Genomic DNA, 72,089 nt, shown 5'->3' on the forward strand with positions numbered 1-72,089 from the left:
GACAGGAAAGTAGTTCACCTCTGTCGGCTCTTACACTAATAGAGCCGACTGCGCATGCGCGGCCATAGTTCCGAGGCCGCAATTGCGAGCATGCGCAGTCGGCTCTACTAGTGTAAGAGCCGACAGAGGTGACGCTGCTGAAGAAAGAAGGGGAGGATCCAGCAGAAGACAGAGGCGGCGCAGGATCCTGTTCTCGGGCAGCCGTGGGGACACCCTCATCGCATTTTCAGCGCTGGGGCCCGCCCCCATCGCTGCCAGAGAACTAATTTACATACCGGTAAAAAACAGTATTACTAAGGAACGGCGCGGCGGAGATCCCATCTAAAGGTAATAGACGAATAGCCTTTCTAAAGGCTATTCCAACGTGTTATCCACAGAAAAAAGTTTTTTAATGGTAGAATCCCTTTAAAGCATCAGGCATGACTTTTTAGATAGCCTAATACCATGATACGGAATTATTGCCAAACTAGTCTTTCTATTCCAAAATGAACAGATTCCTAGCTGTGGACAGAGCTGTTTCGATCTGTTGGATCTCATCAGCACAGCGTAGGGATACTAGTTTGGCAGGGTGAGAGACTCTGTCAACCAAAAAAAATATATATTACATCTCTCAGAAGATGCGATGCATAATTTATGTCTCCAAATGGGGTTTTTTTCTGCAAAATTAGTAATGCATACAAAACCAATATAAAGATGGGGCTCGACGTGGCGTGAACACAGCTGTTTGGCTGTGGAGGAAACAGCACAAAAACCCCCCCACAGCATTTTACTGTCCCTGCAAAGTGCATGGGATTCTAGGATTACACACATTGCGGAAAAATACGCGCAGCGGACACACTGCAATTTCCAAAATTGTTGTAGATTTGGAAATCGCAGCATGTCAATTATACCTACAGTCAGTGGTTTACCTATGGGTATAATGGAAGCAGAAAGTCTACAGAGGAAACCACTGCGGATTTTCTGTGAAAAGCACTGCAGGAAAAACTGTGAGGCACAATTTTTCCCACAGCGCTTTTTTGCTTTCGCCAGGGGGCCTAGGCCTTAGGTTAAATTAGGTATCGCCATAATTGTACATACCCATAGAATAAAGGTAACATGTTACTTATGCTGTTTGCTGCATGGGAAATTTTTTTAAAAGATAAAAAGCAATGCCAGAATTAATCTTTTATTTGATTTTTTTAATCCACCAAGAAAGAATTAAAGGGATCCTATCATTCAGAAGCAATATTTTGTCCCTAACACGTCGGAATAGCCTTAAGAAAGGCTATTTGTCTCCTACCTTTAGATGTCTTCTCTGCGGCGCCATTCCGTAGAAATCCCGATTTTTGCCGATATGCAAATGAGTTCTCTCGCTGCACTGGGGGCAGGCCCCAGCACTCAAACAGCACTGGGGTGTCCCCCCCACCAATGCTGCCAGAGAACTCTCCAGCGCAGCCTCCATCTTCTTCAGGAACGTTTTCTTCCTGTGTCTTCTTCCGGCGCAGGCTTTGAAACTTGTAGGTCGATGGCGCATGCACACAAGCCACAAGAAAATGGCCGCTTATTTACTGTGTAAGCAGCCATTTTTCTTGTGGCATGTGCAGTAGGCTCTGCCCGAGGCCTACAAGTTTCAAAGCCTGCGCCAGAAGAAGACACAGGAAGACGACGTTCCTGAAGAAGATGGAGGCGGCGCTGGAGAGTTCTCTGGCAGCATTGGTGATGCCCCTAGTTCTGTTTGAGTGCAGGGGCCTGCTCCCAGTGCTGCGAGAGAACTCATTTGCATATTGAGAAAACCGGGATTTCTATGGGACGGCGCCGCAGAGAAGACATCTAAAGGTAGTGTCAGGGTCTGGGGTTGCTAGGTGGGGTGGCATAGACACAAAAGTCCAGATTCTTTAGTCCAGAACAAAGGTAGAGTTTATTTTCACTCAAAAAGGTAGTGCAGCAACAAAAGGAAACAATACAAAAATAAATACCTGCCCGGCTAGGCTCTAACTAAACATAGAATAGGTTACCTCACCTAGAATAACAGAAATTCAAAAGCCAGTAGAATCATTCAGGACACAGCTCCAAAAATATGACCTCTCTGTTGGCTGTCCAGCCACGCTCTGCCTACAGTCTGCTGCTGGAGCTGACTTCTTAAGCCTCCCTTGATGAGCAGACTCTCTGCATCTGAGTTGCTGCCGGAACATCCCCAAAGTGTGGACTGGAGTAGGGTGGAATGACAGGTCCCACTACCAACCAACCTGCCATTCCTAAAAATCCAGCCCAGTAACCGGAAAACTCTGAAATAACCCTAAGCAGACAAAATAATCTGCTGAGAAACATTCTTTTTGGAGTTTTCTCATCCACCTTAGTAGTCTGGGTGAGATGTACACCCCCTCCATTACCTGGCCGGCCATCGACTTACAGTAGGAGACGAATAGCCTTTCTTAAGGCTATTCCGATGTGTTAGGGACAAAATATTGCTTCTGTATGATAGGATCCCTTTAATTAAATGTAGTCAATAAGTTATAGGCACCAAAACATGGTGTAATTACAAAATGCATCTCACAATGCAAAAAACAAGCCTCATATACAGGGGGTGAACAAAAAAATGGAAACACCTTGAAGAATCATCAAAATATCTTTTAATATGGTGTTGGTCCACCTTATGCAGCAAATACAGCCTCAATTCTCCGAGGTATTGATTCACACAATTTTTGAATTGTTTCCAAAGGAATTTTAGCCCATTCTTAATTTAAAGCACCCTCCAGTTCTTTTAGAGACGATGGTGGTGGAAATTACTTGAATCTCTAAAATCGACCATAAATGCTCAATAATGTTGAGGTCTGGTTATTGTGGTGGCCAGATGAGATGCTTAACTTCATTAGAATGTTCCTCATTCCATTCTTTAACAATTCTTGCTCTATGAATTGGTGCATTATCATCTTGAAAGATGGTACCCCCCTCTGGAAACAGTTCTTGAACTATAGGATGAATTTGGTCAGCCAAAATAGTGATGGCTGTTAATTCTTCCATGAAGTGAAATCATTGGCCCAGCGGATTTCCAAGAAATAGCACCCCAGATTATCACTGAACCCCCGACAGTTGGGAGAAGGCAGTCTGGATGAAATGATTCTTTTGGCTGTCTCCAAACGTAAACATAGCCAGAGGTCGGAAAAAGGGTAAACGATGATTCATCAGAAAAAAAATCACATTTTGCCACTGCTCGAGGGACCATTTCTGGTAGTTTCTACACCACTCTAAACGCTTTGAAACATTTGTCTTTGAGAGCAGAGGTTTTCTAATTGTAGCTCTTCCATGGAATCCAGATTTGTGAAGCTCTCTTCGGACAGTTTTTGTGGAAACTGCATTCTGTACGTGTCTATTGAGCTCTGCAGTGATTTTAGGAGCTGGGGCCTTGTGATCCGCTGTAACAATTCGCTTTAGAGTCTGTCGGTCTCTCTCAGACAACTTCGACTTTCGACCAGACCTGTGCTTGGCTGAGGACGTTTTCCCTTCTCTTTCAAAAGCAGTCATTAGTTTTGAGACATTACCTCTTGAAACGCCAAACATTCGGGCACTTTCTGTTACACTAGCGCCTGCCATTCGAGCACCAACAATTTGGCCTCTTTGAAAGTCTGAGAAGTCTGCCATTTCTAGAAGGTCATAACCAATTTCCTTAAATTTCTGTTAAAAAAAGGTTGTTTAAAAAAAAACATATCAAATAACAGAATTAAAAAAAAACAAAAAAACATTAAAATATGTCAAGTTTTGATTGATTTGAACATGTTCAAACATTATGATGCCAAAAAGTCAAGTTTTTCCATTTTTTTGTCCACCCCCGGTAGCTACATCACCAGAAAAATTAAAAAAATTAAAGAAAACTCAAAAATTGCTAAATAATAAGAACAAAACTGGCTATGGGAGGAAGGGAATGTATAAGGTCTATGAGAACATATCAGGGTACACCCCAGATTTATAGTTTACGAGGGAAAAGACACTAGAAGTGACCCCAGGAGTGACGCTCCCTATTGAAGGAGCTACTGGAAAATAATAGGGAATTTGGTGTACTGACCTTTTCACCATCCACTGTGCATTCACATCTCGGCAACTAATACCCACTACATACCTTGATAAACTCTTTGAGTGGTTCAGTTTTCAAAATGGGGTCACTCCCTAAGGGATTCCACTTTACTGATACCTTAGAGCAGACCTGGGCAATGTACGACCCGCGGGCCATATCCGGCCCCCTGACTGATTTAGTCCGGCCCGCATAGCTTGACTAGGGAGGCATGTCTTAGTGCCGGCAGGGCAGTGTAAGAAGTTGGAGACGTGTGGTGTGTGTCCTAAGGTACTGAGAGGGGAGGGAGGGGGATGTGAGATGCAGGGTGGAGAGTGTGTGTGTTTGTGCGTGTGTGTGTGTCTGTCTGTCTGTGTGTGTCTGTGTCTCAGTAACCTAGATGCAGAGATGGAAGGGGAATGTTATACTGGGGGCAGATATAGAGGGAGAATGTTATACTGGGGGCAGATATGGAGGGGAAATGATATACTGGGGGCAGAGATGGAGGGGAAATGATATACTGGGGGCAGAGATGGAGGGGGAATGTTATACTGGGGGCAGATATGGAGGGAGAATGTTATACTGGGGGCATGTATGGAGGGGGAATGTTATACTGGGGGCAGAGATGGAGTGGGAATGTTATACTGGGGGCAGAGATGGAGGGGGAATGTTATACTGGGGCAGATATAGAGGGGGAATGTTATATTGGGAGCAGAGATGGAGGGGGAATGTTATACTGGGGCAGAGATGGAGGGGGGAAATGAAATGGGGCAGATGAAGGGGGATATGAAACTGGTAGAGAAATGGAGGGGGGGACATGAAACTGGGGGTAGATGAAGGTGGCACTTAAACTGGGGGGACATTAAAATGGGGACAACTGGAGGGGGCATTAAACCGTGCAGGTAGCTGGAGGGGGACCTGTCTGCCTCTAGTTGCCCCCAGTTTATTGTCACCCTCCAGCTACCCCTACGGTTTAATTGTTGCTTCCAGCTGCCCGAATTTAATGTGCCCCTCTAGTTTCCACCAGTTTAAACTGGAGCACTAGGAGAGGGACTTAATACTGTGGGGCAGTTGGAAGGGAACATTATAATGTGGGTGCATATAATGTACGGGTGACTGTGGGAGGATTATACTTCATGGGGGCACATGAAAAGATGATTGAGAATGGGTGGAGTCAACAGAAGTGGGTGGAGCTAAATTTGCGGAGGGACACATGGCCCTCTAGAATAGTTTCAATTTCTTATGCGGCCCCATGGGAAAATTAATTGCCCACCCCTGCCTTAGAGTCTCTGTAAACATGACAAGGTGTCCAGATACCAAACATCTAAACCTGCACTCCAAAAGCCACATAGCACTCCAACACTGCATCCCATTGTGTGCCCAAACTGCAGTTTATATCCACATGTATAGCACTTGTGTACCCAGGATAATGTACTTAAAGGGATTCTACCTCTAAATTGTTTTTTTTTGTGTGCTTTAGACGTTGGAATAGCCTTTAGAAAGGCTATTCATCTCTTACTTTTAGACATGGTCTCCGTGGCGCCGTTCCTTAGAAATACCGGTTTTAACCGGTATGCAAATGAGTTCTCTTGTAGCAATGGGGGCGGGCCCCAGCGCTCAAACGGCGATGGGGGCATCCCCACTGCTGCCAGAGAACTCTCTCCAGTGACGCCTTCATATTCAACAGCAACCGTGTCTTCTTCCGGCTGGGGTCACACTCCGCTCAGTACGCAGTATGCTCCTGTAGTTCTAAGGAGAACTACAGGAGTGTACTGTGCATGTGCACAAGAGCGGAGTGTGACCCCAACTGGTTGCTGTTGAAGATGGAGGCGTTGCTGGAGAGAGTTGGAGATATCAGTGCAGTTAATTTCAGCACCGACACGTCCCACTTTCAGAAGGGCGGGCCTTACAGCTTGACATCATTGCCAGGAACGCCCCCTGACTGTACTCTAAAATAGAGTCTGAGGGTACATTCCTCACAGCCCATTGATGATGATAGGTTGTAAGACCTGCCCTTCTGACGGTGAGGAGATATCTGTGCTGAAATTAATGGCACCGATATCTCCAGCACTGGGGCACTTACTAGGAAAGCCGAAAGTGCGCTGAATTCAGCGGACTGTCAGCTTACTAGCAGTAGATAAAATCGTACATTGATGAGGACACGAAAGGTCCTCTTTAATGATGTTAACAAACCCAACGGCAGCAGTACCTATACCTGGCACTAACCATTGTACAGCGAGTGAACGTCACGGCTACCGTCAAACAGTACTAGAACAGTTGTGTGACTACAGGACTCCTATAGATGCAGATCTAAAATTGACGGCCTATTCTAAGGAAAGGCCATAATTATTAGAAAGGTGGATAACCCTATTAAGAATAAACTATCAATTTTGTAACAGTAGATAAGCCCTTTAAGGGCTAGTTCACATGGGGCTCTGCGTGAACACATTCCGTCGTGGGTGCTGCGACGGGATGCTGGTGTAGTGCACTGGCATCCCGTTGCAGCTTTCTGCTAAGGTTTAGGCCCAAATGAATGGGCCTAGTCCGAACGGTGGTGTCGCAAGGTGGACACCATGGCTGAATCAGCCACGGAATCTGCCTGAAGAAAGGGCCGCGAGCGGGAACAAACCGCTCACGGAAAAAAAAAACGCTAGTGGTCTGCATAGACCTCTATTGTGAGGGGCGGATTTTGAGGTGGATTCGTCGTCAAAATCTGCCCCCTCTTGCCTCGTGTAAACTAGCCATAACAATATCATTTTCATGATGAAGGGAGGGTTATGACCTGAATAATATCATACCATTTCCTGTCTAAAAGTGTATCACTATACCTAACTAACACTTCTATACAGTTCTCCAAATAATGGGCAAAATTTCAGTCTCTAGAGGTATATAAGAATATACCCATTCCATGACAGCATGCATAGACCTTTAAAACTGGTGAGGTATGGTTAGAATGCTCCATAGCTTTTCATTATACAAAGATTAAACATTACACATAAACTCTGTTAATGGGAGTCTGAGAGAAGGAAAATCGATATGAAACTAATGACAGTACTTTGGAGGCTACTTCTATAAATTCCAAAGATACCTCTCTTATTCTGCATTGCAGGTCTCTATTTTCATTAAAATCTGGATTTTATTCTTAAAAATGCTAAAATGGCTATAGGGGTGTTTCTTCTCCTCTTTTTGGAGGTTTACTTTTTATGTTGTTCTTTTGATTTTTGTTTTTTTCCACCTTATTTCTGAGTGGAAATGCCCCCACTACTATGCCTGCTGTCCTGGTAGTTATGCCAGTGACTTCTGATAGCCTGAGTTATACATTAAAAAAATTGTCAATTGGCTGCTTTTACATGATTTTGTTTCTTTTATGGCCTGTCTTTAGGATAGGCCATACATTTCTAATAGCCAGGGGGCTTATAGGTGGCTGTCCTGCACAGATTAACTGTTCAAGGGTAGTTACAGTACCCATAACAATACGGTGCACAAAGCCAGAAGCAAATAACTCCGTACCATGTATAGTGGCTGGGCTCCATTATTATCCAATTAACATCAGGGATAAGCCATTAAAAAAATCATGGGAACAATTGTTCGCAAGGCAAGAACCTCATTCAGCCAACAAATGAGCGAGGGAGGGGTCGTGGACTTCAATAGCCTGGGAATGACAGAGCGAGCTGCCACTAATAAAAATCCAAGGATTTACGAAACGTCCGGGAGAACAGGGAAAGAAGTAGCAGCGCCGGATCATCCTCTAAATCAATCCCCGTCATCTGTAGAATAACCTGTCCGACCCCAGTCCAGAAGGGGCGCAGGAGAGGGCAACCCCACCAGATGTGGGCCATCGTGCCTCGGTCGGAGAGACACCTCCAGCATCTATCAGAGGTGGAGGGGTAAATATCATGTAGGAGGGCCGGGACCCTATACCATCTGGAAAGTATTTTGAAATTGGTCTCCTGTGCCCTACACGATATGGAGAAAGTGTGACACGCACGGAAGGCCGATGACCACACATCTGGAGGGAATGAGACCCCTAATTCCCTCTCCCACCCGACAGTAAATGACGGAAGCGAATCCTCAGCCCCATCCATTAAAAGACCATATAGAAGGGAGACAGTATGGGAGGGAGGGGAGGAGGAGATACAGAGACGTTCGAACGGCAGCAGGGGTCTATGAAGGTCCCGAGAAGACCATAAAGAAGAGTAAAAATGGGAGAGTTGGGAGTATTGCCAATGAAAGAGAGGCGTATCTGGGCAGGAGGTTTGGGTCAGAATCTCGGAGCGGGAGAGAAGCGAGGAAGTCGAAGTGACCTGCTTGAAGCAGAAGGTGGGAGAACCCACACGGTGAGATAAAAAGGAAGAGCTCAATGCTGCAGGAAAGTCCGGGTTACCCGATACGGGAGTCATGGGGCCATCATTCGTATAGAGGAGGCACATGGCACTATAACTGCGACACACTCCCATAGTCTGACGCGCCATGTAGGGAAGCGGATACCGTTTATCGTCGGCCCAGTATCTCTCATGGAGCCAGGGAAGCGCAGTGAGGGGAACGGGGCTCAACGAGTCCTCAAGGGCAACCCAGAGCTTAGTCTTAGCCGAGTGGTGCCAGTCAAGGATGCGTGTAGCGACCACCGCCAAATAGTATTTTGCGCAGTCCGGGGCCGCCAGACCTCCTCTCTGTTTGGACCGGGTTAGCGTGTTGTGGGCAATACGAGGGGGCTTTGAAGCCCAGACAAATTTGGTGAAGGCTTTGTTAACCATCGAGAAAAAACACGAAGGCAGGATCACCGGGACAGTCTGAAAGAGATACAGCAATCTGGGGAGAACATTCATTTTCAATAAATTGATGCGTCCTAGCGACGAGAGGCCCTTGGTGTCCCAGCGCTCAAGATCAGACCGCAAGGTGCGTAGGATTGGAAGGAAATTCAGAGCATACGTGTCCGCCAAATTACGGGGAAGTTGCACTTCCAGATACTGCTCTCTCAGGCGCCCACGTGCTGCGAAGGAAGATGGCGCCGGCGGCGGATAGCGGGCCGCATCTCTCTCGGGTTCCTGATGCCCCGACCGAGGGGTGAAGAAGGCCGGAATCTTCCCAGCAGATGGCGGGGGGGCAGAAGGGTCCCCCTTAGTGCGCTGTGATCGGGACCTGCCCATATCGCCGCCGTATACAGCCCGGTTCTCGGAGTTCAGAGCGGAGCTCTCAAGGTAAGCTGCCGCTCGCGTGCATGTCAAGCCACGCCCCCCAAAACCGGTTGCGGTTTTCAATATTGTCCATGTGGGAGACTAGATTACACATTTGTGCGGAGTGAATGGCCACTTGCTGCTGGATGGAATTGAGAGAGGAGGAAGCGGCAGACAGACTCCTCAAGGACCTGCACTCGCTGTTGTAAGTCAGAAATGTCCATTTGGACCACACGCAAGTCCTGGCGCCAGGCGCGCTTCAGATCAGATGCAAGACTGTCCATATCCCTCCGACTTAGGGCTAGTAAGGCCTGTAGTTCTGGAAACTTCTGCAGGGTGAGAGCAGCCTCCTCAGGTGGAGGTAGGTGAGATACAATTGCAAGCGCCTCCGCACGGAGGGTCACGACAGGAGTCGCAGGTCTAGGGGCCCTTTCACAAGTGGCTGGGGGGGCCAAGTCACCCTCAGAGGGAAAGCCAGACCCCGGAGCAGGGGGTATTAAATCCTGGCCAACAGCTGGAGACAGGGGATTCACATGTAGTGGACTAGCACCCCACTCAGTGTCATCCTCCAGGGATCCCTGCAGCCATATGGACTGGTGGAGCTGTGGAGGGGATGCCTGGAGCGTCCTAGGGGTAGTCCTGGGGTCAAACGGAGGGGAGGCAGCCCCTGAGAGCAGCGGTGCCGCTGATGCTGCTGCTCCCTGTGGAGCATTATGGTGGCAGGAAGCAGAGGACTTGGAGAGGGAGAGAGCCGGGTCCAGAGCAGGAGGGCCAGTAATAAGTACCCGAGGCCTGTCTGCAGGCAGCGTGGAGGGCCCTGGAGTGATCAAGTCCCGGCAGCTGAGGTCCCCAAAAAAGCAGCCCATTCATTTCAATGGGGAGCACTCGTATTCCAGCTCCCATTGAAATGAATGGGATCTGCTTTATATGCACTGATTCTGAACGTGTTTTAATTTCAGAATCAGGCAGCGTATCCGTAGTGTGAATGGGCCCTAAGACTCTGTGTAACTGAAAAAGGGGAAAAAGGTGTCTTGCAAAAGCAGACTCCTTAAGAAGACCAGATAATCCCTTTCAAAATGTTGCAGCGCTTTAAAGATTTTCTCTAACCATCTTATTGATGACAGTCTTTTAATTTGATTGGTTGCCAATGGATATGACGGTGAATGCTGAAACTTTTCTATGGTCTGACACTTGTTAGGAACTCAGGCATGATTTCCTTATTGTGGCTGGGTTATTTTCTCACACATGTAGTGCCCCTGCCTGAGAACCTGGCCACAGTAAAGAAATCATGGCTGATGTGTCACAAAGTTGAATGAAGACAGTGATGACTATAAACTACTAGCTAGGATTTTGCTATTCCTTAGGCTGCCTGTTTTTTTTTTTCTTCTTTTGATAATATATAGGGTTTGGGGGGACTTCCACTGTTCAAGATATCTGCAGGTGTGGTAACCAGGGGCAATGGGCAATGTAGTGTTGTCACGTTTGGGCAGAGTGGTGTCCCGGTGTATCCCTGATTCTCCACAACCCTTTCCACTCTTCCATCCACCCAGGTGTGATGTGCAGGATAACAGTTGACCACACAGGGTTAGGGTGAACAGGTTAACTTTACTGAAGAAAGCGACAGTCTTACAGTGCTTTGCAGCAGCAGGTTCACAGTGCAATGTGACAAAGTCCAGTACAGGCACTGAAGAGTTAAGTGAGGCACCAATCACCAATCCTTATGTCCCTTAGCAGCAGTTGGGAGGACGGTTGCTATTAGCAACGTGAAGGTGTTCAAATACAGTAGGAAGGTAGATGATAGGACAGGCCGGCCCTTGTGGGAGACAACGATAACTGCGGCTTCGTAACTTGGCTCGTTACGGATAAAGACTCACGTTTGGTGATGTCGGGGTGCAGTGGCTCGGGGACCGATGAAAGGCCACTAGCAAGGCAGGAGGGTCCTTGAAGTAGTTGCCCCTCCTGGCAAACAGTATGCACAATACTTTAGGGGGGTAGGAGACCTTGCAGAGTTTCCGCAACTCGCGGGGCTCTGTCCGGAGAGGTAGAAGGTGCAGGAGTTGATTTCAGGGGTGCAGGCACTTCAGCCCAGCTGTACTGGCGGGCTATATCTTCCACACCCGGATTTCAGCTTGTCAGGGGTCTCGGCTGAGACCTGCAGTCTCACTGCAACTTCAGAGAAAACAAGTAGGCCTAGACCTCAGGCTTGAGGCCTACACAGGAGCTAAGAGCTGCTGGCAGGTATGTCTGCCTTCCCTAGACTCTAGGTCTAGACTGCAGGCCTGAGAGGAAGGAAGCTCCTCCCAGGGAGAGGACTGGATAGGGATTGGTGCTCACAACTCACATGTTTAGCAGACACAGGAAACTTAAAGTGACAGTACATAATAATACATTTATAATGCAAAGTACATCAGCATACCTCCCAACTTTTGAAGAACCGAAAGAGGGACAAAATGTGCGGCGCGCGTAGCGCGCCGCGGCAAATTTAGCCCCACCCACTTTTGTGTTGACTCCGCCCACTCGTTAATTTTTCATGTGCCCGCACACAGTATAATCCTCCTACAGTCACCCGTAAATTATATGTCCCCCCTCTATCTCTCCCCCAGTTTCATATACACCCTTCATCTGCCCCCAGTTTCATGTCCCTCTTCCATCTCTGCCCCCAGATTCATGTCCCTCCATCTCTGCCCCCAGATTCATGTCCCCTCCATCTCTGCCCCCAGATTCATGTCCCACATCTCTGCCCCCAGATTCATGTCCCTCCATCTCTGCCCCCAGATTCATGTCCCTCCATCTCTGCCCCCAGATTCATGTCCCCTCCATCTCTGCCCCCAGATTCATGTCCCTCCATCTCTGCCCCCAGATTCATGTCCCTCCATCTCTGCCCCCAGATTCATGTCCCTCCACCTCTGCCCCCAGATTCATGTCCCTCCATCTCTGCCCCCAGATTCATGTCCCTCCATCTCTGCCCCCAGATTCATGTCCTCTCCATCTCTGCCCCCAGATTCATGTCCTCTCCATCTCTGCCCCCAGATTCATGTCCCCACATCTCTGCCCCCAGATTCATGTCCCACATCTCTGCCCCCAGATTCATGTCCCTCCGTCTCTGCCCCCAGATTCATGTCCCCCATCTCTGCCCCCAGATTCATGTCCCTCCATCTCTGCCCCCAGATTCATGTCCTCTCCATCTCTGCCCCCAGATTCATGTCCCCACATCTCTGCCCCCAGATTCATGTCCCACATCTCTGCCCCCAGATTCATGTCCCTCCATCTCTGCCCCCAGATTCATGTCCTCGCCATCTCTGCCCCCAGATTCATGTCCCCACATCTCTGCCCCCAAATTCATGTCCCACATCTCTGCCCCCAGATTCATGTCCCACATCTCTGCCCCCAGATTCATGTCCCTCCATCTCTGCCCCCAGATTCATGTCCCTCCATCTCTGCCCCCAAATTCATGTCCTCTCCATCTCTGCCCCCAGATTCATGTCCCCCATCTCTGCCCCCAGATTCATGTCCCCCATCTCTGCCCTCAGATTCATGTCCACTCCATCTCTGCCCCCAGATTCATGTCCCTCCATCTCTGCCCCCAGATTCATGTCCCCCATCTCTGCCCCAGATTCATGTCCCCCATCTCTGCCCCCAGATTCATGTCCCCACATCTCTGCCCCCAGATTCATGTCCCACATCTCTGCCCCCAGATTCATGTCCCTCCATCTCTGCCCCCAGATTCATGTCCCTCCATCTCTGCCCCCAAATTCATGTCCTCTCCATCTCTGCCCCCAGATTCATGTCCCCCATCTCTACCCCCAGATTCATGTCCCCCATCTCTGCCCTCAGATTCATGTCCTCTCCATCTCTGCCCCCAGATTCATGTCCCCCATCTCTGCCCCAATGTCATGCCGTCCTCTCCTTCATCTGCCCCCAGATTCACGTTCCACCTCCACATTAAACTTACCTTCTCCTCCGCTCCTTCGCCGCTCTCTGCCCGCCTCTCTCCCTGAAACACGCGGCTGAAGCTGCTCGCGTGCTCACTTCGCCGCTGCGTCTCTCTCTCGCTGACACATGCGGCTGAAGCGAGGAGCTGACCTGTGTCAGCTCCTCGCTTCGCTGCTGCCGCCGGCTCCTGGCGTGTACATCGCGTCTACAAGCCAGGAGCCGGCGGCAGCAGCGAAGCGAGGAGCTGACACAGGTCAGCTCCTCGCTTCAGCCGCATGTGTCAGCGAGAGAGAGACGCAGCGGCGAAGCGAGCACGCGAGCAGCTTCAGCCGCGTGTGTCAGGGAGAGAGGCGGGCAGCGGCGAAGCGAGGAGCTGACCTGTGTCAGCTCCTTCCTTCAGCCGCATGTGTGTTCAACTCAGATCTGCGTCCTCTGGACGCAGATCTGAGTTGAAATCGGGACATACCTCCCTCCAACCGGGACCGCGGGACATGTCACCCAAATCGGGACTGTCCCGCGGAAATCGGGACGGTTGGGAGGTATGCATCAGGACCTATATAAAAGAGAGATACATCTGCCTAAATACTGACCGGGGTGCCACAGAGGTGCTGGGGAGCAGTGCCCAGGAGTAAGCTACTGGCCACAGGCGCACAAGGGCCCTAACTCACTATCAGTGGCCGCTCTGGGTCACTGCACAGGCACGCATAGTCATTAAAAAAATTGTTCCCATGATTTTTTTTAATGGCTTATCCCTGATGTTAATTGGATAATAATGGAGCCCAGCCACTATACATGGTACGGAGTTATTTGCTTCTGGCTTTGTGCACCGTATTGTTATGGGTACTGTAACTACCCTTGAACAGTTAATCTGTGCAGGGCAGCCACCTATAAGCCCCGGCTATTAGAAATGTATGGCCTATCCTAAAGACAGGCCATAAAAGAAACAAAATCATGTAAAAGCAGCCAATTGACAATTTGTTTAATGCATAACTCAGGCTATCAGAAGTCACTGGCATAACTACCAGGACAGCAGGCATAGTAGTGGGGGCATTTTCACTCAGAAATAAGGTGGGAAAAAAAAAAAATCAAAAGAACAACATAAAAAGTAAACCTCCAAAAAGAGGAGAAAAAAACACCCCTAAAGCCATTTTAGCTCATTTGCATAAAAATAAAATCCAGATTTTAATGAAAATAGAGACCTGCAATGCAGAATAAGAACGGTATCTTTGGAATTTATAGAAGTAGCCTCCAAAGCACTGTCATTAGTTTCATATCGATTTTCCTTCTCTCAGACTCCCTTTAACAGAGTTTATGTGTAATGTTTAATCTTTGTATAATGAAAAGCTATGGAGCATTCTAACCATACCTCACCAGTTTTAAAGGTCTATGCATGCTGTCATGGAATGGGTATATTCTTATATACCTCTAGAGACTGAAATTTTGCCCATTATTTGGAGAACTGTATAGAAGTGTTAGTTAGGTATAGTGATACACTTTTAGACAGGAAATGGTATGATATTATTCAGGTGTTAGGGCTAGTTTACACGGGGCAAGAGGGGGAGGATTTTGACGCCGAATCCACCTCAAAACCCGCCCCTCACAATAGAGGTCTATGCAGACCAGTAACATTCTTTTTTTCCGTGAGCAGTTTATTCCCACTCACGGCCCTTTCTTTAGGCGGATTCCGTGGCTGATTCAGCCATGGTGTCCACCTTGCGACACCACCCTCCGGATTAGGCCCATTCATTTGGGCCTAATCCGGAGCAGAAAGCTGCGACGGGATGCCAGTGCACTACACCAGCATCCCGTCGCAGCACCCACGATGGAATGTGTTCACGCGGAGCCCCATGTGAACTAGCCCTTAAAGGGCTTATCTACCTTTACAAAATTGATAGTTTATTCTTAATAGGGTTATCCACCTTTCTAATAATTATGGCCTTTCCTTAGAATAGGCCGTCAATTTTAGATCTGCATCTGTAGGAGTCCTGTAGTCACACAACTGTTCTAGAACTGTTCGACGGACCTTCCATATCCTCATCAATGTATGATTTTATCTACTGCTAGTAAGCTGACAGTCCGCTGAATTCAGCGCACTTTCGGCTTTCCTAGTAAGTGCCCCAGTGCTGGAGATATCGGTGCTATTAATTTCAGCACAGATATCTCCACACCGTCAGAAGGGCGGGCCTTACAACCTATCATCATCAATGGGCTGTGAGGAATGTACCCTCAGACTCTATATTAGAATACAGCCAGGGGGCGTTCCTTGCAATGATGCCAAGCTGTAAGGCCCGCCCTTCTGAAAGTGGGAGGTGTCGGTGCTGAAATTAACTGCACTGGTATCTCCAACACCGAGGCACATACTGGGAATGCCGACAGTGTGGTGCTGAATTCAGCGCACTGTCGGCTTTTTATCGGTATACAAAACCGCATGTGCCTGAAGAATGAAAGATCCTCTTTAAGGCCAGTGCCCCATGGGCTGGAAACCCCGCGATTTGCCCGTAGTGGGAATTTTATAGTAGTAGGCGTAGTGGGCGTTTTACAGTAAGTGCAAAGTGGATGGGATTATAGCAATCCAATGCCCACTTTGCGGTAAACCTGGTGGTGCAGACATGCCGCAATTTTAAAAAAACTAGCGCAGTTTTGGAAATCGCAGCATGTCAATTATATCTATGGAAATGTCGGTGGTTTCCCCATAAATATAATAGTAACAGAAAGTCCCCAGAGAAAAACTCAGCAGACTTTCTGTTTAAAGGGGCTCTATCAGCAAAATCATGCTGATAGAGCCCCACATATGCGTGAATAGCCTTGCCCCCCCCCCCCCCCCCCGTTTTAAAGTAAAACCCTAAAAAAGAATGTTATCTACTTACGCATCATGCACTGTGGGCGGGCATTCAGGGTGTGTCTTCATCTTCATCCCCGCCTCTTCTTCCTCCGATGTTCTCCAGTCCCGTGCTCCTCCAGTGCTCGCAAGCGGACACTGATATTAAAAAATGGCCTGGGCACATGCGGCTGCTACTAAAGCTACTGCGCAGGCGCCCAGGCCATTTTTTTTATATCAGTGTCCACTCGCGAGCGCCGGAAGAGGATGGGACCCGGGGACATCGGAGTAAGAAGAGGCGTGGATGAAGAAGACGGCGCACCCTGAATGCCCGCCCAGCGTGCACGATCCGTAAGTAGATCATATTCTTTTTTAGGGTTTTATTTTAAAACTGGGGGGTAGTTTAATATAACTTTACCAGTGCCTGAATAGCCTTTTTAAAGGCTATTCATGCATATGTGGGGCTCTATCAGCATCATTTTGCTGATAAAGCCCCTTTAAAGCAGTGCAGGAAGAACCGCAATGCATTGCCACCGTGGTTCTTCCACAGCGCTTTTTTAGCTGCGGGACGTCCTTTGGGGCCTTAGCCTAAGTTCACACTGACTTTTTTGGTCAGGATTTTGAGGTCGTATCCGTCTCAAAATCCTGACCAAAAAGACGGCTCCCATTGAAATCAGCAAGATGCTCATTCTTCAGGCCGAGTTACCTCGCAATTCAGCCTGAAGACACTCCCTCCTCCGGAACAGGCCCATTCATTGGGCCTAATCCGGAGCGAAGTGTGTGGCTGGATGCTGGTGCAGTGCATCGGCTTTCAGCTGTGGCTACCATCTGAACGTACCCTAAGACTGTTTTAACTCTTTCCTTTCCAGAATGTACAGATTACAGGGACCTTTGCCGATTTGGTTATTTCTTTTTCACAGACATCCAATGAACTTAGGGCCGGTAGGCAAACCTGCCATCGTATTTCTTTCCCCAGTATGTCAAAAATGTATTGCAGCCCCTACTCTAGGCCTCAGTTGAGGTAGTCCTGCTACCTTTACACAAAAACTTGGTGTGCCACTTTATACAAACATATTACTTCATGTAGCCAGCCACATAAGTAATTGTTATGACTAGTATAGTTCTCCTAGTTGTGGTGTCTTTCCTGTAAAGCACACTGTCACACAGGGCCGCTGCGTGTGCGCCACTAATCACACCACGGCACTCGAGATCTGGATGATGCAGCGCAGTCTTTAACGCATGCGCAGTTCCCTTCTCCAGACACGCACTCGGCAGATGCTGCCTTACTGTATTCCTATTGGTTAGCGAAGAAAATGCGTCATCCTTGTGGATTTCTTAATAATGATCTCTCCGCCACGAAAAATAGTTCCACGTCGCTTATCGGTATTACCTAATACTTAACGCACGTACGTTCATTGTTGTAAGAATGAATTGGAGACACGGTCGATAGAAATAGGTGTGCAGGGTACACAGGGTGGATATGAAGTGAGTTTCATGAGGCGCAAGGATCTGTGCGGCAGGTGTGGACCGTCCTCCGGCTCTGCAGGGATCACCTTGCTTGTGGGAAGCTGCCGGCTACTGTCAGACGAACGACGCAGAGAGAGGAGAGCGGAGTGTGGTGTCATTGTCCTGTCACAGTCAGCTATCCAGGTAATAAGCGCCTTACCCCTGTCACTGAGTGAGGTAATCTTAGGGAAGGTCAGGCCTGCCGCGGGACTCATAACGGGACCCCCTTACTCGTGTATTAATTATTCTATAACTAGATGATAAAAGTGTCTGCTATACGGAAAAGCCAAGACTTGCGACTTGAAGTCTCTCTTGTCATGTGCATGTCCATTAATATCCCACTAAAGATGGCTGCTCGTCTTCTATAAAGTGCTGCATCAGTGGTTACCATGGAGATACAGGGAGGTGTGTCTACCGGGGCCCTCTTGTTTTGCAAGGCCTTGGGGCTCAGTAGATTGCACCTCAATGTGGAAACTGCCTACGTCAGCCAATCAGATTATGTCTCTTTAATTTTACTGTCAGAAAGATGAGAAGTGCATTCTGATTGGCGGATGTGCATACTCGACATATATTATTCTAGTAAATTGTATGCATTTAGAATATCTAGGACATGGATTTCCCATTTTGCATGTCTTTTATTTGAAATATGATATGTATCTTGTATGTAAAATCTGCATGAGCATGTCTGTTTGATGTGTTGCAGTCTAGTCTTTATGAGTCCTTTTATATTGTTTATGATCATAGGCCCACTTTATACATCTTGATCCTCTTACTGTATATCTTGCATTGTGCAGTCGCACCCCTTTAATAGCTAGATCAGACCTACTAGAGACAGATTGGAACTTGTAGCAAGAATACGACATGAAAGGGCATGCTATGGGTTGGCTATGACTGGAGTATTAGCAGTGTATCTAGCCTTCTAGTTAGGGATTTTTGTGTCACTAATTACTACTTAGTAATTCAGCGCCTACATATTCAACCATGCAAGAATGTAAAACAGATAAACAGTGAGATACAAGATGTATGACTATTTCTAGGGGCACTTGTAATGCACCCACCGCCATCCAAGGGTACACAGTGAAGTATAAGGAAAGCACCGATAAGATTCTCCTCTGTACTCGGCTTTTATCTGATTCACGTTATGTAATAGTACAAGAAACCTTGCCAGTTTTCTTGGCCATTTCATACTCCAGTACACGGCTCTGAAAAGGAGTCTGTGTTATTCTGAGACATGGATATCTATGGCGTGTCTAAATAAAGCATCCTTTGGAGAGATGCACTGTGAACTTGTCAAGGTCATCTGTGCAGTGAATAGATAATGACTTCCCTGTGCAAACCAGTTACTGACTAGCTTAGTATTATGGGTCAGCAGCTGTCAAAATGTCGCTATATCCAGAGCTCGGCCTCATTACCACCGGCGTATATGATGTGAAAGTGTTAATTTGTGTCATAGCATTCATTTATTTAATGCGATTGGCACAAGGTTATTGTAGTCATCCCCCAAAACATTAGCATGCCATTACGTGTACACAATCTATAGAAAGTCATTGCCAACAGCTCTTTACTGGATCAAACATTTCCCAGAATGTAAAGACCTCTGGTGGAGCGCTGTCCTCGATCTCCAGCAGTCCCATAGACTTTGAAGGGAGTGGTTACTCTTGGCCACTGCTCATTTCTATCTACTCACTGCAGTGAGGAGGGATTTTGGGCTACAGACCCCGTTCTAGTAGTCAGATGTATATTGCCTATCTGTAAGTGAACAATGTTGTTTGTAGGAAAATCCATTTAAAGGGGTTTTCCCATATTATGATGATATTGTATCTCTAGGATATTGTATCATTTTATGATCAGTGGTGTCTAGTCTCTGGAAACCCCACTAACCATGAAAAAGATGGGGGGGGGGGGAGTTCTGGTTTAAGTTTTCCTTGCACAACTTAAGGTACAGAAACGGTAACAACATCATTCTATTAAATGGGACAGTGCTGCCGGAGAAAATGGCAACTAAGACTCTATTAACACAAACTTGGGGGGAAAAAACACAGGTTTGAGATGGTGCTTTTCAAAATAATAAAATCTATTGGGCTAGTCCTGTATTCAGGTCTGTGAGGGATCCGTGAAAATGATGTGACACAGATGCAAATGTATCACTTCATCATGTGTTTGGTAGATTATTTCCATCATGGTCGTCGGAGTGCGGCTGAAGATGAGAATACTCTTACATTTGAGCTAAGGCTTGAGCCCTGTATGTCCTACAGGAGATTGTAGAACAGAAGCCTGTTGTGATATACAGTATAAGATCTGCTTATGCTATCTCCTGCTGTAGTATCATTCATTTGATAAGGTTGACTTATACGGTAGGTCAATATGTCCTATCCATGATTCATTTACTCTTATTTTACAACTCTATAGTCTTTACATCCTCATTGCTTAGTCAGAGGCTTCCTGTATGCAGCAATATAACGGAATAGCTGAGTAATATCCTTTAGAAAAGCCAGTGTATGACTTGTGGTGAGCCGGGGCCCTCCCTGTAATGCAGCACTTGTTCTGGAATGACTGACATTGGAATGTACCACATGCAGCTTTTTCTTTCTTATCTGTCTGTGTAGGTTTTAATGACATCCCTGACACAGTTATTGCTATCATATATTATGTAACGTATAGCCTGCCCTTATTACATGGGTGATAGATCAACTTCTGCTCCCTTAATTACTGTATTATCACTCTGCGTTCACACTAAGTATTGTGTATCGTGAGCTCACATCACGTTTAGTGAATAAATCCATATGATGTGATTGCATCTTATAAGGGCATGCAACAGAGGACCCATTTAGAGGTCAGGGTTGTAAATTTTTGTGTACAAGCTCGGTCTCTGGTTTTGCCTCTGTATGAGCATCATGAATAAAGTGGTAAGTCTAGAACAGTGGGGTCCTGTCGATCCTCCACATGTGATGTGGTCGTGTGCAGCTGCACGTACAGTCTGGGGTTTCCAGGCAGAGGGAGGGGTTTCATGGTGACCTGTCCTAACACAGGGGAGTGGTCACGCAGCATAGAAGATGCTGGCAGAGGGAGCTACTGTCAGTCTCTGAGAAGAGGAAGCATCAAGCATTGCATCAGGTATACCCCACCTTACTAGATGTAGAAAGAAAACCCATTCTGTCTGCTGTTTTACCTGAGAATGCAGTATAGTTAGTGTTTATGGAGCTCATGGCAGGACATATTACAATGCCTGTAGTTTGATGGAGCCACTGAGACTGGCGTGGCATGACTGTAACTGGTTTCCGCGTTCATGTTCCCAGAAGTTGAGTAATCCTGCTCCATGAAATGATTCATTTCATAATATGATGCCTGTAGTCATTTCAGACAGTTTGCTTGTGGGTGGCAATTTCCTTCTGCCTCTTACTTGAGAGCGTTGTGCCTAGTATGAAGGAGTCCTTGTATATGCCTGGTATTTTTGCTTTTTATTAGATTGGCTTACAGTAATGTTAAGTGTGGTAAAGGGACTATGAAATATACAAGGAGGCATATTGAATGCATTCCTGTTTTATATCCAGAACAGGAGAGCTCCATTTTTCCTCATTTTAGATCTGATAAGATATTTAGTGTGGTAGTGAAAATGTTTTAGGTTACTTTCTTACTACTGTTTTAGATGCACCAGATTTAAGACAGTGATTGGTGCTGGATGTTAAAGGGGACTCATTACCCGATGTGGAAAACTGACATACATCATCTGATAGGCAGTGTTACCCTTGGCATTGTAGTACTTTGTTTAACCAAATCAAGTCAGCCATTCCAAAGATATAGGCCCTTTAATGCTAGGGCTACACTGTGACATGACCTCTTTGTACAACCAAAGATTGATGGATTGCACTATGACTCTATCAGTATTGTTAGTGAATGTCACATTGCGACCCCTAGTGTGCCGTGAATGTGACTCCAAGTCAAACTCTGAATTGTGACTAGAAGTCATGATTGTGACACACTAGGGGTCGCACTGCAACTCCATTTACTAACATTAGTCGTGGCCAAAGGGTAGCCCCAGCCTTGGTCACAATGCAGATTAGGGTATACTACCCAAGTAGACTGTAACACTAGATGACATACAGGACACAGAGAGCCCACCCCCAGAGAAACGACAGTGTTGCAGCCCACTTGGCTTATGTCTTTGGAATGGCTGAACAGATTTGGAAAAACTCATCCAAAAAAAAAAAAAAAAAATCAGGGTGGCTGCGCCTGTCAGATAATGTATGTCATTGCGCTTTTCACACCTGGAACAGATGTTATTCAATAGCAATTGGTAGGGGAATGTAGCAGAGTTGCAATTCCAAGCTCAGCCTGTATGCAATGTATGGCTCTGTGCTTTGTGCTCCGTGAAGAGGCCACAGCCCTCAGCCAAATTCTTCAGTTTCTTCTACTGACCTGTAGGGGTCCAAGGTTTTAGCAAGTAGTCAGTGATACTCCATGACTGCAAAGTATTGCTATTTTGCATGTCAATAAATTAGCCCAGATCAGACCTTATTCAGACTCTTATAAATAGGAACCATATTCTTTACATATTGCGTATTAGGACATATTGTCTTAAGACAATATTTCTTTGGATTCTACACAAATATGCTGCTATAGGAAACGTGAACCCACATTTTGGATAATTTTTATTTTTTTTTCCTTAGGCCTTATTTCACATTGTAGTAATAATACATATTATATGTTTAGCACCATCTATTCCACAGAAAGATACATTGCAGAGTAATAAGGTAACTTGCACAAGGGGACTGAGGGTACTGCTCACAAGAGCTTACAATCTATGATGTGTAACAACTGGTTTATAATGTACCCAAGCTTATTTTATGTAGTTTAAAAACAGAAAACTGGTTTCTTTTTTCTTATGCCAGTGGAACAACCTTAACCATATTTTTTTCTTGCAGGTCACCATGTCAAAATCCCATGCATCAGAGGCCGGTAGTGCCTTTATCCAGACACAACAACTCCATGCTGCAATGGCAGACACCTTCTTGGAGCACATGTGCCGCCTGGACATTGACTCCGAGCCCATAGTAGCACGTAATACTGGCATCATCTGCACCATTGGTAAGTATCTGGTTTCACTTCACATTTATCGTTTGAGCATATTTTTCGAGTCAGGTCGAGGTAACGTTTAACTTCTAGAATGTGCAGAATGAAGGTAGCCATATCATGTAAGGCTACAATTTGGAAACGCCTTTAAAAAAAAATTGGAACTCCAAAGCTTGTTCTTGCTCTTATGGGTGTTAAATGTTTTTTCCTCTAGGCCCAGCCTCTCGCTCAGTGGAAACGCTAAAAGAAATGATAAAATCTGGAATGAACGTCGCTCGTCTGAACTTTTCCCATGGGACACATGAGGTTAGGCATGTGTACATAAGTAACCTGCTGTCTTAGCCCGTAGTAGAAGGTCACTAGAGAAATTCAATCTAGTCTCTGCAGCTGTTTGCTATAAAAATAGAATTTTTTGGGGGGGAGTATAGTTGGTACTTGTGTTCTAATAATACAGTCGTTTTTCTAAAAAACTTAACACATTTTTTGTGTGTGTGAAAAGGTTTTTTGTTTTTTCTTTTTTCGTCAAAGACTTGGCAGGTATATATCTAAGGGTTGGGTGTTTATTCATGGCCTGAGCACAAAGCCAGTTGGCAGTCTGAGCATGTGAAGCTCATTCATCGCTATCAACTTCCAGTGCTAGGTTGCGTCCACAAAGTACTAACAAAAGCTTTTTGTTCTTAAAACTTAATAAGCTTTTGGATAACTGATGAATACACTTTGTAATTTACTAAAATGAAGGAACTTGCTTTTGCTGTCGTATGAAAGAGGAGATTCTCCTCTCATATATAATTACATAGTTGATGAGGTTGGATAAAGTCTTCGGTCCATCAAGTCCAACCTATAACCCTACAATCCCTACAGTGTTGATCCAGGGGAAGGCAAAAAAAAACCCATACAAAGCTAGTCGCTGGTTGAAAACACAGGCTATTTCTATGCAATGATATCTTTGCAAATCTTATAGATAAGAATCTCCTCTTTCATATGATATACAGAGCAAGTTTCTACGTTTTTATATTGCTCCAGATGTAGCCATTTAAAATGACCCCCCCCCTGTTACCATCATTTTCTCTTCCATTTCACACAGCCTCTATACTGTACATACACAATGTGTAGCTGGGAACAGCTCTCAATAGAAAAGCAAGAGAAAGAGAGTGAAAAATCCTGAATTTCACATATGGGAGCCATAATTTGTTAATAAAGTATATTACAGAATTTATTAATGACACAAATGCTGCTAGAAAATAAAGTGATTTATTTAGTCAGTAGAATTATCCACCAAATGACTTCACGTAAAAAATGTGTATTATTTTTAAAACTCGTATGCTATGTTTCTTGTAGTATCATGCAGAAACCATCAAGAATGTGCGTGCGGCCACAGAGAGCTTTGCTTCTAACCCAATCCTCTATAGACCAGTGGCTGTTGCATTAGACACCAAAGGACCAGAAATTCGTACTGGACTTATCAAAGGAGTAAGTATTGTCAATGCTACAGTTGGAGTACAAAGAACATGGAAGATGTAATATATTAGGATATTGCTTTTGTGGGTCTTGTTCTTGGTTACATTCAGAAAACACTTTAGTGGATGAAGTCCTTGAGTTCTATATACGAAGTCTCCACATGTACATCCAGTTGGTAGTATAAAGCCAACTCTGTCTGTGTGCAGTCATGACCGCACATAAAGAATAGAAGTTTGTGATGGCAAATAGCAATGATAGCAATGCCTCACCCAAAATAACTTCACATTTTAGAAATGTAGATTAGAAGGCCACATTGATGGCAAACCTATTGATAACGTCTCCTTAGGTTAGATCAGCTTTTTAAAGAGACTATATGCCAAGTACAACGCTATTCATTGCATAGTGGCTGTGCTTGGTATTATAGCTCAGCTCCATTCACTTGAATGGTATCGAGGTGCAAACAAAGCCAAATGATGAATAAACTGGTCTTTGTGCAGCGGATCTATGAGCGCCCTGGGTGTTGGACTCACACCAGTTAGGTAGGTCATCAATCTGTAACTCCAGGAATACTTCTTTAAGTGACTTTGATACTTCTCTTGGCTTTCTTTCTATATATTGGACAATTAGAGACCTGTTCACTTCACACAACCACTTTTTGATCATCAGTTGAGCAGATTAGTTTACTGGCTCAACTAAAATGAATGGATGGGAATTCGTTTATATAGAGTTAAAGGGGTTTCTGAGCTAAAAATATTGAATACCTATTCTAAACATAGGTAATGGGAATGGTGGTGGTTCAAGACCTGGCAAATCCATTGATCAGCTGTTCTCAGCAGCTGCTACATAGAGAATGGATCAGGAAGCAGACAGCTCTGTTCTCTGTGTAGTGACCGGACTAGGTTACTACAGATCAGCTTCCATACACTTTAAGGGACCTAAGTTGCAGTGACTTGGTTCAGCTACTTCACAGAGAATGGATTTACCTGCTTCCTGCCCTATTATCTATATGTACCAGCATAGAAAGAGATTAATGGGGTTGGTCACTTTCAGACCAATATTGAGAGTAAATGTACAATAAAAAGATATACAATTTTCCAATATACTTTCTGTATCAATTCCTCACGGTTTTCTAGATCTCTGCTTGCTGTCATTCATTCTGTTACTTCTAGAGGATAAAACTCTGACATGGTCATGTGATTTACAGTCCATGGTCATGTGATGAGGACACAGGTGCCGCTCGTTACAGTCACAGCACAGTAATCAGACATCTGCCTGGTAATCAGCTGTGCACCCGTGTGCTCATCACATGACCATGGACCGTAAATCACATGACCATGGTCAGAGTTTTATCCACCAGAAGTAACAGAATGAATGACAGCAAGCGGAGATCTAGAAAACTGAGGAAGTGATACAGAAAGTATATTGGAAAATTGTATATATTTTTATTGCACATTTTGTTTGTCATTATTGGTCTGAAAGTGGCCAACCCCTTTAATGGTGGTGCTAGGTTTTGGAACAACATCATTCTGATGACCTATGCTTGGTATAGGGCTGAGCGACCTATGTCAAAAATATGATTATTAATCAAAGTAAATTCTTCAATTAAACAATTATTTTCGACCACTCCATTTTCTTACATGCCATTCCCCCTATTTATATTCCATGCTATGCCACTGAATTTTGGTTACTTGCATATCAGTTATCTTGACTGGATAGTATACAGTGAGTGACATATCCTTTAGTCATTGTCAGTGTGAGACAGGATGGCTCGGAGGCAAAGCAATTGAAACAATCAGTAAAAGTAAGTTCATATCTATTTGAGCCGATTTTTCAATTTGACTTATTTTGCGATTAAGTGCCCAGCCCTGTGACATCAATATTATTAATATGGAAAACCCTAATCTTTAAAAAATAAAAATATATAGGTATCCTTTTCAATATGCAACGTTTGATATGCAAAGGACATATGTTTTGTATTTAATTGGATTATGTTTCTATTGTGTTATGTTTCTGTAGAGTGGCACTGCAGAGGTTGAACTGAAGAAGGGGGCATCCCTTAAAGTGACCCTTGATGATGCCTTCCAGGAAAAATGTGATGAAAATGTTCTCTGGGTTGATTACAAGAATCTTATTAAGGTGGTGAAGCCTGGCAGCAAGATCTATGTAGATGATGGACTCATTTCCCTGCTTGTTAAAGAGCTTGGTTAGTAGATAGAATACCTTTAAGGATAGCATAACTATCATTGAAATCACGTTTTTTCTCAATCACACTTAGGAATAGCCTTCAGAAAGGCTATTTTTCTCCTACCTTTAGATGTCTTCTCCACGCCGTCATTCGGTAGAAATCACGTTTTTCACAGCGCTGGGGGCGGTCCTCAGCACGGGGGGCGTCCCCAATACTGCGAGAGAAATCTCCAGCGCCGCCTCCATCTTCTTCAGGAACGGCCTCTCTGCGTGTCTTCTTCTGGAGCTGGGTTCAAACGTCTATGCATGCGCAGTCCGCTCTGCCATCGGGCTTTGGGCAGAGCCGACTGTGCATGCCCACAGGCCACAAGAAAATGGCCGCTTATACAGCTTACTGTGTAAGCGGCCATTTTTCTTGTGGCCGTGGGCATGCATAGTCTGCTCTGCCCAAGGCCTAGAAGATTGAAACCTAGGACGGAAGAAGATACAGGTAGAGGGCGTTCCAGAAGAAGTTAGAAGCGTCGCTGAACTTTTCTCTCGCATTGGGGACGCCCCCAGTGCTGTTTGAACGCTGGTGACCGTGTATGTTTGCATACAGACGAAAACCGGGATTTCTACTGAAAGGCGGCGCGGAGAAGACATTTAAAGGTAGCAGAATAGCCTTTTTTTAAGGCTATTCCTACGTGTGATCGAGAAAAAAATGTGATTTTAATGATAGAATCCCTTTAACTTTACTTAAGATGTATTTTTATTAAGATTCACTTTTCATAACTTGTATGCTGACAGTTACACTCAGTCTGTAAAACTTTGACCTTGAATGTGTCTAAAAGAAATTGTTGTTTGTTGTCCATTGAAACCACTTGGTGCACAGCTTTGATTTTTCATTGGGGCTGGAAACTGAAATTTGTACTGTGATCAGTTGCTATGAGCAACAACAACAATCCATGTTCTCCTGGGATACATACAGAAAAATGACTTAAGTTTTGACTGCATCAGGACATCAGGCAAAATTACGGCCGCAAAATAACCCGCCGTATATGCTCGTAACTCCCATTGAAATCAATGGGATCTTTTTGAGCACACAAACTGCTGACACGCGTAGATGTGCCAGGTCACGCTCCACTTTACATCATGTGAACGCACCCTAATGCTCCTCTTTAAAATATTGTAAGGTGTGGTTCAGTGTTAAATACCTGGAAGAAGTATGGAAGGACTGTATGGCCATACTTTCAGGAGTCTACAATATGTAAATTGTAAGACATGACATCTACATAGGCCTTTAGGGGAATCTCATTAGGTATCAGTCAATTTGCATACGTTCTTGCCTAACCAATCCCCTGCTTAGCTTTTTTCTAACACTGCCATGTCCCCCACTAGTCTCTGTACACCTTCTCTAGGGCTGCAGTCTTGACACAGTAATCCATGACCATAGCGGATCACCAAAAATTTGATTGCAGAAGCCTGGGGGTGCAGAAGTGCTATCTTTCCTTGCCATTTGATAAAGGGCTCATAGTCTTTTTAAAAAGCCAGTCCTACAAATGTCTGAGAGAGAGAGACTGCTCATCTGAGTGCTTCTGCCCCCTTGGTTTAACAATCAGTGGGTTGTCTCTTTTAGAGTGCCAAAGCTTGGTGATCCCTGTAATAAACCGTAGAACGATGCTGTGAAGTTTCTAGGCCCTTGTTTGCCAAACATGCCATTGGTGCGACTGCAGCTGCACAGTCAAAGTATGTCAGGAGGCCCTTTCACCTTGAAGGGGTTATCCAGTTTATAGTACTGATGGCCTATTTCACTCCAAAGCCCTACTCATAGGGAATTTAGATTGTGAAGCCTATATGGAATAGTGCTGGCAATATCTGCAAAAGGGCTGCGGAATACGACTGCGCTATATAAGTAAGTAAGCAAATAAAATTAAATCTACAGGGTTCCAATATCCTGGATTCCCACAGATTACTTGGGCAGAGAAAGTGGTGCTATCTGTATTAATACATACCATGAACTTGTGCTGCTCACTCGCCATCTAAAATGTAGCTATGTGTGTAGGTACTGTAGCGCTGTTCCATTGAAGTCTTTAGGACAGCTGCTGCAGTTTGTATACAGAGTGTGTAGTTCAGCTTGCATTGTTGAGATGATGCTGTCTCTGTACCAGTGATCTGTGGGGATTCGGCACCTTAAGGATAGGCCAACAATACCGGCCAACTTCTTTAACAGCAGCTTTCTAGTGTCTTCTGTAGGATATGGTAAGCTTTACCTGTGTATCTTAGTAAAGTAAGATTTTCCTGGGATCAGCATACTCTTATCAAAATTTAACCAATTTGCTCCCAGCCATTTTATTCAAAGCCCCCATAGTAAATTTACTAAATATTAAAATTGTTTGTGTTTTTGTGTAAAGCGTTTGATAGAAACATCAGAACATAAATATCTTCTGGGGAGTAAAGGCGTGGTTGGCTGCTTTAAATCCTAAATTTGTTTTAACTCTTTTCTAGGTCCTGACTATTGTGTGACTGAGGTAGAAAATGGAGGTTCTCTTGGTAGCAAAAAGGGAGTCAACCTACCTGGGGCTGCCGTAGACTTGCCAGCTGTTTCACCCAAGGACATCCAAGATCTTAAGTTTGGAGTTGAGCAGGACGTAGACATGGTCTTTGCATCCTTTATCCGCAAAGCAGCTGACGTACATGCTGTTCGAGAAGTTTTGGGTGAGAAGGGAAAGAACATCAAAATTATAAGCAAGATTGAGAACCATGAGGGAGTGCGGAGGTAGGTCTGACTTATTTTTTTCCCCTTTCCTGTCAGTGTTGTGGTAGGGATATTCACTACTCAGATATAAGAACTTATATAGAAATCACTGTATCCTCTAAAGCTATACATATCCTTTTGTCATTTTAACCTGCATGGGCAGAAAACCTTGTACATGGACCAGTAATCAGAAATGAGTATTCTTACAAATCCTTCACAGGCTATGTACCATCATGTTCATAGGTCACATGGCCTGTTAGTAGCCCAGTCCCATTCAAGGGAGTAGATACAGCTACTGTAAAATGTAGACTTGCTGTGCTTGGTTTTGTCTGAAGATACTGCAGCGTTCTTCCAAACACTACAGTCTCTTCACATAGCTGATTAGAGGGGATCCTGGGGGCGTTAAACTCCCAACAGTCTTCCCATTGATGACTTCTCCTAAAGAATGGGTTTATGAATTCATAAGCTCAGGAAACCCCTGCAAGTCTAAGGCCCCATGTAGCAAGTTGTTGCGGAAATGCATTGTCTTTTTCTGCAGCATTTTTTCACTGAGAATCTGCAGTTTTCCTCTGTGGACTTTCTGCCTCTATTATACCTATACGGGAAACTCCAGCGTTTCTGTAGGTATAATTGACAAGTTGCAATTTAAGCATTACTTGCAGGTGAGCCTGACCTATTTGTATTACTGGCTTAAAGGGGCTCCATCAGCAAAATCATGCTGATAGAGCCCCACATATGCGTGAATAGCCTTTAAAAAGGCTATTCAGGCACCGCTAAAGTTATATTAAACTAAGTCTAAGTCGCGAACTGACATTGCTAAAAAATGGCCTGGGTGCATGCGCAGTAGCCGTAGTAGAAGCAGCATGCTACTGCGCATGCGCCCAGGCCATTTTTTAGCAATGTCAGTTCGCGACTTAGACGGGACCCGAGTATATCGCAAGAAGAGGAGGCGTGGATGAAGAAGATGGCGGACCCTGAATGCCCGCCCACAGTGTACGATGGGTAAGTTGATCACATTCTTGTTTAGGGTATTATTTTAAAACGGGGGGGTAGTTTAATATAACTTTAGCGGTGCCTGAATAGCCTTTTTAAAGGCTATTCACGCATATGTGGGGCTCTATCAGCATGATTTTGCTAATAGATCCCCTTTAATGCTTCACCCTAGTGACAGACTCCCTTTAAGGGTAAGTTCACACAGAGTTTTTTTTGTTCCGTAACCTGAGGCGGAGGAGGGAGTGTCTTAAGGCTGAATCGTGAGGCGAACGGCCTGAAGAATGAGCATCTCGCTTCTTTTTCTGGCTCCCGGAAAAAAAAGAACTGACCAGCTCCCATTGATTTCAATGGGAGCCGTCTTTTTGGTCAGGATTTTGAGGCGGATACGGCCTCAAAATCCTGACAAAAAAAACCCTGTGTGAACTTACCCTAATTGTAACTGTTTGTGTGTTTTTTTTTTGTTTGTTTGTTTGTTTTTTAATTCTGATTTCTCTCTCTAGATTTGATGAAATATTACAAGCTAGTGATGGTATTATGGTGGCCCGTGGAGATCTTGGTATTGAGATTCCAGCAGAAAAAGTTTTCCTCGCTCAGAAGATGATGATTGGTCGCTGCAACCGCGCTGGGAAGCCCGTGATCTGTGCCACACAGGTAATGCTGCGAATAATTTTACATGACAGTAAGTTAACATTAGAAATAAAATGGATCTGATGTTACTAAGTAATATTGTTTTTTTGCAGATGCTGGAGAGCATGATCAAAAAGCCACGTCCAACTCGTGCTGAAGGCAGTGATGTCGCCAATGCAGTATTGGATGGGGCCGACTGTATCATGCTTTCTGGGGAAACTGCTAAGGGAGACTACCCTCTGGAAGCAGTGCGCATGCAGCACGCTGTGAGTATTCTGCCATATAGAACATTACTTACATGCTACACTAGATATAGCTGAACTAGTGTAGTGACACACATACACACTCTTGAACAGCAGATAATAAACAATAGATAATACTTTTTTCGTGTGTAAATATATATAAATTTGTCAATATAACTAGAAATAACATTGTATTGTTTACACTTGCCCAGTAGTATATGTTTTTGTATGTATTTATATTCAGTATGTATGTATGTGTGCGTTTTGTGTCCAGAAATAGTGTGGTCTGGTTGCTGTATCATGTTTAAGATGCAGTTGGTGTGGCATGCGCTGCTTGCTTAATGCTTATGCGTAGTTAGCATTTAGATAGCTCAAAGCGAGCGCTAGCAAATTGACCTTCAGCCCCTCCAACCCCCCCCCCTCCTTTCCCCTTTCATCTTTTTGCTATATATTTCTCCTATGACCTTTAATTTTATGCTGATGCACCAGAAGCTTGAAAACCTCACAGTACTGTCATGTATTGGCTCAAATAGGCTGGGATTTTGCCGTTTTCCTCTTCTCTCACCCCTGCATTCTTGTTGCTGGGTAGGACTGTCCCAGTTGTGCCTGGCACTGAAGTGGCTCTTCTGATATGTTTATATAGTTACTGTGGGAGAGTGCTGACAGAGGCAACCAGCCACATTACCCATGCCTCAGTGTGCACACTTTTGCACTTACTGTCTTTTATCAGCGTCAATTTACTTATTACTGGAAGAGGCACCAGTGCTTTTAAAATATTTTTTCCACAATTTTAGATCAATATAAGTGTAGTCTTTTAATTCCATTATGGAGCTATGTTGAATATCCACATGACAAATGAAACTATAGGGAAACTTTTTTTTTTTTTTCTTTAAATATGATTTTCAATTACATTGCAGCTTTCGTTGTTATGGGATAAAGTACAAAATAGCTATTGCTATGGCCAAGTAATACTATTTTAATTCTCTTTTAGGCCATTGCTGTGGGAAAACTGACAGCAACACATCACTTTTTTTTTTTTTTCCACAGCACTTTTCACAGAAAGTCCACAGAGGTATCCTCTGCAGACTTTCTGCTTCCATTATACTTAGAGATGAGCGAACAGTGTTCTATCGAACACATGTTCGATCGGATATCAGGGTGTTCGCCATGTTCGAATCGAATCGAACACCGCGTGGTAAAGTGCGCCAAAATTCGATTCCCATCCCACCTTCCCTGGCGCCTTTTTTGCACCAATAACAGCGCAGGGGAGGTGGGACAGGAACTACGACACCGGGGGCATTGAAAAAAATTGGAAAAAGTCATTGGCTGCCGAAATCAGGTGACCTCCATTTTAGACGAATAGTGGATTTCAAATCCGGGTCATATGAGAATGTGAACTTTGTGACTATGAGACAGGGATAGCTGTACAAGCAGGGATAGCTAGGGATAACCTTTATTTAGGGGGGAATGTTATTAAAAATAACTTTTTGGGGCTCTATCGGGTGTGTAATTATGATTTTTGTGAGATAAACTTTTTCCCATAGGGATGCATTGGCCAGCGCTGATTGGCCGAATTCCGTACTCTGGCCAATCAGTGCTGGCCAATGCATTCTATTAGCTTGATGAAGCAGAGTGTGCACAAGGGTTCAAGCGCACCCTCGGCTCTGATGTAGCAGAGCCGAGGCTGCACAAGGGTTCAAGCGCACCCTCGGCTCTGATGTAGGAGAGCCGAGGGTGCACTTGAACCCTTGTGCACCCTCGGCTCTGCTACATCAGAGCCGAGGGTGCGCTTGAACCCTTGTGCACACTCTGCTTCATCAAGCTAATAGAATGCATTGGCCAGTGCTGATTGGCCAATGCATTCTATTAGCCCGATGAAGTAGAGCTGAATGTGTGTGCTAAGCACACACATTCAGCTCTACTTCATCGGGCTAATAGAATGCATTGGCCAGCGCTGATTGGCCAGAGTACGGAATTCGGCCAATCAGCGCTGGCTCTGCTGGAGGAGGCGGAGTCTAAGGTTGGACCTGAATGGAGACTGGTGTGGAGCGATCTTAGACTCCGCCTCCTCCAGCAGAGCCAGTGCTGATTGGCCAGAGTACGGAATTTGGCCAATCAGCACTGGCTAATGCATTGTATTGGCGTGATGAAGCAGTGCTGAATGTGTGTGCTTAGCACACACATTCAGCTCTACTTCATCGGGCTAATAGAATGCATTGGCCAATCAGCGCTGGCCAATGCATTCTATTAGCGTGAACTGAGTTTGCACAGGGGTTCTAGTGCACCCTCGGCTCTGCTACATCAGATTGCTACATCTGATGTAGCAGTGCCGAGTGTGCATCAGATGTGTAGTTGAGCAAAACTGACTCAGCACTGCTAAGTCTCTGCATTCGCATAGGAATGCATTGGCCAGCCTTCGGCCAATCAGCGCTGGCTCTGCCGGAGGAGGCGGAGTCTAAGGTCGGACCTGAATGGAGACTGATGTGGAGCGATCTTAGACTCCGCCTCCTCCAGCAGAGCCAGCGCTGATTGGTCGAGTTCCGTACTCTGGCCAATCAGCACTGGCCAATGCATTTCTATGGGGAAAAGTTAGCTTGCGAAAATCGCAAACTGACAGGGATTTCCATGAAATAAAGTGACTTTTATGCCCCCAGACATGCTTCCCCTGCTGTCCTAGTGTCATTCCAGGGTGTTGGTATCATTTCCTGGGGTGTCATAGTGGACTTGGTGACCCTCCAGACACGGATTTGGGTTTCCCCCTTAACGAGTTTATGTTCCCCATAGACTATAATGGGGTTCGAAACCCATTCGAACACTCGAACAGTGAGCGGCTGTTCGAATCGAATTTCGAACCTCGAACATTTTAGTGTTCGCTCATCTCTAATTATATTATATTCAGTCATGCATTGTGTCATGTGTTCTACACATGGCAACATATTTTGTATAATTTGATGAACGGCACAATTGGATTATAAAGGCGGATGGTACATTTTAAGTCATGTATGCAAATAATTATATTCTATATCTTGTATACCCTCGTTTTTCTTTAGTTGCAGTCTTCAGCTACTAGAATATCTAGGCGCTCACATTTTATTTATATTTATTTTTTTTATCACCAACCTCATCAACTGCACTGCACTGCATGCACATGCAGGTTTGTAAAAAAAAAAATGCACTGCACCTGCCCGGTACATGCTTTATGGTTAGACCAGGTACAGTTGTGTGTACAGTCATCTTCCATATTTCTCCTGATTTTTTTTTTATTTTTCCTGTGATGGAGAAGTATGGCAGTGTGCTGCATGGCGTACTAAGGACTAATCTGTGTAAGTGTCCCAAGCCTGCTCCCTTTCAAGTACATATATTTACACTATTGTTAAAGCGTACCTCCAATTATAAAATTCTTAATGTCTAGTACTGGTAAATATGAGAAACTTTGTAATATATCTTTTTAAAGAAATGTTTCCTTTCCATTTACCAGCCTGAGTTACTTCTTACTTATGCCTTGGGCCTGCTTTCCGTCTGTCTTGAATCTGCCAAAATTACAGAAAAACAGATTGGGAACGGTTTGCAAACAGTCCGTTTGAAACCCCATTCACTTAATTGGGTTTTTAAAGTAATCTGCAGGTGTGTCAGTTTGCAGCCTCTCCACCGTGAATCTGCTTTTTTTTTTTTTTTTTTTTTTTGGGATGGACACAAAGTCCTGTCTGTCCAACTTCGTGTTTGTCCAAAAAAAGCGGATTCACTGTGGAGAGGCTGCAAATAGACACCTGTAATTGATTTCAAAACCCATTGAAGCGGATGGATTTATAAATGTACCGTTTGCAAGCCGTTCCCAATATGTTTTTGAGTAACTTCAGTGGATTCATGACAGACGGACAGCTGACACAAGTGTGAACGCCCATTAGAAACCTCTGAAGCAGGGAAGGGGGAAGGTGGAGCCTTCTGGAAAAGACAGATACTGAAACTGCTATGCTCTGGTACATGGAGTGTGAAGGCTCTACCACAGCATAGAAAGAGGCAATAATTCATTTATCTAGCTGACAGCTGCCGCCTCTTCTCCATAGATTTTTGTCTGTGACTAGATGTACAGGTGTGTTGGAGATGAGGGCCAAAAGTGCAGAAGGAGACATATTTGTTTAATAAGTTATATTAAAGTTTCTTCTAGTTAGCTGTACGACTATTAAGTTGTATAAAGTGTTTTTATATGAGGTATGCTTTGAAGCAAACAAAATATGATCTTAGTGTGAATATTCCCTAAAGTAGCTGTTGTCAAAGTGAAGTTGATCAGATATTGCCTATAAGCACCGATTAATACACGTTTTTTCCACTTTGTGATATTGCGCACAATGTACACAATTTAGTCAAAAAGTGAGGTTTAGAAATAGATTTTTTTTTTCACACAGAGTGTTTCTAGGGAATAGCACATTGTGTTTTTGTATGATCATATGATAACCATTTTTCTAATTCCGGTTAGTGTATGCTAGATAAAGGAGTTTAATAATATATTTTATATATGATCCACATTCAAAAATCAAAATCAAAACATTCCCACAAGACAGTGGTTTTTTGTGTTTTTTCCTGTGCCTGTAATAGCTTTCATTATAAGAAGATGTTCTGACAGGAGGCATCTATATTTATATAGAGGCAGAGCTATCTTCTTCACATCTTCTGTTTGTACAAAAGTTATTGGCTGATGCAGATTCTGTCTCTAGGTGGCCATACACATTAGATAGAAGTTGAGGGTGAAGTCAAACAATGCAGCATCAACCAGTCACCAGGCCTCCAGCATCTTTAGTTTGTTAATCATTAATTGATTATTCCTTATTAATGGCCATAGGGTTTTGCAGGTTAATCCACAATTCATCATTGACGTTAATAGTGGAAGATGGAATAATCAATAAATTATTTACAATCCATTTGAAGACACTAGTGGTCCCAACCCGGCGTGTGACCGATGCTGCATAGTGTACCTTGGTTGAACACACAGTTGTCTGCAAAGCAGCTGTCATTTTCTGTTAGGGCTCATTCACATGGGGGGCGGTGGGGCAGATTTTGGCACCGAGAGTGATGCGGGGAGCAGAGTCACTCTCGGGTCAAAACCCGCCTGCCACGACCGTCGCGGTCGCGGTTTCCCCCTCCGGAGTCAGCTCAAATGAATGGGCCGACCCTGGAAATTGCTGCCGCCAGGTGGAAGCTGCGGCTCAGCAAGCCGCAGAATCTGCCTGAAGAAAGGTAGTGAACGCTAGTGGTCTCCATAGACCACCATTGTATGGAGGCGGATTTTGATGTGAAATCCGCTGTCAAAATCAGTCTACTTGCCCCCGTGTGAATTAGCCCTTAGTGGTTTACAATGGCCAGAAGTTGTTGTGTTTTGTTTTTTTATGTGACCACATGACAGATGAATGAACTTTTTGGGAACCGATCTTTTAAAAGAAAAAAAATCTTGTAAAACAAATTCCTTTCGTGGACAAAACTTTATGCATTTTGAAGGCCATGACACTGCCATTGTGTTTAATTTCACCCAATGAACTTTTTGTCTTGAAACTTTCAGCAGTTTGGTGTAATGTGTATGGGCATCTTTTAGTGTCTACAGTCACCAGGCTGGAGTCAAATTTGGAGTTAGGGTGCATGCACACTACGTAACGCCGGGCGTGTATTAGAGCCGTACACGCCGGCGTTACAGCAGGGCTGCCGAACACTTCCCATTCACTTCAATGGGAGCGCTCGTAAACGCCGCTGTTACGAGCGCTCCCATTGAAGTGAATGGGAAGTGTTCGGCAGTCTGCTGTAACGCCGGCGTGTACGGCTCTCATACACGCCCGGCGTTACGTAGTGTGCATGCACCCTTATACTGCGAAGTGGAATTTATTTGCAGGTTATTTGTTTTTTCTTTTGCGGCATAGCTCCAGACTTCTGCATATCTCCCATGTGATGTGCGCTATACTGGGTACAACAGCCTGATGATTGACCTTTATATTACCATTGTTCTGTCCCTTTTCAGATTCATACTTTCCTAGTTTCTTTCATTTTTCTCTTTCTCTCGTTTCTTTCTCTCGTTTCTTTCTCTCGTTTCTTTCTTTCTCTCGTTTCTTTCTTTCTCTCGTTTCTTTCTTTCTCTCGTTTCTTTCTTTCTCTCGTTTCTTTCTTTCTCTCGTTTCTTTCTTTCTCTCGTTTCTTTCTTTCTCTCGTTTCTTTCTTTCTCTCGTTTCTTTCTTTCTTTTTTCTTTCCCTTTTCTCCCTAGTGTCTCCTTCTCTTCCTTTCTAACCTTGTGACTTTGGATTCTAGTGTTGAAGTACAGAGAATCACTCTGCTTCATTTTCTTTCTTTGGTTTGTATCCCTTTCTCTCCTCTCCTCTCCTTTCCTTTTTCCCCTCCGGCTCACAGATTGCTCTGGAGGCCGAGGCTGCTATTTTCCACCGCCAACTCTTCGAGGAACTTTCCCGTCTTACCGTTAGCTCCAGGCACCCTGCGGAAGCGATGGCTGTAGGCGCAGTGGGGGCATCTTTTAAATGTTTAGCAAGAGCGCTCATAGTTCTGACAGAGTCTGGCAGGTAGGGCTCATCTGCGAGCTATCCTTTTTGCTGTTAATGCTGCGACCTCTTGCGCTGTTCCAGCCCACAGATTAGGCAGGCCAATCGTGTGGATGTTGTCTGAATGCAATCAGGTGATGTAGGTGCTGTTATTGGGGGGAAAAAATGCTCCAGACTGACTGACGTGAATGTTTCCAATCCTATCCTGTCCCCCCTTCTTTTGCTCATTCATTGACATCCCTCCCCCCATTGCCTGCACTTGGCAATTGCGGCTACCCCATCCAATTACTGTTAGATCGCTCGCGAGGCGGAAGCAGCCATTTACCACAAACAACTGTTTGAAGAGCTGAGACACACGTCCCCGTTGACCCAGGATCCAACAGAAGCAACTGCTGTTGGAGCAGTGGAGGCCTCATTCAAATGCAGTAGTGGAGCCATCATCGTCCTTACAAAGTCTGGCAGGTAGGAGTGTGCTGGAGACTTCTGAAAGTTGTTCTCTATCCTTCTTGAGGTCAAGGTCCTGGAGGTAAATTTAATCAAGCAATGAACAGTTGCTTGCTACTTTACAGCTCTGATTAAACCGTGTGTGAAAATTGCATCTTTACACTTTGTTCTGTATATTTTTAATTAATTTGCCAAGAAAATATTATTGGGATATTGTATCAAATGAGCAAAAAAAAAAAAAAACTACATAAAAATAAAGAACTCAAGTTACAAGTCTTCTGTAGTGATGAGTCCAGCAGTATGGATTTTGCCTACTATACTGTGAAGGATAAAAGTAATAAAAAATCTGCGGTATTCCTGAATTTATCAAAGGAAGAAGTACCATTAAGAATTTACTGTACAACATTGAGTATAGATAGATAGATATGGATGTGGACATCTCATATCTATATACATATATTTTTAATATATTCTGAAACCATGGAGTTGAATTAGTATTTACATTCAAGTTCACAATTACTGACATAGTATATAGATTATTGAAGAGGTTTCTTTTTTCTTTTTTTTTTTTTTCTTTTTCATAAAGTAGTATGGACAGCTGAAGTTGCTACTCCTATTTCAGGTGACATTTTCTCATGCGGTTCCTTCACACTGTGACCTTTCTTTACTGGTTATTTATAGCACATGACTTTCTATAGCGGGGGTCATAGAAATGGTCATTTACTTGGGCACACACTTTGCACATTGTCCACATAAGATTCAATAATCATTTAAAAATGGCACTTAGTCTGTTTTATTGCTGCAACGTATGTCATAGTCTCTCTGTTACTAGAGAACTAGCTGGGGCTTGTGCTAGAAGTGTAGCTTCAATGGGTAATACTAATCCAAATTGACTTGTTTGAACACAGCCAGCTTCCCTTGTTATAAAACGAATTGTACTTTGACACGCACGGGGCTGTCATCATGGCGGGTTTTTTTTATTAAATATTTCTGGGCACCATAACTTGCTTTGTTGGGCATACATTTTCAACTTGCTATATAATAAAATCTCACTATTCCTGTCCTTAGTCCTAGAGCTGCCTGTTCCTCCTCCGCTCAGCACTTAGAGTATGTTCACACTGAGTTTTTTGCAGGCAGATTTTGAGGCAGAATCCGCCTGAAAAAACACCTCCCATTCATTTCAATGGGAGTCACTAGCAGTTTGTATTCCTCTGGCGTGTTTTTTTTTTTTTTTTTTTTTTTTTCCCCCCCCCTTCATCTAGTGGGGGAAAAAAGCGACATGACCTATCTTCAGGCGAATTCCATCTGGAATTAACCATTGAAGTCGATGAGAGGTGGAAAAAACACAACACTGTTTCTTAGCACGGTTTTTGATGCAGTTCTTGCAAAAGAACTGAGAAGTTTCCAGGTCCATACACTGCTGGAGCAAAAAGTCAAAATCCGCAACAAAAAACGCATCATGTGAAAAAAAAATAATCTGTTTCCTAATACCTGAAGCAGATTTTTTTTTTTCCAACTCTGTGTGAACATACCCTTACTCTTCCACTGGTGACATCTTTATATGTGAGGGTGAGGGGTTCCTGTAACTGCTCACTGGCTGCGATGGTCACCTACTGGTCACAATAATTTTCTAAAGTAGTCACATGCCCTTGTTTTGAGATGTCCTACGGAGTGGCATGGACAGTAGTGTGGCATAATTTCCAACTTCTGGCTTTTATTTAAAAACAGTAGCATCTGAACCTGACTGAATTTAAGTGAACAAGTGCCTTATTTTGGAGACTTGGGTATTTATATTCCCCCTCCCCCAAAACAATCAGCAGTTAAAGCCTGCTGTACTCCAGACCTATATACTAAATACTGATTGTATATGACTGCAGCATGTGCAACTGTATGCAATACTGCAAACTGTTCTGCCTCAATTCAAGAATTGTTGCATGCTGCATCGGATGCAGTATTCTGAAAGTATTCTCTCTAATGCTGGGTCATATAAGAGCACAGAAAGTGCCTGCAGGTATTTTATTTTAATATCGTTACCGTATTTTTCGGACTATAAGACGCACTTTTTTTCCCCAAAATTTGGGGGGGAAAATGAGGGTGCGTCTTATAGTCCGAATATAAGGGAGCGGAATTGCATCATCGCCACGCTACTGCCGCTGCTGGCTTCCTGCAGGACAGGAGTGTAGCGATGCCGCAGGCTCCAGCACCTGTGTCGGCACCTAAAACTCTCCCCTATTACAGCGGTTGCCGGGTCTGTAATGGCGGCCGCTCTGCTACAGAGCGGCCGCCATAGCAACCGGGTTTCCGCTATGTGCGGAGGCTCGCAGCTAATGCCCGCAATTAGAATGCATTCTAATTGCGGGCATAAAAACTTGACCCCCCCCCCCCCCCCAAAGTGTTAAATACCCCCTGGGGTCGGTCCCTACCAGCCCCATACCTGTAAAGTTGCAGGCCAGCTCCTGTGTGGCGATATCGTAGGAGCCGACCTGTTCTGGTGACAGCCGGGAGCCTACTGAAGGCTCCCAGTCATGTCACTGCTATATTACTATTGCGGCTGGTCCATGACCATCCGTAATAGTAATGTATAGAATCTCCCATAGATGGCAATACACTTGTATTGCTGTCTATGGGACTTGCAATCAAATGACTGCAGGTTCAAGTCCCCTGGGGGAGGGGCTAATAAATAGTTTAAAAAAAAAAAAAGCTTTAAAAAAAATAAAATAAAAGTTGTAAATCGCCTCCCTTCCCTAGAATACATATAAAAGTAGAAATTTACTGTGAAATACAAACACATTAGGTATCTCTGTGTCTGAAAATGCCCGGTCTACTAATAGTTTTCCTGTACGGTGAACGTCAAAATCAAAAGTGCTAAATCGCCGGGGGTTTTTTTCACTGTTTTGCCTCTGATTTAAATAAAAGGTGATCTAAGCAATAGACATTCCCTAAAATGGTATAACTAAAAAGTACACCTGGCCCCACAAAAGAATGCTCTATGCATCCCCGTACAGCTGCAGGGTCACCTGTCAATGTGGCCTTGCAGCTGTTTCAAAACTACAACTCTTATATTAAATAGTGTACCATTTTGTGCTTCAAAATTTTTTTTTCCCTATTTTCCTCCTCTAAAACCTAGGTGTGTCTTAGGGCTAGTTCACACGTGAACTGCCCGCGCGGGTTTTGACACAGAGAGAGACGCGGCGAGCCGCGTCTCTCTCTTGTCAAAACCCGCCCGCCGCGACCATCGCTGTCGCGGCTTAACCCTCTGCTGTCGGCTCAAATGAATGAGCCGACATAGGAGGGAGCTGCGGGGGGCGGAAGCCGCGCGGCTGAGACAGCGCGGCTTCCGCCTGAAGAAAGGACATGTCCTTTCTTTTCTCCGCTAGCAGCAGCTCGCCGCTAGCGGAGAACAGAAGCCCGGCGGTCTCCATAGACCACCATTATAAGGGGAGGTTTTGGACGCGAAATCCGCTGTCAAAAACCTCCCCTTATACTCACGTGTGAACTAGCCCTTATAGTCCAAAAAATACGGTATATTGTAGTGTGCGGGGTCAATGGGGGAAATTTATTATGCCTTGTATGCAAAGTTTTCTGGCATACAAAGCATGAAAAAGGTCGCAATTTTTGTACAAGTTGAATTTTGTACAAAAACTGCATCTTTTTTATGCCACCATATCCACATTCCTAAAAATGGGCCTGGAGAGGGCATCAGATTATCATTGCTTACACTGGAAGATGCACTTGATTTGTGACTAGATATTTATACTGTGACAAAAATCTACATCTGTAGAAAGGTGGCTGAGAAACTTGGTATATGGATAAACAAGCCTACAAGTTAAATTCGAAAATACATTTTTTATTTTTTTTTTCCTTGGGAATAAACTCTACACCATCTGTTTGCAGGTCTGCACATCTTGTATCTCGGTATCGTCCTCGTGCTCCAATTATAGCTGTAACCCGTAATGGACAAACAGCACGGCAAGCACATCTTTACCGTGGAATCTTTCCTGTACTGTATAAAGAGCCAGTAAATAAGGCCTGGGCAGAAGATGTGGATCATAGGGTCAACTGTGCTATGGAAATTGGTAAGATTGGATAAGATGCAGATGGGAAAAGGGGATACAGAGTGTAAACTATTGTGTGTGAGGGATGGACAGAGGGATATAATATTATATAAGATGTTATAACAGGCCGGGGACCATGGCGTAAATATTGCAGCAAAACCCACAGCATTTTACAGTCCCTACAAAGTGGATGGGATTCTAGCGATTCCCATCCACACATTACAAAAAAAAGTTTGTTTTAGAAATCACAGCATTTCTGCTGCACAGTCACAATTTTGGAAATCTCAGCATGTAAATTATACCTACAAAAATACTGGCAGCTTCTCTATAGGTATCATTGAAGTTTAAAGTCCCCAGAGGGGACCTCTGCAGACCTTCTATGAAAAGTTCTGCTGGGAAAAACAGCAATGCGTTTCCGCCACAGTTTTTCCTGTAGTGCTTTTTCACTGCAGCCCACTATGTGGGCCTTAGCTTTAAAGGATTTTCTTGCAAAAACAGTGTTGTTTATACTGATGACCCTGCACTGATCAGCTGATCTGAATGTGTCAAGGCTCTGCTGCTGCACAGTGAACCATGCTGCAGTTCTGTGCCTAACTATTTGAATAGGAGCATAGTTGTTTCTGGTCCCATCCCCAGTAGATCTGGTTCCTGTAGGTGACCAGATCAATTGATTGGTTTGAACAAACACTACTGATTACCTATCCACTGGATAGGCTATCCGTGTGCTAAAGAAAACAGAAAACTCCTTTTTAAGTGATTGTTACATAGTACGCAACGTTATTGCGTTGGGATTTTTTTTTTGGAGTGTGTCTTGCTGTCTAAATCTGACAATCAAACGACATCCGTTCTTTGTGACAGATTCTAGTCTCTAAAAGAAACCAGACTGTTGTGTTTAAAGAGGACTTTTTACCACCTCCACTCATTCAAATTTTTGGCATATGTTAATAGTCACTGCTCCTGTGATTCCAGTGCAGTTGGAAACCTTTCTCTCTAGCCTCCATCGTTGTCAAGCAACACGCAGTTAGTTTTGGTGCCTGATGTTCTATTTCGGCTCTGTAATGTGAAAAGTGCAGTGTGAGGCAGCGGAGTGTGATTCACCGCTCCAGTCACCAGTCAAGCTCAGAATCGCACACCCCTTGTGTGCTCCTGCCTGACACCGCCCTCCTGACAGTACAGTGCCTAAATAACATATGAGGCTCCAAAAATAACAGCATTAAATGCTCTGATATGGAGGGTACTAGAGAAAATTTCCAACTGTGCCAGAATCGGTGGAGCAGTGTCCAGTGATTGATGTAATTTGTGGAGGTGGTGACAGGTCCTCTTTAAATTCTAAATTTGGTGGCACATTGAGCTAATGGATGAGAGATTTAGATCTATAAAGTTATAGAATGATTTATTTTTTATTTGACTTGCCATATTGTAATGCCAATGTAATCTTTATTTTTTCATAAAAATAGGTAAAGCTCGTGGTTTCTTCAAGACTGGCGATGTTGTCATTGTGCTAACTGGCTGGCAGCCAGGTTCTGGCTACACCAACACCATGAGAGTTGTCCCAGTTCCTTAAATGTTACCATATTCCAGCAGCTCTCACCCCCTCCTTATTCTGCACTTAGAACGGTTCTGCCCATTATAAAAGTACACTCTGGCAACCACAATTAGCCCATTTCTTTGTATGGGAAACCGCATTACTGCGTGTACTTGGCACCGTTCTGCTGCTCCTTACACTCCCTCTAGTAATAGCCAATTGTTAGAGTGCTGCACTCCATGAGAAAACATTTAGTGCTATTTATGTTCACTCTCCTCTCCTAGTGTCCCCATGCCACAGTGTGCTGTAAGAGTGTCCTTTGTGTGTTGTCCTCGAGCCGCTCTGTAGCTTGTGGTGTGGTAATGGAAATGTTCATATCCCATCTTGTCAACAATTTACCAGCACTGTGCTGAGTTTAGTGTTAAATAAAATCATGCTATTGTGCATCTCTTGTTGTGTCTGATTCATGATTCAATATGTATAAGAGTAGGACTGGTCTGTTAATGTGCCTAGAAAACTGCTCCAGTTCCTGGCAACAACCACTATAGTTAGTTGTATGATGAACTAGTGTTTTATTAATGTACATATAGCTATATTGGAAGCATACCTCCCACCCCCGCCTCACCTTCAGGCAAAATGAATGAGAGTTCATACACATAGAAATGTTGTAGATTGTTAGTTTGGCCATATATACTGGACTGCTATCTCTCCCTCTACTCCTGAACATGCATAAGTTGTCAATGGGAAAAACTGCTGTCGGTGATCTCCCAGTGAACAAAAGGCTTAGGTAGTTCAACATCCACTTTGCCTGGTACTTTGTTCCTAAAGGGTATAAAACCACTGGCAGACTCTTCTATCAGCGACTCTGTTTCACTGTTCATATGAAAATACAGGCGTGCTTAGCCTGCGCAGGTTTAGGATAGGTTTTCAGTTTGCTGCAACTACATTTATCAAAGCTCTGCCCACCCCAATGACCACACATATATAGGAAAACTAAAGTATAATACACTGGCCACCACAAGTGGATGGATTTTCATACACCTTCAGTTCCCACACCATGGAAACCCAGATGTGTGGTCTAGATGGGGGGGGGGACACTTGTCACATTGGCTATCAGATGAGTTCTTAAAACTGATGTGTATTGAAATTTGAAAAATGGGCAAGCGTGGTCAAATTGTGATAGCTAGAGGACGGGGTGAGGGGGTTGCCAAAAAAATGTGCTTGTGTTCCTGGAATAGGGTAGTCAATGGAAGAAACAACAAGTTAATCAGCAAAATGGCCCAGAACTACCATGCTTTCCCCTGTCCACTTCTGTAGAGCAGAATATTTCTGTATGTATTTAATGAAAGTTACCACATATCATAAGATTACTGAATGTAGCAGATGAAACCCGGGTGAACATGGCCATCTGCTACATTCACTAATCTTATGTAATCTGACTGCAGATCATTATGGTTTTGCAGACTATAAAATGGGATGTATTGACATTTATTTATTTTTCTGGTGCAGAAAAAAAAACAACCTAAATGATAGAAAATATATATTTTCTATATCGATCGATCTCTATATATCTGTTAGGAAAACCATTTTTTGTACCTTCCTTCCTTCCTCCCTTCCCTTCCCTTCCCTTCCCTCCCTCGGGCTATTTCCACCAAATTAAGGAAACTGATGTCTGGGATTACACCAGTGACTGATACTGGATAGTAAATCTGGACCATTTTTAGACTATCTAGTCCAATCTAACACCTCCAATTAGTTTAAAAGTTCTTGGTGCATTTTTTGGTACAACTTGGGCCACATCCAACTACCGTATTTTCCGGACTATAAGCCGCACATAAAAACCTACGATTTCCTCAGAAATCGTAAGTGCTGCTTATAGTCCGGTGCGGCTTATATATGGATGGAAGCGGCGGCAAAGACTGCGTGCCGCTTCCATACATACATAAAAGGCACCGTAAGGGTGCATTCACACTACCGAACGCCGGCGTGTATCACAGCCGTACACGCCGGCGTTACAGCAGGGCTGCCGGACACTTCCTATTCATTTCTATGGGAGCCGGCATGCGAGCGCTCCCTATAGAAATGAATGGAAAAAAGCAGTCCATTCATTTCTATGGGGAGCGCTTGCATGCCTGCTCCCATAGAAATGAATAGGAAGTGTCCGGCAGCCCTGCTGTGACACCGCCGTCCTGAAAGAGAACGTGAAACTTACCCAACGGTGCAGGGCGGGCGGGCATTCAGGCCTCCTCTGCCTCCGATGTTCCGTCCTTCTCCTCCGGCGCTCGCTGATAATGGCCGGGGCGCATGCGCATAATGCTTCTACTGCGCATGTGCCCTGGCCATTATCAGTTTGCGAGCGCCGGAGGAGGACGGAACATCGGAGGAAGAGGAGGCCTGAATGCCCGCCCACCCTGCACCGCTCGGTAAGTTTCACGTTCTCTTTCAGGACGGCGGTGTCACAGCAGGGCTGCCGGACACTTCCTATTCATTTCTATGGGAGCAGGCATGCGAGCGCTCCCCATAGAAATGAATGGACTGCTTTTTTCCATTCATTTCTATAGGGAGCGCTCGCATGCCGGCTCCCATAGAAATGAATAGGAATTGTCCGGCAGCCCTGCTGTAACGGGGGGGGGGGGGGTGTAGTAGTTTAACCTAACGTTTACGGTTGGGCTCTATCAGCATGATTTTGCTGATAGAGCCCCTCCTCGCCTGCCGAGCGCTTCCAATAGAAGCGGCTGGCACGCGGGGGGTTAAGCGGCCGCTGGCAAAGTCTGCCTGCCGCCGCTTTCAATAAGATATAATGCGCACCGGACTGCGGCTTATAGTCCGGTGCGCCTTATATATGAACCGAGACGGACTATAAGGCGCTCATGGGCAATGCGGCTTATAGTCCAGTGCGCCTTATAGTCCATAAAATACGGTACTAGTCAAGTCCAAAAAGTGTCTAAGACACTTCATAAATGTAGCACACAGCATGCTGGGCTTTTTTTAAAATTATTTTTTATTTTATTTAAGCAAATTACGCCATGTTTCTCACAAATTTTGCTTAATAAATCTCCTCCCACTGCAAACTATACTCAGCACTAGTTGATATATGGGGTGGTAGGACAACAAAGTGCGCATCAAATATTACTCATTCCCTATGCCGGCTCATAACTTTTAGTATCTGTAAGCAAAAAAAACATGAAAATAGAGATTACAATCACGAATTGCCCATAAATTTACATAGAATTGAAATTTTATTTTCAGGTAAAAAAATAGCCCTGCCTTAGGTTGAGCATATAACTAACACTCAGTGCCGTAATAGTGTGGGGCATCTGGAGTTGTGCCTGCTAGGTCGTTTCTGGTTGTGTAATATAGCTGAGACCCTGAACGAACTGCCAGAAACCGTTTACCGTGGCAGAGTAACCTATCAAATGCTGTGATCAATATCAATGATGGCATCTAGATGGCTAGTTTTGAGTTTCCTTGTGAGACAGTAGCCATTTTAAAAAGTAAGCAAAAAATGTATAATTATACAGTATCTCACAAAAGTAAGTGCACCCTTCAAATTTTTGTAATTATTTCATTATATTCTCATGGGACAACACTGAAGAGATGACCCTTTCATACAAATGTACAGCTTGTATAACGGGGTAAATTTGTTGTCATCAAAATCGCTCAACACACATCCATTAATGTCTAAACCTCTGGCAACAAAAGTGGGGACACGCCTAAGTGAAAATGAACAAATTGTGCCCCAAGTGTCAATTTTTTGTGTGGCCACCATTATTTCCCAACACTGTTTTGGGCATGGAGTTCACTAGAGTGTCACAGGTTGTCACTGAAATCCTCTTCTACTCCTCCATGACGACATCACAGAGCTGGACATTCGAGACCTTGTGCTCCTCCACATTCTGATAGGAAGCCCCACACATGCTTAATAGGTAGAGATGAGCGAACAGTAAAATGTTCGAGGTTTGATATTTGTTTCGAGTAGCCCCTCAATATTCGACTACTCGAATCGAATATCGAACCCTATTATAGTCTATGGGGGGGGGAAATGCTTGTTTCAGGGGTAGGCAACGTTCGATCAAATTATACTTACCAAGTCCACGAGTGAGGGTCGGGCTGGATCCTCCGAGAAGTCTTCTCCTTGCAGCGTCCCCGCGGCATCTTCCGGCTCTTCATTCACTCTGCTAGGCATCGGGCCTGGGCAGAGCCGACTGCACATGACCACACTACAAGCGGACATGCGCAGTCAGCTCTGCCCAGGCCCGATGCCCGGCAGAGTGAATGAAGAGCCGGAAGATGCCGTGGGGAAGCTGCACGGAGAAGACTTCTAAAGGTAGGAGAAGAACCAGCGTTGATTGGCCGACTGTATAGCATTCGGCCAATCAATGCTGGTTCTGCATCGAACTTTTACATTCGAACAGCGAGTGGTACTCGATCGAGTAAGAGTATTTCGAATACCGTACTATTTGATCGAATACCTACTCGATCATCTCTATTAATAGGGTTTAGTTCTGGAGACGTGCTTGGCCAGTCCAGCACTTTTACCCTCAGTTTCTATAGCAAGGTCATTATCATGTTGGAATACTGCCCTGCGGCCCAATTTCCTTAGGGAGGGGATCATGCATCAGTATGTCACAGTACATTTGGCATTCATGATTTCCTTGATGAATCACCCCACAGCCAGCAGCACTCATGCAGCCCCAAACCATGTCACTCCCACCACCATGCTTTACTGGAGGCAAGACACCCTTGTCTTTGTACTCCTAACCGTGTTTCTGCCATACACAAGTAACACCATCTGGACCAAATAAGTTTATCTTGCTCTCATCCGACCAAAGGACAGGGTTCTAGTAATCTAAATTCGTAGTCCTCTTCTCTTCAGCAAACTGTGGGCTTTCTTGTGCATCATCTTTAGAAGAGGCTTCCTTCTGGGACCAAAGCCATGCCGATCAATTTGATGCAGTGTATGGTCTGAGCACTTAATCCCCTCCCCCACCTGTTTTAAACCAAAACCATGTAGGAATAGCACTTAGGCTATTCATCTCTTCCCTTTATTTTAAAAGTCCGCGCTGCTGTTTTTGAACTTTTCTTCATTACGGTAATTGTGCACAGAGCGCAGCGTTGTTATCCATTTCAGCGCTGCCTCTGTCTTCGGCATCTCCTCCTATTCACTCCTCTTCTTACACGAGACCACCACAAAATGGCCGATGGGCATGCGCAGTTGGGCTGTTCCGACTGAAACTGCAGGCAAAGGCTCACAAATAAGGTAATAACCAAACTGAAATTACATCAGTTATCCGGATTGATTATCGGTTTTGGTTATTTTTCAATCAAATGTCCAGCCCTTTTCATAAATCTGCCTTTTGCGTTGTATACAACCCTGTGGTTGCAGATGTCACTGTACAGTTAAAATGCAATGGCCACCTCCTGACAAGAGGACATGGCTTTCTAATTTCACTTTTCGGTGTCCCTAACCACTGCATTTTAGTAGCAGTTTTAGCACACATAACTGAACAAGACAATAATGTTTGTTATTCCAGACTTTAAACTTTAATGTTGTCACTGATCCATTAAAGAGGACCTTTCACCTCCTGGGGCACATGCGGTGTAAGGGCCACTTCACACGGAGTTTACGCCCGTGTATTCTGTATGCGCTCCGTGTATTCTGTACATTTTACACGTGTAAAAATACACGTGTACAATGTAGTTAGCCATTGAGTTCAATTACTTTTTCGTATAACGCGTGTCCACGCAAAAATCTGCGCGTTATACAAACATGCCATTGAACTCAATGGCTAACTACATTTTACACGTGTATTTTTACACGTATAAAGTGTACAGAATACACGGAGCGTAAACTCCGTGTGAAGGGGGCCTAATACACCGCTAGAAAGCCGCCAGTGCACTGAATTTAGCGCACCATCGGCTTTCAAGTTCTGTGCCCCCAGTGAAGAGATATTGGTGCCGAAACCGTAGCGCTTCACTGTCAGAAGGGTGTTTCTGACAGTGTCAGCAGCTCCCTTTCTCACAGTAGTGTCTATTGTGCTGTACTGTGAGAGTGGTCGTTGCTTACCATCCAGCGATGATGCTGAGCAGTGAGGCACTACTGTGAGGAAGGGCATTCCTGACTGTCGACAGACGCCCTTCTGACAGTGAACAGCTACAGTACCGATAACTTCACCGGGAAGGGGGGGGGGGCACAGAATAAATTCAGCGCACTGTTGGCTTTCTAGCGGTGTATTAAACTGCATGTGCCCCAGATGGTGAAAGGTCCTCTTCAATACAGGATGTTTCTGGCCTAAGGGAGCCTTCACACGGATTAGGGTCCATTCACACGGAGTAACGTGCCGTGTGACCTGGCACGTATATGGCGTGTGAGAGTTTGTGCACCGTAAAAACGCCCATTGATTTCAATGGGAGCCTGGATCGTATACGCCGCGTTATTTCGCAGACATAAGCCATAAAACATTGCCATCTTGTGGTTACTCCATGGATTGCAATAAGAAATTATGCAAACTTTAGGCTAGGGTGACGACTCATGTTGTGCAGCCAAAGATCAATGTGTCGTCCTGCAACGCCTTCACTCATATTAGGGTGCCATGACAAAAAGTTGAGTAATGTTTGATTTGTTTTTGCAACTAGAACTCGCTGCACCCCCATGGTTGCAATGTATCACCATTCACTAATATGAGTGAGAGAGTTGCAGGGCAACACAGCGATCTTTGGTTGTATGATAGTAGTCATGCTCAAAGTTGCTGTATAGCCCTAGCCTTAAAATAGTGAGCCTATTCCTCCACGCCCAACCTCATTCAACAGTCATGGTTGTATCACATACCACGTTATTATTAATTAACAATTAGCAGTATGTCTGCTGCTTTGTCCTGAGTCATATTAAAATAACCAAATTACGTTGGCCATGCAATTCTGCAGACATGCCTCTGCGAAAAAAAAAAAAACCCTCCAGATTTAGGCTAAAACCACACGTTATTAAAATTTATTTTTTTTTTAAATTAATAGATAAATTATATTAAATCAACATTGTTGCACAATCAGACAATGTAAAAACTGAATGTCTATCCCCACAAATCTCATATTTGCCAGTTATAAGTGACTATGTGCTCCCTAAGGAGTCACAAGCCAGCATCATGATAACTGGCACACATACCTATGTGCCGAGAGTCCCTCTGGATCAGGCTTGACACCACACCTTTCTTTGACATATAGGCTGTCATGCATTTAGATATTCCTATCTCATAGACCAGGGGTAGGCAACCTTCAGCACTCCAGCTGTTGTCAAACTACAACTCCCAGCATGCATACTTGCTCTGCTGTTCTTCGAATTCCCATGGATGTGAATGGAGCATGTTGGGAGTTGTAGTTTCACAGCAGCTGGAGAGCAGAAGGTTTCTGACTCCTGCCATAGACATTGCTTACTGATATTTTCTCTGAGGGCTTGACATCCAGTTTATACATTACTGGTCCTGTCTGATATTGTAACAATGTTATTTTAACATCATTTTCTATGAATGAAAAGTACATATTTGTATTGAAAAGTATTTTGAGTGTTGTGGCTTATGTTCTTCAGTTGTTTGGTATCTGATATATAGTGATGCCAACACACAGGTATTTCGAGGGGTATGACAATTTTTTTAGAATGTTGATGCACTGAATATGGTTGGTAATACCTTAGAGCATCTTATTAAAAACTGCAGTGTTATGTTTTTGATTAGTCCACATATTGTAGAAATGCATCAGGGAAAAATGCTGCGATTTACGTAACAGCAAAGTGAATGAGCCTTTCTCTAATCTTAGCCACACATTGTGGGAATAAAATGCTATGTTTTCAAGTTAGTTTTACCTGTTGAGTTTTCTCTTAGACTTGTTTGGGATGGGAAGGTAAAAATAAAAAATGCATGGGTTGTTGCTGTTTGTTTAAGCTGCATTTCTGCTAAAAACGTAATGTTCCCACAACGTAGGGCTTTAGCCTTAGGCCCCACATAGCAAAGTGCAGCTTAAAAAACATGGTGAAAACAGACTGCATTTTTTTTTTTTTAAACACAGCTTTTATTTCCCCCACCATGTTTCCACAGCAGCCAACGTGGGGCCTTAGTCTCATGCTGCTTTATTTCCCTGGCAGCTTGTCCATCATGTATGACCCCACCTTTAAAGCATGTTATATTCCATGAATACCAACTTCAAGTTTGATGTGAATATGCATATATCATCATTATTTATTTTTATGAGCCACCCCCTTTACATCTGCATCAGAGTCTCCGTGTGTTCATTGTTCTGGCCCTCCAATGGGCACCATGTGCAGATGTGAACATAGAGCAAGTCTGCTATTCTCATATAAGGGCATTTTACATACACAAGTAATGGTGGGTTCAAAATTCACATTTTATTTGTCAATAAGCAGGAAAGGCAGAACCATATCTTAGCAGTGAATGTATGCACTCTGGTTTTCATCCTAAGGGTGCATTCACACTGAGTAAACGCTAGCTTATTTTGTAGAGTAAAATTACACTTGTAAATTTTGCTATCCCATTGACTTCAATGATATTTTTTTACAAGTGTAAAAATACGCCTGTAAAAAATACGCCTGTAAAAAATACGCCTGTAAAAATACGCCTGTAAAATGTCATTGAAGTCAATGGGATAGCAAAATTTACAAGTGTAATTTTACTCTACAAAATAAGCTAGCGTTTACTCAGTGTGAATGCACCCTAACTGCAGTAAATCCGTATTCTAGATCTCTCTTACTAATACCAGCCTCAAATCTAATGATGAAATCACTTATCATCTGGTATTGCAAAGCAATGTTTCACAGCGCTGATATCTCCAACCTGACTAACAGATATGTGTCCAATACTTCAATGTCCACCAGTAGCTTTGGAGTGGTTACCCAGTCCCCTGATGATGTCTTTCCACTCAGTGCGCTTCTGTGTAACATACGTAGGCGTGATGTTTTGCAGATTCAGATTGTTGCACCCCCGGAAATATTGCTCGCACAAAGCTTGCGCCACACATACAACATACATGCCACAATCATAGCTGTTATGTTGGGCTGGAGTCGCTTCTTCCCGGTAACATGGATTACCAACAAGTAGACTGCTTAGGTTTTTAGACATAAGTCGGGCATGTGGAGCATTAGTCCCTGGTGCGGAGTCAAAATGAAGAATTTCACGCATGCTACGGAGATAGGCAAGAAGGCTCCAATGTGTACCCCCTGCTTCAGTCCCTGCATTATCATTAACAGGCAGCAAAACTAGGTCTTTTTTGGGCAGCTCCAGCGGCTGTAGAAATTCTTGGGCGTCATTTCCACAACATTTTATAAACTGGCTAACTTCTGGACTGAGGAGGGCAACTCTTTCAGCTGTTGATGGGGGCAAAGTGGATGCCAGGAATTCAAAAGTAAAACCAATGATGTTGTCATTCAACCAGTGCGGGGCATCTAGAAGTGCGACATCTGAGGAGCGCAGAAGAGAGTCTCCATAACTCAGCACCACCTGGTCCATTCTGAAGGAACAGAAGAAGGGTACATATTAATAAAGGCGTCCAATACTGTAGTTACCAATAACTTGTTAAAGGCAGTCTAACACCAAGAAATTTGTTTCTAAACCACTTATGAGTTGTTGTAGGGGCAGTTACCAAGAAAACATTAATCTGAATGCAAATTAGCTGTTTGGTACATGAAGGGATGCCCCGCTTCCTAAAGCAACTATTTTCAATTCTGGTTTCCCCTCAACACCAATTTATAAGATGCCCTAATATGCAGTGACCACAAGAGAAAGTGGGTGCTTATTTGCATTAAAAGTTGACAGATTAAAAGTTAATTTTCTTAATAGCTAAATTGAGACTATGACACACACAAAAAAAATGTTCCATGCTAAGGCCAAGGCCCTATGTTGCAGATAAGCAGCTTTTTTTGTTGCAGTAGGTTTTTGAGTCAAAACCAAGTATGTCTGCAAAAGGAAAGGGAAATATATTTAAAAAACATACTTAGAAATCTACTTTCTGCTTAATCTACTCCTTGCTTTAGCTCAAAAACCACAACAAAATCTGCAACAAAAAAGTTGAGCTTCCTGCTGAGGCCCCACGTTGTAGAATGCAGTAGAAACGCATCATGTTTTTCGCAGCGTTTTTACTGTATTGTTGCTGAGTTTTTCTATGTAGATTTTCTTCCCTTATTAGACCTATAGGGAGAACGCTAATGTTTCCGATGGTATACTTCACATGCTATGATATTCATAAACAACTGCATATTAAAGTACCTGCAAAGTGAATGAGATTCTGGCTAATCCCATTCACACATCGATGTACACCACTGATACAGAGTCAATCTGACCTGAGAGCAGGTCTGTAACCTAGGCAGCCCAATGTATACAGCGAGGAGAGATGTAGATGTATCTGACAAACAGCATAAGATAGATAAGTAATGTATTGCTGCAAGTCTGAATATGATCCTTAAGATGGGAATACCACTTTAAATGTCCCTACATCAGCATATTAATGGTATAAAAAGAACATATTCTAGTGGTGATATCATCACTTTAACTCTTTCCTTACGTCCAATATAGAATAGTATTTGTGAAGTCTTTATATATGGCTCTTGCTCAGACTGGGGCAGGTACCATAACCAGTGTTTTATATAGTAGAGATCCTGTAGTAATGCCCGGGATCAGAGACATATCTGTTTGCAAGCATTAACCCTTTATTTGTGGTCTGTTTCTGTTCTCCCTTTCACCTGACCAAGCCCCCAAAACTGCACACATAAAAGGGCATGTTTCATATTAACTGTCCCTATAACATCATAAGGTCACACATTCCATCAATTAAATGGGTTGGGCTTATATAAACTTTATATTACCTGTGTAAAACAACAATTGTCAACTCCAATAAACAATGCACAGGAAAGAGTATAAAAATAGTATTATCATCTTTATTGAATCCAATGATACTAAAAAACATACAACTCACAATATAAATACATACCACCCATACAAAACATTCGGTCCCAGATCAATTAACAGTCCATGTGAATTAATTAGTTCTAATGTACAAATAATTCCCAAATATCCTACTAATGTTATAAATGTGAAGTGTTTGGATGTTTGTTCCTCAATCACACCCGAACGGCTGAATGCATTTCTTTGAAATTTCACACACCTACATATTGGCAAGGAAGGAGGGGGGCCGGGGGCGCAGCAGCGGGGCTGTGGGGTCCCAGCCCACGATGGTGTGGGAGGGGCCCACAGCGGCCACAAGGAAAGAGGCATGGGGGCCACAGGCCGCGCTGCAGGTTGTTCGCGCAAGGGTGAGGGGGCTGTGGACAAAGTCACGGATATATATATATATATATATATATATATATATATATATATACACACACACAAGGAAAAGGGACAGTTTATGCTAATAGTACATGGTAAAATAAGCTACATCAGGGATAGGGAACCTTTGGCTCTCCAGCTGCTGTGAAACTACGACTCCCATCATGCTCAATTCACTTCCATGGAAGTTCCAAGAAGAGCAGAGCAAGTATGCATGCTGGGAATTGTAGTTTTGCAACAGCTAGAGAGCCAGACGTTCCCTACCCCTGAGCTACATGGTAATATATATGCTACTTAAACAAATATATACACACACAAACCCAACACGTGTGCACTTCACAAGGACTGCCCAATGATCTGAAGTTGAACAATTGTTGTCTGGTTCCCTTGCAAACTATGACCAACTTCTGGCAGTCTCTGTGGGTCACAACGAGCCCTGCTATCCTAGATTAAAATAAAAAAATTTTCCCCATGAGCAACAGTCCACTCACTAGACGCCCTTACGCCCAAAACAATTTAGAGTTGGCAAGTGCTAATGGTGGATGAGCTTTCACACTTAGATCTGCGTCACTTCTGTCGCAGGTCTCTTGCCATTGCAGCCAAGTGTAGCAGTTGGCTCCCCCTGGTGAACGGAAGCAGCCATAACAGAGTGATGCCAGCAGGACCACCTGATCTGTGTGCAAGAAATCAGCACTACCGGTCGTCACCATTATTGTTGTGCAGAACTCTCTCACTAGTGCCATCTTGTACAAATCCCATAAAGTCAATATCGGATTCTGCTCTCCTTGGTAAATGGTCTACTATATCTGTCCTGCTGTATGCCATTTACATGTAGGGCTGCCTGGACACTCTATTTTAATGAACTGTAAATAGGGCTTATTTTTCGGAGTAGGGCTTATATTTCAGGCATACTCCAAAAAACAAGCTAGTGTTTATTTTTAGAGCAGGTCTTATTTTTGGGGAAACCTGGTAGTTTAAGGGCAAGTTCACATGTAGGAATTTGGCTGTGAACTGCACACTGAATTTGCCAAGTAGAAAGTTTCTGCTTGACCAACACTGATAAGGATTTTGACAATGAATTTGAAGCAGTACTTGGAGAAGAGCACCACTGTATTTCCAAATCAAATTCCACACCGACAGAAAAGGTATATTTTCTGCCTCCCATGCATTTAATGAGATTTCTTAGACAGAATACCCCTGAAGAACGCACAGGATGGTGATTTTTCCACTAGCTGAAAAAATCTGCTACTGTCTCCCACTGAAATGAATGGGAGGGAAATTCCACATCAAATTCCTATCTGTATCCCCTGTTAGGATATGATCAGTCGGACAGGGGACCTAAAGTTCCCCTAAAGCCTCCTAGTGAATGGACCATCTTTGTGCTTGTGTTACTTTTATGGGGCTGCGGACACTGCCAGAGATTATGGAGTGAATAGAGTGTCAGTCACACAAGTGCATTTGTGATCCTTTCTCAAGCAGGCTTGTCATCTCCCATACTCTTGATAACGGGGGACCAGATGATCAGAGCTGCCAGCAGTTGGACACTTACTGTCCTGTGGATAGGGGATAAGTGTCCATAACTGCACAATCCCTCTGATACGAAGTACAGAGCTGTAGAGGCGGTGTTTCATATTGCATGTAACTCACATTAAAGAGGAACTTTCACCACCTGCTTTCTAGCAGTGTAATACACCGCTAGAAAGCAGACAGTGCTGAATTCAGCACACTATCGGCTTTCCCATTCTGTGCCACTGGTGAAGAGCTATCGGTGGCGTTACTGTAGCTCTTCACTGTCAGAAGGGCGTTTCTGACAGTCAGTCAGTAACGCCTGTCCTCACAGTAGCATCTATAGCGCTGTGCTGTGAGAGGGGGTGTTAATTACCACCCAGCCATGACCCACCATCAGCCCCCCTCCCCTCCAGTACTCATCTATGGACGAGTACTATCAGGAGTAAGGGAGGCGATAGCTCTTCACCAGGGGCACAGAACATGAAAGCCGATAGTGCGCTGTCAGCTTCCTAGCGGTGTATTAAACCGCATGTCCCCAGGAGGTGAAAGGTCCTCTTTAAGTTGAATTGCAACTTAACTGCAGACACACCACATGACAAATGAATGTTATGTCACCTCTTCTATTTCCACCTCCCGCTAATAAATAACCCCCGCATCACAACGATGGCTCAGGCCTTGGGTTCTGCAGCTGAATCAGCAAGATGCTTTTTTTTTTTTTTTTTTTGCATCCTGCTTTGTCCTCTGACTTCCATTAAGAAAAATGAGATGCAGATTCAGAGAATCAAGCTCAAAATCACAGCTTATTTGCACCATGTGAACAAGCCCTTAAAAGGAAATGCATCACTAAACCAGTTCTGCATCCCCTTCGGGGGCCCAGGGCTCTGACCCCCAGTAACTATCATAGCAATATGCATAGGAATACCTCTATAACAGACTGCGCTGCCACTACTCCCCTCCAATGTTACACAAGAGCTGCTGCAGGCTGTTCCCTGAAGGACCACATCTAATAATAGGAACCGGCGCACACACAACGCAACCATTCATGGCAGACACGGAAAGCCAGGCAGCGAGCGGGACATGAGAACTGTTAGTTACGGGTAACGAGTCCACTAATCCAGTCGCCCGCACTGTACTCACAGTACTGCAGGTAATACAGCACAAGCATGCTACACTGCAGACATTGCGCCCAGCACTGACACAGTTAACGGTCGAAGGAAGACGAATAACTCACTTCCGATCCGACAGATGTCGCTAAGTAGTCACGTCATCAGCAGGAGCAACGCTCTGGGTCGTGACTAGAGTGGAGTTGCTGACTCCAGAGGACGTGACGTGCTAGCTGCCATTTTTTAGAAGTCCAGTATACACTGTTGTGCCAAATAAAACTGTGGAAAGGCCCGGCGGAAAGACACTTTATGTAGGTTTTTTGTGCACATTGTTATCTTTAACATGTTTGACTGTCAAATGGGAGACAAAAACCAGAAGTAACTGCAGTCAGCTTAAAGGGATCCTATCATTTAATCACTGTTTTTTTCTAACTAGCACGGCAGAAAAGCCTTAAGAAAGGCTATTTGTCTCCTACCTTTCGTTGTCTTCTCCGCACCGCCGTTCGCCTAAAATCCCGATTTTTCTAGGTAAGTAAATGAGTTCTTCCGCAGCACTGGGGGCGGTCCCCAGCGCTCAGACAGCACTAGGGGCGGCTCCAATGCTGCGAGAGAACTCTCTCCAGCGCCGCCTCCTCTTCTTCTGCAGCGAGGTCTTCACGGCGTCTTCTTCCGGTGGCGGCTTGTAACTTCTAGGCCTAGGGCAAGCCGACTGTGCATGCTCGCGGCCACAAGAAAAATGGCCGCTTACATAGGAATGTAAGTGGCCATTTTTTCATGGCCGGCGGGCATGTGCAGTCGACTTGCCCTAGGCCCAAAGTTTAGAAGTTACAAGCTGCCACCGGAAGAAGACGCCATGAAGATCTTGCTGTAGAAGAAGAGGAGGCGGCGCTGGAGAGAGTTCTCTCGCAGCATTGCCCCCCCCAGTACTGTTTGAGCACTGGGGCCCACCCCCAGTGCTGCAAAAGAACTCATTTACATAACGACAAAAAATGGGATTTTAGGCAAACGGCGGCACGGAAAAGACAACAAAAGGTAGGAGATGAATAGCCATTCTTAAGGCTATTCCGACATGTTAGAAAAAAAAGTGATTGGATGATTATTATTATTTTATATTATTGTTTATTTATATAGCACCATTAATTCCATGGTGCTTTACATTTGGGGGTTATATACAATACACAGAATATACAGGTAGATATAATACTAACAGTGACCGACTGGCACAGTGGGGTAGAGGGGCCTGTCCGCGAGGGCTTACAATCTATGGGGGAAGGGAGTAGAGACAGAAGGAGAGGGGGGAGACTGTACAGATGGCGGTGCGGTGATAGTGTTATTGGAGGTTGTAGACCTTCCTGAATAGGTGAGTCTTCAGGGCCTTCTTGAAGCCTGTGACTGAGGGGGTCAGTCTTATGTGTCGTGGTAAGGAGTTCCAGAGTATGGGGGATGCACGAGAGAAATCTTGGAGGCGGTTGTGTGAGGAGCGGAAGAGAGCAGAGTGGAGTAGGAGGTCGTTGGAGGATCTGAGGTTACATGTGGGCAGGTAGCGGGAGATTAGTTCAGAGATATATGGAGGGGACAGGTTGTGGATGGTTTTGTATGTTAATGGTAGTACCTTGAATTTAACTCACTGGGCTATGGGCAGCCAGTGGAGGGACTGGCAGAGGGGAGCAGCCGATGAAGATCGGGGGGTGAGGTGGATTAAGCGAGCAGCACAGTTTAGGGTGGACTGGAGGCGGGTGAGGGTGTTTGCTGGGAGTCCATGGAGAAGGGTGTTGCAGTAATCTAGGCGGGAGATTATGAGGGCCTGGATGAGCGTCTTATTCGTTTCAGGGGTGAGGAAGGAGCGGATCCCTTTAAAGTAGATTCTACTTCCTAGTGAGCTAAAGGCCTTTGATAAGGTCGTGTCCATGTGCGCAGACTTGTGTGGGCGGGCTATTCTAGATTCAGGACAACATGGTATTATTTAGGAAGAGAAAGTTACTGAGAGCAGAGACAGCAGTTGTGAGCAAGAGGGGGCAAATGGGAGTGCTGACTGTGTGAGCAAGAGGGGGGATATGAGGGTGCAGACTGTGAGCAAGGGGGAAATGGGGGTGCAGACTGTGAGCAAGAGGGGGAAATGGGGATGCTGACTGTGTGAGCAAGGGGGTTGGTAATGGAGCAATGACTGAGTGCAGGCTGAAAGGGGGGCATGAGATCGCAGGCTGTCTCATAACGGGTCTTATGAAAAGAACATTTAAATATGGGGGGCAATGTTCACTGTTGTATCAAGGCATTCTACATGGGGCCTGTGCCTCTGCTGTCACATAGCATTCTGACTAAAGAACGAAAACATTGTTTAACTTGTATTTTGTGTGGTTGTTTCTAGCTTCATGTGAGTAGAAGAAATGGGGGTCTGTCATGTGAACACCCCTAGACAAGACCACTAAGTGCCGGAGCTGTAGTCTCATGTTTCTTGTACAGTAAATGATGTGTGGACCCCACTACAAGATCACTAGGTGCTGATGCTGTAGTCTAATGATGTTTAATGCTTCTGCCTCATATTTCTTGAACATAGGGCTGGCTGATTATGACCTAAATCAAAATTGTGATTAATTAGGAATTCTAATGATTATTTAGGCCATGCTCCTCTTTTAAACCCTCGCCCCCAGTAGCAGATTATAATGAGGGCAAAATGGGCTGTAGCCCAGGGCACAACGGCATGCAGTTACCCATTTGCCCCCATTATAATCCGACCTTGTAATCAACTGTATTAGCATTAGCTGATACAATTAATTTCAGATGTGTGGCACAGGATTATACAGAAGATGAGATTCGCTTTGCGAGGTTCACCTTGCGGATGCGTTTGCACCAAACATGTCTGAACCGGAACTGTTGCTATTATACTTTGGCGTCTCTTCAGACCCAGGGGAAGAGATATCGGTGCCGTTACCAATAGTTCTTCACTGTCAGAAGGGTGTTCCTGACAGTCTAACTGGGAATGCCCCTCCTGAAAGTAAAGTGTGTTGCGCTATTCTACAAGGGGGTGTTCCTTACCACTCAGCAATGACGCTGAGTGGTGAGGTACACCCCCTTCCCCCTCCTGACAGTACTTGACCATAGACTATTACTGGGGGGCATTCCTCACTGCTCAACGTCATTGCTGAGCGGTAAGGAACACCCCCTCACAGTATAGCGATACACACAGTACTATTAGAAGGGGCATTCCCAGTTAGACTGTCAGGAACGCCCTTCTGACATTGAAGAGCTGTTGGTAATGGTACTGTCACAACCTGAATTCTTGTATAAAATTTGTGTGTGTTTCTGGTGGAGTTTTGATCTGGTGTTCTGTGGTCTTCTGGTGGTTTCCTTGCCATTGAGCCATCTGTTTGTGCATTGAGTTTTGGCCATCAGAATATACTTGAGGTTCTTTGGATTGAGCCTCAGGTGTTGGTCATTACCATCATCCTATCGGACGGTTCGGGTGCCTGTATAAGGAAGAGGGTTGGATTCACTAGTTGCCGGTTTTCGTTATAACCAACTAGAATTCGTGGCTCAGGGAGGAAGGATTGTTTGTGGAAACTACAGCTGACTTGGAAGCAGTGTGAGTGTTGCCTTATGTCTGGTTTTCTCCTCCACACTTCTACTCTGCCTTGTCCTTCAGTTCTGGTTGCCTGACTCTGTCTTGAGGTTTGTAAGGTATAAGGGTTTCAGTTTGTTTTGCCCCAGTGCTGTGTAACCCTTTCCTCACCTTCCCACGGTTCCTCTCCTAATTCTCTTGTTGCGTATTGTGTTGTGCTGAGTGTCTGTTGTCCAGCACATCCCATCCAGTTTGTTTTGTCTGCAGCTGCACCTTGGTTTCTTCCTTAGTATCCCCAGTCCCTAGCTCTCTTTAGCCCTCTCCCTACCTTTCGGCTAGGTCTTTGTGTTAGAGAGCCAGGAGTTGTCGGGGCCAAGGCTAGCTTGGGAACAGCTGACCACCACCAGCAGGCAGGGTCTAGCCAGCCGCTGTAGCATCAGGGAAAGTCTCCCACCCCTGTTCCCTTAGCGGTGCATTCTGCAGTCCAGATTCTGTGTCTGGTCATAGACGCAAACGTAACAGATACCGATAGCTCTTCCCCCGTTGCACATAACAGGAAAGCCAACAGTGTTTTAATATATATTGTCAGGGTCTGGAGTTGCTAGGTGGGGTGGCATAGACCCACAAGTCCAGTTTATTTTAGTCCAAAACAAAGGTAGAGTTTATTTTCACTCAAAAAGGTAGTGCAGCATCAAAAGGAAGCAATATAAAAATAAATACCTGCCCGGCTAGACTCTAACTAAACATAGAATAGGTTACCTCATAGAATAACAGAAATCCAAAAAGCCAGTAGAATCATTCAGGACACAGCTCCTTGTGCTCATTAGCACAAGGAAGTACAAGAAGCAATGGGATGAAACTAAAGGGAAAGAGATACAGATTAGACATTAGGAAAAACTTTCTGACAGTGAGGGTAGTGAGAGAGTGGAATAGGCTGCCACGGGAGGTGGTGGGCGCTCCATCAATGGAAATCTTCAAGCGGAATCTGGATAAACATATAGCTGGGCTGATTTAGGAAAACCTGCACTCGCAGGGGGTTGGACCCGATGGCCCTTGAGGTCCCTTCCAACTCTACCAAAAAGTAAAAAGTAAAAGTAAAGTAAAAAGTAAAAATATGACCTCTCTGTTTGCTCTCCAGCCAAACTCTGCCAAAGTGTTGCTGCTGGAGCTGACTTCTTAAGCCTCCTTGCTGAGGAGACTCTCTGCAGCTGAGTCGCTGCTGGAACATCCCCAAAGTGTGGACTGGAGGGGGGTGGAATGACAGATCCCACTACCAATCCTACCTGTCATTCCTAAAAATCCAGTCCAGTACTGAGCATTTACCAAAATGATCAGCAGACGAAAGTTGTCTGCTGAGAACAAACATTCCTGGAGTTTTCTCATCTCACCCACCTGAGTAGTCTGGGTGAGATGTACACCCCCTCCATTACATGACCAGCCACTGGCTTACAATATATGTAATATAATATATATATATTTTTCGGACTATAAGACGCACTGGACTATAAGACGCACCCAGGTTTTAGAGGAGGAAAATAGGGGAAAAAAATTTTGAAGCAAAAACTGGTAAAATATTTAATATATGGGAGTTGTAGTTTTGCAACAGCTGCAAGGCCACATTGACAGGTGACCCTGCAGCTGTACGGGGATGCATAGAGTGTTTTTTTTTTTGCGGGTCCAGAAGTACTTTTTAGTTATACCATTTTGGGGAATATCTATTGCTTAGATCACCTTTTATTGAAAAAAAAACCCGGTGGTTTATTATATATGATTTTCTACTTTTATATATATATATTCTAGGGACAGGAGGTGATTTATAACTTTTATTTATTTCATATTTTTATTATATATTTTTAAAGCTTTTTTTTTTTTTTTTAAACTATTTTATTCCCCCCCCCCCGGGGCTTGAACCTGCGGTCACTTGATTGCAAGTCCCATAGACGGCAATACAAGTGTATTGCCGTCTATGGGACATTCTGTGTATTAGTATTACGGCTGGTCATAGACCCAGCCGCAATACTAATATATAGCAGTGACAGGCCTGGGAGCCTCATTAGGCTCCCGGCTGTCACCCGAACAGGTCAGCTCCTGCGATATCGCCGCGCAGGAGCCGGCCTGCAACTTTACAGGTACGGGGCCGGTGGGGACCGGCCCCGGGGGAGAAGAGGCCGCTGATACAGACTGCAGACCCGGCATCCGCTGTACTAGAGAGGCGGATGCCGGGGAGGGATAGACGCCGGGGCCTGAGACATCGCTGCCCTGCCCTGCATGAAGCCAGCGGCGGGGGGACGGAGGAGCGGAATAGCATCACTCCTCCCGCTGCTGGCTTCATGCAGGGCAGAGGAGCGCAGCGATGTCGCAGGCCCCGGCACCTGTAATGGCGTCTATCACTTGCCGGCTTCCGCCTCTCTATTACAGCGGATGCCAGGCGCCACATTCGGCCTATAAGACGCACCCTTCTTTTCCCCCCAAATTTTGGGGAAAAAAAGTGCGTCTTATAGTCCGAAAAATACGGTACATATATATATACACACACTTGGAGTAACTAGCAAAGAGTGGGTCCCATACCAAACTTTTGTCTTGCCACACACACACTCTCACAGCATAGTCCCCGGGTTTTCTGGCCCCCGCACGGTATAATGTCCCATTTGCACACACTATAATGTCCCACACAGTGGTGTAGGTACAGTCGTGTCGGCTGTAAGTAATAGGCCCCATTTACTTACTGATCCCTGTTTCTGCTCACGCTGATATACTGGAACCTTTATGTGCTTATTATAGGAGGGTATACTCCTCTAAAACCAGTGCTGGGGCAGAAGAGTCAGATTGGTATTTAGATAACATCACTTTGACTCGGCTATCGCAGAAGGATAGGGAGAGCTTAGATGAGCTCCATACGTTGGGAGAATTGGAGGCAGCACTATGAAAGAAGTCATTGCGGTCCTATTGTTGAAACCAAGGGAGGACACAATCAAACGACACTCATACAGGCTGAAATTGCTGTTTCCAACTGATATTGAATTGCTTGCGAAGGTCCTGGATACCAGTTTGATGGCAGTGATTTGAAAAGTAATTTATGAGGATCAAAACAGGATTTATGCCAAACTCCTCCACAGCTGTAAATTTACTGCACTATGTATTTTATCGAGATTTTAAGTGATAGACCAACACAAAATAGCAGATAATTGTGAAGTGGAATGAAAATGATACATGGTTTTTAAAATTTTGATCAAATAAATATATATGTATTAAAAAAAAACAAGAACAGAAAAATGGGTGTAGAGAAACGAAAGATAAGATCCTTTAATAGTCCCACCATGGGGAAATTACAGTGTGTTACAGTGGCATGATAATACGGATACAGGATAATAATAGTAATATATTACAGAAGGAGAGACACATAAGCTCAGAATAGCAAATAGGAGAAAAATACTAGGAGTCATGGCAGCTAAAGAAAAAAAAATGGAAGACTTCAGGATCATTTAGTTCTCTGTGCGGACTGCTCTTTGCTTGGCCTGACGTAGATTATGTAGCCTGACCACGGTTGATTGTTTGTTTTTTTATGACCACAGGGTACATAAAGTCATATAACTAATAAAATACAATGAAAAGCACTAATTTGCATATGCCAAATACACAGTCAACCTAAATCATAATTATAGAATATACATAAAAATATCACATATATCACAAAAGCAAGCAAAATGAAATAAAAAAAAATAGTGGCAAAACAGGAATTAACATATGCAGTGGATTCCCTCCAGGTCCTACGTTCCTACCACCAAGGGCAAAAGAGATGTAAACAAAGAGATGTAATGCCAGGAAGCATCACCAAATGTGACAAACAGCTTGTAACAAACAGCTGATCACTGTGGTTAGCTGTTAGGTCGATGTTTACCTCCTGACAGTTGGAGTGTAGTAACGGACAATCATTCAGCTAATTGCAGTTTGCTGATAAAGTCTGATCTGTTATCGCTCTATATAAACACACAGATAACACTGAGTCCATTCTGTACAAGCATCTTATCTGGATAAGTGTTCTGTGTCCTGTTCAGCCAGAGGGGGGAGAGAAATACAGAAAGTGAGAAGCAGACACTGCAGGCAGAGTGCTAAGACACTGAGATGGGAAAACCCCTTTAATCCAAATTGGCAGTTTCCCAATTTTAAACATGCTGGGAAAACAAAAATCTAATATGTCGCAAAATTCTCAAAAAACGAGAGCTATGAAGGTAGCCAGAAGTCAACAGACTACTCCTCAAGTGGAGCTGAGGAGGATTGAGCAAGCTAGGCGTAAAGCGGCTCTTAGAGCTGCCGAAACACTGGAGCAGGCGGATCATCAATGCCAACAACACACTCATTATATGGCGTCCCAGCTAGCTGCTGAGATGCTGGAACAATCACAGGCACGGCACAAGGAACAAGTTTAGCGGCAAGCCAGCTTGAAAACTGCCGAAATGCTGGAATAGGTGGATCATCGACGCCAACAACACGCAGATGACGTCGCGGGCAGAAGCTAGTATAATATATACTATGAGAAGGTGACAGGCAGAGTGCTGGGATCACGGTATATCTCCCCCAGTTTTCTGACATATGTGTGGTCCAGTGTGGGTCTGGAATAGGTTTCAGCTCCAGGTATGGGTCCTAGGCTTGTTATTGGGCCATAAAAGGCTGTAGAGCCTACACTTCAGGGTAGATCCTGGAAGCGAGAGTAGGCCCCTAGATCTGTCCTGCAATATTGAGAGACTAGTGAGACCTAACTGCATCATCTGTTTATTGTGGCTGATAGAAAGCCACACGTATAGTTAGTTTTGTTCTGTTTAGTTATTGCTCGGACAAGTAGGTTTTTGTACCTGAAGTGAAAGAGAGTTAAAATTACTAAATAAATATAAGTAAAAGGGTACCCGTGGACTATACAAAAAATATTCTGTGAATTAAAACATCTTCTTTGGATAAATAAAAAATGCATGTTGTATAAAAGAAAAAAAAATAAATAAATATATATATATATATATATATATATATATATATACAGTATATATATATATATATATATATATAATCTTCCAAAATGGAAGATTGCATGACACAAAGCAAAGTCTTATAAGCCTGTTTTAGGAACAAAGGCTATCCACAAAAACTGATCAAATCTTCATGTGAGAAAGCTAAAACCCTGACTAAGACAGAGTGTTTACGACCAAAAGAGAAATTGGACACCATTACGTCATTCCAATACAATTTCATTACAACTTCCAATGACTCACGTAAATTAATTAAATAGACATTGGAACAACAATGTCTTATTAGATGATCCCTATTTAAAGAACAAAATTTGAGATAAACCTAGGATCAGCTTTAGAAGGGCCCGCACCCTCAAAGAAATTGTGGTTCCCAATAGATTATGAAAGCCCATGAAGAAAAACTCAGTGTCCATCACCCTAAGTAATAAAAGCAGCTAAAGGTGCAATAAAATCTGTTGTAAGTGCTACAAGACGATTAAACATAAAGAAAATTAATGTAGTAGTAATATGAAGCACAAAAGATATGATAGTCAAACACACATGGACTGTGGTTTGAACTTTGTTATCTGTCTTGAATGCAAGTGTGGTGTTCAATGTGTGGGTAGAACCTCCACTGCACTGAGGATAAGATGTAAGAACCACAGACACAATATCACCAAAGGCTACGTCAAACAGTGTCTCACATCATGCAGCATTATCCCATAATTTCAACATTGCGGATTTCAGTATTACAACCATTGAACAATTATTCTGTGATAAACCAGATAGACGTGTTCTTTTACAAAAAAAGGGGAATGTACTGGATTATTAATTTAAACACTTTGTCACCGTTAGGGTTAAATGAGACACTAGAGAGTGTGTATTGAATCTTGTTATGGAAAGTACATTTCCATCTCAATACTTCATTTCATTTTTAAACAAATATACTTATAAAATATTAATTTTTTTGTATATTTTTTCTTTATATATTCATATTCTGCTAAATCGTAAATCATGATATATTTTTAAATTATATGGTCTTTTATATAATATAGATTTTTTATATGTGCAGAGGAAATTTATCGTATTTTTCGGACTATAAGACGCACTGGACTATAAGACGCACCTAGGTTTTAGAGGAGGAAAATAGGGAAAAAAAATGTTGAAGCAAAAACTGGTAAAATATTTAATATATGGGAGTTGTAGTTTTTCAACAGCTGCAAGGCCACATTGACAGGTGACCCTGCAGCTGTACGGGGATGCATAGAGTGTTTTTTTTTTGCGGGGCCAGATGTACTTTTTAGTTATACCATTTTGGGGAATGTCTATTTCTTAGATCACCTTGTATTGAAAAAAAAACAGGAGGTGATTTAGAACTTCTATTTATTTCATATTTTTATTATATATTTTTAAAGCTTTTTTTTTTTTTTTTTTACTATTTTATTCCCCCCCGGGGGCTTGAACCTGCGGTCACTTGATTGCAAGTCCCATAGACGGCAATACAACTGTATTGCCGTCTATGGGACATTCTGTATATTAGTATTACGGCTGGTCATAGAGACCAGCCGCAATACTAATATAGCAGTGACAGGCCTGGGAGCCTCATTAGGCTCCCGGCTGTCACCCGAACAGGTCGGCTCCTGCGATATCGCCGCGCAGGAGCCGGCCTGCAACTTCACAGGTACGGGGCCGGTGGGGACCGGTCCCGGGGGAGAAGGGGCCACCGATACTGACCCGGCATCTGCTGTACTAGAGAGGCGGATGCCGGCGAGGGATAGACACCGGCACAGGTGCTGGGGCCTGAGACATCGCTCCTCTGCCCTGCCTGAAGCCAGCGGCGGGGGGACGGAGGAGCGGAATAGCATCACTCCTGCTGCTGCTGGCTTCATGCAGGGCAGAGGAGCGCAGCGATGTCTCAGGCCTCGGCGTCTATCACTTGCCGGCTTCCGCCTCTCTATTACAGCGGATGCCAGGCGCCACATTCAGACTATAAGACGCACCCTTCTTTTCCCCCCAAATTTTGGGGAAAAAAAGTGTGTCTTATAGTCCGAAAAATACGGTAAACTCAAATGCACAGTAGGTAGGCAAAGTTGACATATAACTTAGGTATCTTTCCTTATATATGCACATATACATCTTTCTCTTTTTGTATAAGGAAAGATATCTGAGTTATACATCCAATTAGCCTGCCTACTGTGCAATAGAGTTATATATGGAAATTGATGAATAAATAAATATAAATAAAAGGATACATGTAGACTATACATTCTGGTATTAATTTTTTTTTCCTCTGTACATATAAAAAATCCATAAAATATAAAACCATATAATATATAAGCAGGGATTTATATATATTAATTTAACTTGTTTTTTTCAATCTTTCTTTCTCCGGTAGATACATTTTTATGGATATACAGTGGCAGGGAATGTGACTGTGACTGGGCCTGGAGGGATACAGGGCTCATGGCCAGCTGGAAATGACTGGGTTCCCAGACCACTGTGATAATGGTTGGGGAAAGCCTGGTTCCCCAACTGCTATACAAATTGGGCACCGGAGGGATGTACTTGTACATGGTAACAGCAGCGCCCCTGTCTCTATACATGGTAACAGTACCACTACCCCCAAGCTGGACTGCATCCTGGCCGATAATAAGTACATGGGAGGGGTTGATCTGTCTGACCAAGTCCTGAAGACATATAGTGCCTTAAGGAAAATAAAGGTGTGGTACGAAAAGCTGGTCGTGCACATCATACAGATAGGTGGCTCTGTATAACCCTTAGATGATGTCATAATGTGCAGCAAGATAGGAACTTTCCTTCAGTTTCAGGAGGAAGTTATGAAGACCCTGATATTCGGGGACCAGAAAGGGCAGGGCCTCAGTACTTATGGAATTCAAGGCGCCCATATTGTACCGGGGAAACTTTTTCCCAGTGAAGTCCCACAAACTGCAAAGAAAGGGAAGACCCAAAAAAGGTTGTAGAGTGTGTTTGAAAAGGGGGATAAGGAAAGACACCACTTATCAGTGCGACACCTGCCCTGAGAAACCTGGCTTATGCATAAAGGATTGCTTCAGACTGTACCATACATCCGTGAATTATTAATGTTATGATTTTTTTGTCCTGGTATATCACCTCCTTATACCATGATGTACTCTGCACAGATTTACCTTTCAACCTCTGTTGAGCATTAATATCTGGAAAATAAACTAATGCAATACCTGTGGGGTCCAAATGCTCACTATACCCCTTGATCAATTTCTGAAGGGGTCTAATTTCCAAACTGTGGTCATCAGTTGTAGGTTTATTGCTGCTCTGGTACTTCAGGGCCACTGCAAATATAGCACAATAACTGACAAGTATGGAAATTCTGCCCTACAAATAGCATTCTATCTCTTCTGAGTATCACTGTGTGTCCATACATCAGCTTACATCCACATTTGGGACATATCCATAGTCAGGAGAGATTACTTAAATTATGAGTGCATTTTCTACTTTATCCCCTATTGGAAATGAAAGAATGGGGTTAAAGCAACATTTTAATGGAAAATATGTCATACTCCAAATTTACTGCCCAATTCTGTGGATCACCTGTGTGTGTGGTCAAAATGCTCACTATACCCCTTGATTAATTTCTTAAGGTGGGCTTTTTTCCAAAATGGGGTCATATATTGGAAGTTTCCACTGTTCTGGAACTTGGGGGCTCTGCAAATGAACATGGTTCCTAAAAACCACTACAGCAAAATCTTCCCTCCAATAAGTGTTCTCTCCCACCCGGAGCTCATACAGCAGCTTACATCCACATGTGCGGCATTTCTGTAGTCGGGAGTAAATGCTAAACAAATTGTGGGGTGTGTTCTTTCTTTTCACCCTTGTGAAAATGCAAAAATTGGGGTTAAAACAATATTTTGTAGGAAAAAAATGTTGCTTTCCATTTTCACTGACCAATTCTGTGAAACACATAAAAGGTCAAAGTTCTTACTATGACCCTTGATAAATTCCTTGAGGAGGGGCAACATGGTGGCTCAGTGGTTAGCACTGCAGACTTGCAACGCTGGAGTCCTGGGCTCAAATCCCGCCAGAAACAACATCTGCAAGGAGTTTGTATGTTATGTTTGCGTGGATTTCCTCCCATTCTACAAAAACATACTGATAGGAAAATAAATGTACATTGTGATCCCTAAATGGGGCTCACAATATACATTAAAAAAAAAAATCCTTGAGGGGTCTTGTTTACAAAATGGGGTCTCCTCTTTGTGGGTTTCCACTGTTTTGGAACCTTGGTGATTCTGTAAATGGGACATGGTGCCCGAAAACTATTTCAGAAAAATCTGTCCTACAAAAGCCAATTAGCGCCCTTTGGCTTTGTTCACATGGTGGTAAATGAAGAGGAATTCTCTTTTTCCACTGCCAGCATTTTTGCAGTGGTCTAGCCACGACGGGATGCTGATGCAGTAGATCAGCATTCTGTTGCGGCATCCTGCTCCTGATTAGGCCTAGATGAATGGGCATAATCAGGAGGAAGTCTCGAGCCACGGACCCTGTGGCTGAATCAGCCTCGAAATCTGTGGCAAGATCGAGCAGGATGCTTCTTTTGTCCACGTCCTGCTGCGATCTTTGCCTCCCATTAAAAACAATGGGAGGCGGATTCCAGGAGGAATCTGCTCCAGATTTGGGGGGCGATATATCCCCCCCAAATACACAGCAAATTCCTCCATGTGAACACATCCTTTCAGTTTCAATCACTGCCATGTGCCCGTACATCAGTACACCAGCACATATGGGGTATCGTCATGTTCATTGGAAACTGTATAACGAAATGTGGGTGACAATTTCTCCTTTAGCCCATTTTTGGGTTCTCAAACAGTGATATCTCTGGAAATAATAGAGATAGCACTGTAACCTCTGTTTGTAGTGGCCCTCACTTACCCTCATTTGCAAAAGTTTAGTAATTTTAATGCAAGATAACAGATAATATAACAGATAATCCTTTAATAGTCCCACCATGGGGAAATTCAGGTAGTTTTAGACTGTGTCCTTAAAGGGTTAAGGAAGTGTTACAGCCTAGATATTGTATACAAGCAATAGTGCCCTACATTGTGTAGAGGCGATGCCTGGCATTGCATTTCCCCTTCACCAAGTTATTCTAAGGGAGTGCCAGGAGTCAGATGTTCACTGCTATAATATTAACAACCCGTCGCCATCTCTGACGTAAGATGGTTGGCACATTAAGATCTTGAGCTCCACAAGAGCACTTCAGATTTAAAACTAAACTCAGCCATCTTTATTTCTCCAACCACAGTGTGCAGAGATATTACACAGGTTTCAGAAAACCTTTCCAACAATAAAACAAATCCTTGTCGTCTGACTACTAACAGCACAGTACAGCGGCCCGCGCTATCAGGGTGTAGGCCTACGACTTACCGCCTAGCACCTCCAAACCAAAACCAAAACTCAGTTCATACCACTTTTGGGTGTGGCTCCCTTGGCTCAGGCTGTCTTCCGCAGAGTGAGAGCTGTCTCAGAGTTGAACTCTTTTCTTCAGGAGTCCTCTCAGCCTACACCTAAATTGGATCATTAAGCAACCGAAACCTTGGACTGATCTGCCAGATGCAGTGGAAATTGCGCTTTTCTTCCCACTCCAGCAAACCAACCATTGCTTCTATATATGTATGTAAAGTAGTAGTGCTAAGACAACACAGTGAATAAAGTTTCTTCTAAATTCCTCCCACTGTACATATAAGTAGCTGGTCTACTTGACTACATCAACACTCTTTTTATGCTTTTGTTTTTGTTTGCATTAGTTGACTCTTTTCTTACTGCCTCCTCTATTTGTAAATGGCTGCTAGATAAATAAAGGTTAATACAATTAAGGTCATTATTGTATCCAATGCGGTTAACTGTGTAAATAACATGTTTTTTCTGCCCTTCCTCTCTCTCTGAAAGCGGCTTCACTACTTCATCTAAAATAGACCACAATCTGTACTAATTTAAAACAAAGCACATTCCTCACATGCTTCTCTTCTTCGAGAAGTTTAGGACGGCATCTAGAAACATGGAAGAGCTCCTCCTACTGCAGACTGTCATGTAGAGGATGTTATAGTTCTCGTCACATCAGAAACCATCTACAGTGTTCTGACAGACATCAAAGGAATAGGATATTATATTATCCATCTGGAGCAGACTCGTTTCCATGTTCTTTTATCATACTATGTTGCATTATTTACACTAACATTTACATAGCAAGATGCATGCTTTCACAGATATTGAAAAGTATTATTCTGG

The 72,089-nt window shown here is 44.0% G+C and overlaps 2 protein-coding genes across 6 annotated transcripts; one reads left to right on the top strand and one right to left on the bottom strand.

Annotated features, from left to right (window-relative positions):
- The first annotated feature begins 17,448 nt into the window (after positions 1-17,448).
- On the top strand, positions 17,449-43,762 carry PKM (pyruvate kinase M1/2). Of its 3 annotated transcripts, none has more exons than XM_075273646.1 (11): positions 17,449-17,599; positions 22,378-22,540; positions 22,740-22,831; positions 23,864-23,995; positions 26,000-26,186; positions 28,652-28,922; positions 30,395-30,545; positions 30,635-30,787; positions 37,149-37,315; positions 41,633-41,814; positions 43,251-43,762. In XM_075273646.1, exons 2-11 carry the CDS (start codon positions 22,384-22,386, stop codon positions 43,355-43,357), a joined length of 1,599 nt encoding a protein of 532 aa, XP_075129747.1. In that variant the 5' UTR covers positions 17,449-17,599; positions 22,378-22,383; the 3' UTR covers positions 43,358-43,762. The 3 variants fall into 3 exon arrangements, with proteins under 3 accessions (XP_075129747.1, XP_075129748.1, XP_075129749.1); XM_075273647.1 differs by lacking the exon at positions 37,149-37,315 and adding an exon at positions 37,590-37,756; XM_075273648.1 differs by lacking the exon at positions 17,449-17,599 and adding an exon at positions 20,466-20,569.
- A 7,933-nt stretch (positions 43,763-51,695) lies between these two features.
- SENP8 (SUMO peptidase family member, NEDD8 specific) lies at positions 51,696-57,418 on the bottom strand. 3 transcript variants are annotated; one of them, XM_075276238.1, is made up of 2 exons: positions 57,383-57,418; positions 51,696-52,828 (listed from the first exon to the last, which is right to left on the bottom strand). In XM_075276238.1, exon 2 carries the CDS (start codon positions 52,825-52,827, stop codon positions 52,183-52,185), a length of 645 nt encoding a protein of 214 aa, XP_075132339.1. In that variant the 5' UTR covers position 52,828; positions 57,383-57,418; the 3' UTR covers positions 51,696-52,182. The 3 variants fall into 3 exon arrangements, with proteins under 3 accessions (XP_075132339.1, XP_075132337.1, XP_075132338.1); XM_075276236.1 differs by having other exon boundaries at positions 57,289-57,392; XM_075276237.1 differs by lacking the exon at positions 57,383-57,418 and adding an exon at positions 57,074-57,354.
- Between the last annotated feature and the right edge of the window lie 14,671 nt (positions 57,419-72,089).

The sequence above is a fragment of the Leptodactylus fuscus genome, chromosome 5 (assembly GCF_031893055.1).
Source record: "Leptodactylus fuscus isolate aLepFus1 chromosome 5, aLepFus1.hap2, whole genome shotgun sequence".
NCBI lineage: Eukaryota > Metazoa > Chordata > Amphibia > Anura > Leptodactylidae > Leptodactylus > Leptodactylus fuscus.

Coding starts and splice junctions, on each gene's coding strand:
- PKM (XM_075273646.1), top strand. CDS start 22,384: ATGTCAAAATCCCATGCATCAGAGGCCGGTAGTGCCTTTATCCAGACA. Junction 26,187..28,651: donor CCTGCTTGTTAAAGAGCTTG/GTTAGTAGATAG, acceptor ACTCTTTTCTAG/GTCCTGACTATTGTGTGACT. Junction 41,815..43,250: donor CAACTGTGCTATGGAAATTG/GTAAGATTGGAT, acceptor TCATAAAAATAG/GTAAAGCTCGTGGTTTCTTC.
- SENP8 (XM_075276238.1), bottom strand. CDS start 52,827: ATGGACCAGGTGGTGCTGAGTTATGGAGACTCTCTTCTGCGCTCCTCA.